The sequence below is a fragment of the Henckelia pumila genome, chromosome 3 (assembly GCF_033568475.1).
Source record: "Henckelia pumila isolate YLH828 chromosome 3, ASM3356847v2, whole genome shotgun sequence".
Lineage (NCBI taxonomy): Eukaryota > Viridiplantae > Streptophyta > Magnoliopsida > Lamiales > Gesneriaceae > Henckelia > Henckelia pumila.
The window spans coordinates 35073164-35145252 of NC_133122.1; the positions used below are offsets into that span (position 1 = coordinate 35073164).

A 72089-nucleotide genomic window follows, 5' to 3' on the forward strand; every position below is an offset into this window, starting at 1 on the left:
AGCTTCATACATTGATAAAATATTGGTGAGATATGCAATGAAAAATTCCAAAAAAGGTCAAACACCTTTTAGACATGAAATTCACTTGTCCAAGGAGCACAATCCTAAGACTCAAAGTGAAATAGAATACATGAAACGAGTTCCATATGCTTCGGCGGTAGGAAGTCTCATGTATGCTACGCTATGCACTCGACCAGATATTTGTTATGCTGTTGGGATTGTTAGTAGATATCAGTCAAACCCAGGACCAGAGCATTGGACTGCTGTAAAGCATATTCTCAAGTATCTTCGTCAAACTAGAGGGAATATGCTTGTTTATACAGCTTCTGAGTTGGCACCTGTGGGATATACTGATTCTGAATTTCAAGCTGATAGAGGCTCTCGTAAGTCTACATCAGGATATGTGTTCATATTGGGTGGTGGTGCCGTTATTTGGAGGAGTATCAAGCAATCTTGCATTGTTGATTCCACTATGGAAGCGGAGTATGTGGCGGCTTGTGAAGCAGCAAAAGAAGCCGTTTGGCTGAAAAAGTTTTTGCTCAGCCTCGAGGTTGTTCCTTCTGCATCAAATGCCATTACTTTATACTGTGATAACAGTGGTGCAGTGGCAAATGCAAAAGAACCCAGAAACCATCAACGTGGAAAACACATTGAACGAAAGTATCACCTAGTGAGAGATATCGTTCAACGAGGGGATGTGACAGTGTGCAAGATAACATCTGTTGAAAATCTTGCTGATCCGTTTACTAAAAGCTTACCTTACATGCTAGAGCTTTTGAGGAACATATTCGAAATATGGGTGTGTTGGACATGTCTCATTTACTCTAGGGCAAGTGGGAGAAGAATGTTTAATAGTATTTGTCCATCGAGTAATTTCTCATGTATTATGACATTTTAAAATTATAATAATGTTTTATTTATTTATTTTTAAATAAATTGTTTTGAGCAATGCATATGTCCATTGAATTGTTGTATTATTATAAATTGAGTGTTTATGTTGTTAAACACAGAAAGATTCAATTTATAATTAAATTCATATTTTTAATGTCCACGATCGGAAAATAAACAGGGACAAATTATTTTGACAAGATCGTTTCAATTTTATTGAAGTCTATCTTTGGCTTGGTAATAAAATTGGAGATACATTTTAATGTATTGGACTGGACCACGTGAGATTTGAATTTGAATTGACCATACTAATTCAAATCCACTAGGTTATCGTACATAACACCTTAATCCTGAGCGGGTAATGAACTTTGATTACTAACTTGAAGTTCTTTGAGACATCAATGAGTGAGACCAGACCATTGGTCAATATCTCGATGTTTTGGAAATCAAAGTGAAATAACAAAGAACATATATTTGCAAGATGGAATCCGTCACCTACATGATCATGAAATCGCGAGTTCTTCTAAAAAAACAGTAAAATCTGAACTCAGTAATTCAATATTATTTGTTGAATTAATTATGTGATGCGATCACATGTGGCTGTCAAATAGAAGATGAGGGTGAGTGGTTATGAATATCTAATATAGGCAACATGGTCATGGTATCCTATTTTAGATGTTCTAGTTGATCGACGGGGGTGATATGTTGGGTCGATCAATCTGAGGATGTAATTATTGATTTTATGCTTCAGTAATTTCAATTAAATTAAGAGTGCAATCTTGTTCTTTTAGTGGAGTAGAATAAGATTAATAAATTATCTTGATTAATCATGAGTTGATTAGATCAAATTAATTTATTCGAACATAATTTAATTGGGTCCGATCAGGTCCCTTTGGTGGCTCAAAAATAAACTCAAATAAATTATATGAGTTATAATTTATGGAATTCGTAGGAATAAATTAATATGATTATAGTATCTTTTTCTATGGAAAGTTTGAATTAAAACTTTATCGATACGATAAAATTTGATACGCTTTGATAATCTTTTAATTTATGGAAAGGAGATTGAAATTATCTTATCTTTCTAGACTACTTGAAATAACTTAGTCTGGCAGAAAGTTGTTACCACCAACAATAATCCTACGCTTGAGTCCAGAGAAGGCTTGAAGGTTTGAAGCGTTGAGTTGCAAATCTGTTGCAGACAAGACAACGTAAAACACGCTTCAAGGGTAATCTCAATTCCTTTGTGTGTTGAATTAATTAATTCGTGTTAAATACGTAAAACAATCATGATCCTGTTTTATGAGATTATTGGAATCACATAAAATTAATTTTTGTGATTCGATTTTCTTAGTCTTGGGTAACAAGCCAATTGCATTAGCATCCGACCTACAACTCTTTAAAATAAATGTTAACCTCGCGTGTATCAATTGTAAGTTCAAGCATTTGTCCCGGTAGAAATGAAAAATGACCGAAAAACAAAACGAACATGTAACCATCAGCATTTAACTCAAATCTTGTAAATGGTATGAAATCTAAACGTCGCGTTTTGATCACCATCCGTGATCCGAGCAAAGATTGACACAGAATTATATAAATGATCTCAATGAAATATAACAAAGTCACCTCGTACACTGCTGCTGCTATACAATCTTCATAACAGGGCTATGAAACCAACAGAACAAATAACAAAAATTGCTGAAACAATCAAAAGATTATCTTGTGAATTGTGTTCATTGTTTGATCAGTTCAAGATCTTTAAGCAAACCAACTACCTGCTGCATGCTCGGCCGCTTTGAAGGAACTTCAGCTGTGCAAAGGTATCCGATCTTCAACGCCTCCACGATTTGAGCATCGGGGGCTGTTCCGCGGATCTTCGTATCAATAGCCCATGATTCTTTGTTCTTCCTCACTAACCCTCTCACCCAACTTACCAATGTTGCTTCCTTTTCATCAGGATAGTCGTCTCCAACAGGCTTTTTACCCGTGATCAGCTCGAAAAGAACTACTCCAAATCCATAGACATCAGATTTTGGAGTTGGCGTCTTTGGAGAGCTTCTTTCTGGATCGAGTAACTCTGGTGGCATGTAACCTGGCGATCCACGAGTAATCTCATCCTCGAGTTCGCTACCGAAAATCTTAGCCAGTCCAAAGTCAGATAATCTTGGCTCCAAGTTGGAGTCAAGATAAACACTGCTTGCTTTGACGTCTCTGTGAATGATAGGAGGAGAGCAGCCGTGGTGAAGAAACGCAAGTGCCCGAGCCATGCCAAGAGCAGTGTTATGCCTAAATTTCCAAGTCACTACTGACCCCTCAGAGCCAACATTTTGTATCCCATTATTCTCATCGTCCCAAGTGTCCATGCTCCAGTCTTCTGTAACTTGAACGCCAAGAGGTAAATCATACAGCAAGTTTTGCAGGTTTCCATTTTCCATGAACTCATAAATGGCAATCCTCCGATCTCCAGCCAAACAGTAGCCAGCTAACGGGACCAGATTCGCGTGTTTTATTCGACCAAGATGTTCGAGCTCTCGTGCCGCTTCCTCGTCCGTCAATGTGGATCCGCGAACCAAAACTTTGACGGCAACATGAATTCCTCCTGGCAATACTCCACCATAAACAGGCCCAAACCTCCCTTCCGCCAACAACGTCCCACGATCAAAATGAGAGGTAGCAGACAAGAGATCTGCAAATGAAAAATTCAGCAACGGTTTCTCAAAAACAACTACTGGCACAGACGCCGCTTGCTTGACATCGGCCACCCAAGTGGTTGAATCAGTCCGGAAAGAAAATGGTCCTGAGATAACTTGTTCTTCCCTAAAGGATTTCTGTTTCACAACCCACAGTTTTGTTTTCCTCCGACATCGAAAGGCCAAAAACAGCAATCCCACGAGCAAACATATCATTGAGAGAGAAAGAGTTAGAGCAAGCTTCAATCCCCGATGCCTCGGAGATTTTCGTTTGAACAAGGCCGAGTTTGCAGCAATTGGACAGCTCCTCACCGATCCAATGAAAGATGTTTGGAGGACTTCAGATGAAATTTGTGACCCACAGAAGCTTAAGTTGTTGTAAGAAAAGTTTACCCGTTCCATCTCATGAAATTTTTGGATGAGCATCAAAGGGATACCCCCTGTAAGATTGTTGTACGAAATGTCTAGAACTTTAAGATTATCAGTAGCAAGAGGAGGAATATGGCTACTAAGATGGTTTTTGGATAGATCCAGTGTTCTCAAATGGATAAGTTGTGAGATGCTACTAGGAATAGGACCAATCAAATTAGTTTCAGACAAATTCAGGTACTCTAAATTGGTTAGCAAATGGACATTCAAGTAACCTTGTTTGGTAAATCTATTGTGGGCAAGATTAAGGTGAATGAGATTCTGTGCTTGATTCAAATCAGTGCCAAATTCTCCACTAAACTGGTTTTCAGACACATCCAAATACCGTAGATTCGACTTGTTGAAAGTGGAACCCACAATTACCATGGCAATGTGACCTTGAAACTGGTTTCTGCTCAAATCTATCACCTCCAGTGGCCCTTCAAAGACACCAACAGCAGAACCTTTAAACATATTGTTTGAAATGTTAAGATGGACGATGGAATTCATCCCTACGAAATCTGAATCCCGACCAGAAATTTCATTGTCAGCAAGGTTCAAGAATTTCAAGTTAGGGAAAGCCGCCCCAAAACCTTCAGGAAGACGACCACGGAGCTTGTTTGCCGATAAATCAACCGAAACCAACCGCGGGCATCGAGTAATTCCCGAAGGAACTTTCGATTCAAACATGTTGTTACTGAGATTCAGAGCTTGCAAAGTGGTGATGGAGCTTACAGATTCAGGGATATTGCCAGAAAAGGCGTTGAAAGAAAGGTCCAAACTTAGAAGTTTCCCAAAATTGCCTATGTTGTTAGGAAGATTTCCAGATATTTGGTTATATGAAAGGTTAAGACTCTTGAGTGAGCTTAAACTCCAAAAATCAGAAGGCAAGGCACTGATTTTATTATTGCTAAGATCCAAGTATTCAAGTTTTGTCAATTTCCCTATAGTGGTCTCAGGTATTACACCAGACAAACCCAAACCAGAGGCATCAAACTTAACAATCTTTTCAGCTTTGTCATCACATGACACACCTCTCCAAGAACAAAATGAGCCAGAGAAGCCATAGTCTTCCGCTGGATTTATGCCCATTTTTTGCAAGAATTCAAAGATATAAAACACATCTGTATTGGGTTGTTGGCAAACCACCAAAGGCCTAAACGAAAGTGTCAAAACCAAAAAATAAACAAATATTCCAAAACCCATATCGACTTTGTCCTAAAAACACAGAATACTTAATTCAAAACAAAAGCAAAACCCCTCCAACCTTCAAGACTCCACCTTTACCGCCATTAATGCTCACACAACCCTTCCTCCTGCAACTGAAACACCAACAAATCCAAAGCCGTCGCCACCGCAAACCATTGAACAACACACTTTCGCTTGTAAGAAAATATCACAAAATGGCTTCTATATGTTCTTTCTCAGAACACCAAGAAAACAGTACAGAAACAAAGCATGACAGACATTACCATTTTGAAAGCTTACACAGAACAGTGGAAACAATTGAATGTCTAGGAGTCCAAAGATAAGACAACAAACGTGAGGAGCATAAATGTCTAACCTTGGGGAGATTCCGAAACCCAAATGAAGCCAAGAAGAATATTAAGTGCCTAAATATCCAGAAATACAACAAACACCAGAAAAGCTCCTAATAAAGTTTGCAGAAAAGGTCATTTTAAATGAGATAAAAACTTGGTAGTGGGTTACAACTTTTAACAGTTTTACAGGTGATGGTTGTGTAAGTAAAGAAAGTGAATTTTGAGACAGTGGGGTGGTCAGAAGGTGGGCTTCATAAATGATGAAACTAAATGCAAAGAAGGTGAGAAAAATCAATGCTTTCTGCGTTTAGGTGCCTCTCCATCATCACTTGTTTACACGTTTCGACTCGGGTTGCTCCATTTGTTAAATGATAATAAATAATCAAGCCACCTGAATATTTGAAAAGGCAAATTTCTTATATATGACATTTAAAATTTAATGATCATTAACGGTTCCCAAACATAGTTTTATGTTAAATGTCCTTGATTTTGCCACGAGATTCTTGGTCCAATGACATCATATGTTCTAAAATTGAGATAAGTTTTGACTTCGAGAGCTCGGAAACATTTTGATTTGGGGTATGGTATAAGTAATATATAGATAAATAATATAATGTAATAAAAATAAATAAGAAATGATAATTAAAATAGTATTGGATTTGATTGATAGATTATAGTTTATTTGATTTGATTGATTAAATTTTATATAAAAATGTTAAATAACTATTTTTCCTTTTAACAATAAATAAAATAAAAATTATATTATTTATAAGGAATAATATAGTAATTTAAATTTAATGATTTGATTGATATAAGATAAATAATTAATGATTTGATTGATGTAAAATAAATAGTTAATATATGGATAAATAATATAATGAGAAGAACGTGTGATGAAATAAAATGAGTTATACATATATTAGTAATATGGTGAACAGAACGGTACCTTAGTATTGAAAAAATGTCGGGTTGGGGGATCGCTAGTTTAACCCATTATTGTTACGACCGGTATTTTTATAACTACTTTGTTCAATAAAAAAATCATTAATCCAAGAGAGTGTTCAAGTTGGTGTAGTAGGTGAACTGTAACGACCCACGTCCTTCCACCGCATCCCTCCCAGCCTATAGCATGGGCTTAGACCGCATGGTTCAACGGACATCGCACTCATGACCTCTCCACTCCTGGCAGTGGATTTTTTGTCCTCTCCAAGGATAGAACCTTGCACCTCCAGGCTTAAGTACAAGTTCTTATCATAAGCATGCGGTGAAAGGACGTGGGTCGTTACATAAAAGGGCGCCCTTTTATGTAACGACCCACGTCCTTTCACCGCATCCCTCCCCAGCCTATAGCATGAGCTCGGACCGCATGGTTCGACGGACATCGCACTCATGACCTCCCCACTCCTGGCAGTGGGTTTTTTGCCCTCTCCAGGGATAGAACCTTGCATCTCCAGGCTTAAGTACAAGTTCTTATCATCCCTGGTACCATTGAGCTAGTACCAGGGATGATAAGAATTTGTACTTAAGCCTGGAGGTGCAAGGTTCTATCCCTGGGAAGGGCAAAAAACCCACTGTCAGGAGTGGGGAGGTCATGAGTGCGATGTCCGTCGAACCATGCGGTCCGAGCCCATGCTATAGGTTGGGGAGGGATGCGGTGGAAGGACGTGGGTCGTTACATAAAATGGTATCAGAGATGGTCACCAGCCGGCAGACCCCGGAAAATAAGTGTTATGCGGGACAAAGTGCTACGTGCGTGGGAGCCACCTCTTGAACCTGCGGGGCAAAGTGCTACATGACGGGAGCCACCTCTTGAACCCGTAGGAGCCACCTCTAGATTCCTGGTGCTGGTGGATCGAGAGGTCAGGTCGCGACGAGGACGTTGCGTTCTGAAGTAGGGGTGATTGTGAAACCCCTATCCCACATGGGAAAAATCAAGGATTTAAAATGGAATTAAAATGGGCTACAATGGACTCCTATAGCAACTTGTGTTAATCATTTTTGTAAAGTGAGTACAAATACGAAGTAGTTGCTATAGGTTGTGTGCAGTCGCGCTTGCGCGGGCCTGGGCCGGGGCATGACATGAACTCTTGGCCATAAGTCAGGAGTTCGATTCCCCATGCCAACACACAAGTCTGTCACACAAGGCTTGCCTAGTGTGGTTTATCTGGGGGTTTACCCAGTGCGCACCGAAAGGTAGCGACTGCGGGTTCCCACGTCAGAAATATATATATATATAAATTCGATCACATGGGCAACTTCATGAGCAACAGCTGACGTGGCACTTTGTACATCCAATGAGTGATTGTCACGTCAGATGTTGCTCATGGTGGTTGCCCATGTGATCGAAACTATATATATATAATATTTATTTTTCTTGTGAACAAAATTAAAATGGTAAGGTAATCTAAAAAAAACTATTTTAAAGATAAATATTTTAAATAAAATTTTAGTATTTTATAAATGAAAAAACTAAAAAATGTGTCTTTTGATAAGATTTTGTACAAATTTTATGAAAATATTCTATTAAATTTTTTTTTGTCCAAGTATATTTTAAATAATAACTGACATATATTTTTTAAGAGCAAGAGAATTTTTCGTCTTAGTTGATTAATTTTGTAATGAACTTTACTCTTCAGTTTTAGAGGGTGTTTGGGAGAGCTTTTAAGCTGTTTTAGAGCTTAAAAGCTCCCCGGATCTGTTTGGTAAATTTTTGAAACAGCTTATAAGCTGTCAAAATAAGCTGTTTGACAGCTTATAAGCTGTTTTTAAAAAAGTAGATACCCCCTTACTTTTTAAGAAAATGTCTTATTTTAATATTTTGTTTTCCAATATTATCCTTGTATATTTTCATTTATGGCCAACGTGCCCTTCACACAATTTTCACTTCAGTTGCACGATTCAGCCTCCACGCAGTCAACAACTCCTCTCTCCATCTCCGGTACGCCCTTCCATCTTCTCTTCCGCACGCACAAATTTTCTCCGAATGGATTAGAATTTTATTTTGGTTAGTTTAATTTCTTTCGATATCCATCTACTGCAACATCGGCAAAAAAAAAAAAATTAAACCTTGATTCATGAAATCGAAATTGATATATATTATTGTGGAGTTTTTGGAAGAAAGACCCCTGTTTTCTGTTATCGTTTTGCTTATGGTGAAGCCAAAGAAATGGGTAGGGGAATAGGGTAATTTGTAGCTTAAGGTGGAACCAAAGAAATTGGCAGGCGAATAGGGTAATATGTAATGCTACTGGGATATATCTTGATTCATTTTGACTTTGTGATTGAACACAATCTCTGTATTTTGACAAAATGAATATAATCTCTCATTACCTCACTAATCACGATTTATGTGGGCTTAAGAATTTGATGCTAAAGTACACTAGCATAACATAGGCGTGCTAGGTGTCGATCCCAAACATTGCTTGTTTATGTCATGACAAAAATCTGTCAATGATTATGTAAGCCGAATAGCAATTCAAATCACCAAAAATGTGTTTTCGTATTTTGCTTTCAATTTCTCAAGTAAAAGCATGAGCTATAATAGTACCCAAACGCCACACTCTGGTCTATTTTTCGGCCTTATGTCCCTCTGTAAATTTGCTCATTAGTTTTTATTAAAAGTTTTTTAAGTGTGTGTGTATATGTAGATATAGTAAGAAATTAATGAACTTGTCGGTAAAAGCATGAGCTATAATAGTACCCAAACGCCACACTCTCGTCTCTTTTTCGGCCTTCTGTCCCTCTGTAAATTAGCTCATTAGTTTTTATTAAAAGTTTTTTAAGTGTGTGTGTATATGTAGATATAGTAAGAAATTAATGAACTTGTGGGTAACTTGTATCTTAAACAACAATAAAATAGCCCAAAATTACTGGAACAACTCATCTATTAAAGGCCAAACTTTGTTACACTCCAAGCATGGTAGCTAAACTTGTTGAAAACACCATTTTTTTTCTCTGATATTTCAGCTAAGAAGAGTTGTGTGAGTTTTATCAAATGGCAGTCTCATTCCGTGATATCAGTTGTCTTAATATCACATGACATCATTTTTCTTGATAGGTTGATTCATAATATTGTTCTTGGTTCTTGTAATATTTATTAAAGCATGTCTTCTAGTTTTATTGTCAAGTAAAGATTTATATTTTATTTGCATAATAATACTTGTTGCCTATTTAAAATTAGGAGTCGTACTTTATACTTTTAATCAAAATTATATGCATAGGTTGATATATAATTTTTCTTTTGAAGTCATCTCTAGATGTCAGTTTTTTATTTATTTATTTTGGTTTGCAATATAGTTTGAAAATGGAAAATCAAGACAATAGAAACAAAGGAGTGATGTCAAATCCAACTTTGAGTAAGATTACAAGTAAAAATTCAAATAAAACAAATCAATAAAATAAAGCACGCTCAAATGCAAGGTGGAGTACATTTCTATCGCTGAAATTTGTTGATTTGTGTGAGGAGGAAATTTTACTGGGCAATCGACCAAATAGTCACTTTAATACGAATGGATGAAAAAATTTAGTGAGAAAGTTTAACGAGGCAACTGGAAAAGTGTATGTGTACAAGCAACTTTGAAATCACTGGGATTCCATGAAGAAGGATTGGTTATTATTCAAGAAGCTAATGCACATGAAAACTGGAGTTGGTTGGAATCCTACAAATAATTCACTAGATGCCTCCGATGAATGGTGGGAGAGAAAAATTAGTGTAAGTTCTCGAACTTTATTTGTATAAATTTTTTTATTCGATCGTTGAATCTTAGATTGCTAAAATATAATTTATTATTGCAGGAAAATGGAGATTATGTCAAATTTAAAAATAAAGATTTATCACTCATTTGGTTTCGATATGATAAGTTATTTTTTGATGTTGCTGCAACGGGGGAAAGGTCAAGGGCATCAACCCAACAACGTGTGCATTGCGTTGGTGGCAATGATGATATCGTGAAGGAAAATGATGATTTGCCTGATTTTGAAGAACACGTTGAAATCGATGATGTTAGTGAATATAATGATTTGGGAATGGAGAATGACACAAGATTTGGAATCAAAGAAATAAGTAATATGAGTAACGACATTGTGTTTTCATCTTTGTCATCGCTCAAACGAAAATTTAATGGAGAAGACAACAAGGAAAAGAAGAAAGTTTCTGGAGCAGCCTCACTAAAGGAAGACATTCACTCTCTTTTGAAGTATTTGGAAAATAAGAGCACCACAACCTCTGCACCTTCAACAGAGAAAGATATTGAATCTGCAATGGTGATATTAAAGAATATTCCTGAAATAGAACATAAAACTGAACTTTGGTGTTATGCTTGTAACTTGTTGAGCAAAAAATAAATGCGAGTGATTTTTCTCAATCAACCTGATGATGATTGTCGGTTGGCATGGCTGAAATATAACCATGACATGAGCAAGAAAAATGACTGATTTTGATAATGCTTTGTTTGTGCCTTTATTAGTGGTTTTGTTGCATCCTTAATCTTCTTTACTTTTTGTTTCTTTATTATTATTGTTTGATTGTAAACATGATACAATATTTTGTTGAAGTTATTCAATGTTTTATGTTTTGACATTTTACACTTGTTTATATTTGTTTTTGTTTTTGGTTTTTTTTTTTTTTGGCATGATTTCAATAGTTTAATGGAGCCTTGGGATGTTCGACATTGTGCTTTAAATCACTCAAATACATTTTGTGAGGAGGAACCAATTGAAGATGGAGATGGATTCCAAGACGATCCAGAATGGTTGATTGTAAGCAAAGTAACGGCACTTAGCATTTTAACGTATTTCGATACTTATATTCATAAAGTTCCATGTCGCACATCTGACCGAACAGGTAATAAATTCATAGAAGAAGTATTAAATGGATATGAAATAAGGTGTTACCAAGATTTTCGTCTGACAAAGCCTGTATTCTTGGATTTGTGTCATGAGTTAACCCAGAAATATGAATTATATCCCACCAGGGGAATGTCGATCTATGAAGAAGTCGGAATTTTTTTGATGACTTGTGCTCATGGTACAGATAATAGACTGCTACAAGAGATAGTTAATCATTCAGGTGAAACCATATCAAGACATTTCCATAGAGTTCTGAAAGTTGTTGGTAAGCTAGTTGAAGATATAATTAAATCTCATTCCGAGTATAACGAAGGCAAAGGATACCATATGCCTCAACATCAACGATACAAGCCATTTTTTGATGTACGTTTTATTTATTTTGAATATTATAAACGTCACATGTTCGTGTATTAAAATTATTCATTAATGTGATTTACTAAAGTGTTTATTTTTTAAATGATTAACAGGATTGCATTGGGGCAATTGATGGTACACATGTTAAGGCACGATTACCGCAAAGAAAAGCAATCCCATATATTGGACGCAAAGGTTTTCCTACGAAAAATATTCTTGCAGTTGTAGATTTTAATATGTGTTTTACATTTGTGTGGGCTGGATGGGAAGGAGCTGCTCATGATAATAGAATATTTGGAGAAGCTATTCGTAGGTCGGAACTTAATTTTTCTCACCCAAAAGGAAAGAAGTATTACTTGGTTGATGCTGGATATTCACATATGTCAGGATATATGGGTCCTTATAAAGGTGAGAATATAAGGTACCATCTTGAAGACTTTCGCCGAGCTAGGACCTTGCAACTACGTGCACCAAGAAATTTGAAGGAAAAATTCAACTTTTTCCACTCTTCATGCAGGAACTGTGTTGAACGTATATTTGGAGTTTGGAAAGCAAGATGGAATATTTTGGCTAATATGCCTTATTTTCATATTGATATTCAAAGAGAAATTGTGCTGGCAACAATGACAATTCACAACTACATAAGAAAGAAAAATGTTTCAGACGAGGCATTCCAAATGGCTGAATATGAAAGTTATCAACCATCTATTGAACGAAATATATCTACCGCTAACTCTACGGCTGAGAATGAAGACAATCCTAGCAATGTATATTGGATGGCAATGCGTGATTCAATTGCAATGGAAATTGCAAGAAGTGGACGATAATTTTAACAATACATTTTTTTTTTACAATAAAGACATGTGTTTAACATTCGATCATATTTTAATAGCTTAAATTTTAATAATCATCATTTTGTTGTTTTCGTCGATTCCACATTATATTCCATTTTAGCTTTATTATCAATTTGTTATATATATAATATATATATATATATATATATATATATATTTAAAATTATTTTTGTTATATAGTTTTCTTATAATTTAAAAAAAACTAAACTATCAAGATATTATTGAATAATTTTAAAAATATTATAACATTACTTTTTTTTAAAAAAAAATTCCAAGCATAAAATTAATATATAAAATAGTATATATATATATATATAATTTAAAATAATGTTTTGTTTTATCATTTTCTTATAATTAAAAAAACTAAACCATCAAGATATTATTGAGTAATTTTAAAAATATTACATATTTTTTAAAAATAAATTCATACCGTACAATTTTTGGAAATTAAAATATAAAACAGTTTTTATTTACTTTTAACATTTACCATAAAATTTTAAATTATTTTCGTATATATATAATATTTACATTACCTTCATATTATTATACCATTTTGGTAATTTTGATAATAAAAAGATCTTATAATGCCAAACACATGAACAACTTTAAGTTGTTTAAAATAAGTTCATCCAAACACTTTAACAGCTTATTTTTAAAATAAGACCTAACAGCTTATAAGCTCCTAAAACAGCTTATAAGCTCCTACAGCTTATAAGCTGTTTTTAATAAACTTAGCCAAACACCCTCTTAATAACATTACAAGTCCATACCCAAAAAAAATTAAAAAAATTAAAAAGAAAACTTAGGTCAAACGGATTGTAAATTGCAAACCAAAAAATGAGAAAAATTGCAATTAAAATACTTTTAGAATAATCGATCAAACACTTTCTTAATTATTGTTATAAAATCGTTTTTATAGATTAGTTTTCTAAATACATATTTATTCTTAAAAATCTTTCAAAACTTTTTATAATTTTTTTTTTTTAAAAAAACACATTCAGAAAAACATTTTATAAATAATTATCTAAACATAGCAAGTGGGTTTCCCCCCTTTTTCTAGCGTATCATAGAGCATACAAATATTCAACTAATGAATCCTCCAAGGAATACAAATCGTTGACTAATCTATGCAATAAAGATGGTTAGTGTGAGACAAATGTAAATATGCCTTTCTGAGTGCTTTTCTTTTACCTTCCAAAATTAGGCTATCTTCTTTCCCACTTTATATGCTGTATGCTTCTTGGACTATATTTTACCCCATGCTCTATTTTTATATCTGAAACAAGAAATATATCAAATGGATGTGTGTATATATACATATATACACTAAAATCTCTATAAATTAATTATGTTGGGACCATGAAATTTTATTAATTTGTAGAGGTATTAATTAATCGATAAATTAATAATTTATTGTTTTAAATAGTGTATTTTAGATCTAACTAATATATAGTGATTTTTTTTTTGAAAATATATAGTGATTAAATTGATGTAGCACTAGTATTTTTTGTATCATTTACTAAGAAAATATTTTTATATTATTCAGGTGAAAATGAATGTGTTCACAAGTGCAAAAATTATAAGAAATTACAGCTAACACAATTAAAAATCACATTAATGATAAAGTTGATGATACAATATATTTGGAACTAATTACGCGAAAGAAAACATTTATGGAAAACAATTTTTCACAAGTTTTCATTACAACTCGAGGAAACACTATAATTTTTTGATGCAATGAGAAAGGTTAGAGACTAAATTCAACTAGAATCACATTTCAATAAGATTTGAATTTTAAGAAGAAAAAAAACAAACAACAATAGAAATATAGAATCACATTTTACTAATTAACTTGTCATGTTATATTTTGTGATTTTAGATGATTATTAATTTATGATATTGCCGACATTGTATATTTATATAAAAGTCTCCCGAAAATTTATTATCTTGTTAATTTATCGAAATTATTGGTTTAATAAACTGACCAAGTCGAACTGAAAAAAATATTATTTTAAAGAAGTTATTAATTTATCGATGATTAATTAATCTTTATTGTATATATTATTTATTTCTTTTTTTTAATAAACCGATAAGATATCATTCCATCACATCATCGATTACAAAAGGGTTTAAAAACAAAGGACAAAAATCTACACAATCCAGGAATGTCCCAGACTATAAACCATAAGAAGCTAACACATGAGCTACACGATTAGCCGATCGTCTACAAAAATGTACAGCAAAAGAAGAAGCTTGATCACTACTATAACGATGGATGACATTAATGATAGGAGCTTCAGATACAAAGGGAGATGGATTAGTGATAGCTTTCACTGCATTCAGAACATCGGTTTCGACAATAATATTAGACCAACCAAATTGGAAACCAATTTAAGACGTTCTTATATTGCCGATAAGATGGAATGCGATGGAATTAAGAACAAACAAAGGATGAATAAAATATAAATTGGAAGAACAAACATATTATTTTTTTCTGGTTATGTTAAATGTTAATAATCAATTTGTATATATTTTTGGTCTTCCAATTTATATTTTATTCATCTTTTGTTTGTTCTTAATTCCATCGCATCCCATCTTGTCTAATCGAGAATTGCTTATGTGGCGGCTGAAGGATATAAAATATAACAAAATTATTAACACATAAATATATACGGCAGCTTAATATATATATATGAGATTAAAGTATGATTCCATCGTATATTAAATGTGAAACTAGCTTAGCTTAAGTTATCGATAATTCAACGATAATCAGCCTGTTTGAATTAATATTAAAATAATTTATTTATTAATAAAAAAATTAGACTAGATTCTATATGGGCACAAGAATCTTCAATATTGTGATGTAAAATGTACTCTAATATATATATATAGTTTAATTTGATCTCACGCATCTAGTATACATGATTTTCGTAAGCGACCATTAAACTCAATGTGTGTTTTAATGATTTTTTTTTGGTTTGTTGGAAACCACTAAACCACACTAGAGGATTTTAGTTGTCGCTCACAAAAATCCTGCACACTAAGGTGCGTGAAATCAAAACTGTATGTATGTATGTATGTATGTATATTATATAATTTTGGTAATACATACCCTAGCGTGTTGGATTTTCATGAACGATCACTAAAATCCTGCATACTAAGATGCGTGATATCAAAATTATATATATGTCGCTCATAAAAATTCTGCAACTCGGGGTGCATAGTGCGTGATATCAAGATTATATATATATATATATATATATATATATATATATATATATATATATATATATAAGGTTCCTTTCAAGTGCCCACCTATCATGCCCACTACAATGCCCACCAATGATGCGACACTACTATTGAATGTGATAAATTATAGGTCCAATAAAATAATGCCACATCATTGGTGGGCATGATAGATGGGCACTTGAAAGAAACTCTATATATATATATATATTATAGTCAATAGTTTAAGTAGAGTTTGTGTAAGAGTCAGGACTAGGGGTGCAAACGAACCGAACCTGTTCGTGAGTTTTACGAGCTCGCTCGATAAATATTTGATTCGTATTCGAGCTTATCGAACTCGAGCCGAATTCGAACATGTTCAAACTTTTTTTCGAGCCGAGCTCGAGCCGAAATTACTCAGTTCGATAGTTCGCGAATAGTTCGCGAGCCTTAATATTTAATGAATATAATATAATTATATAATAAATATATATACATTTCAAAATTTTTCGAACATTTCGAGTTTTTCGAACCATAATATCCGAATAGTTCACGAATAGGTTCGAATATTTCAAACCGAACTCGAACTTCATTTCGAGCCAAACTCGAGCCAAAATATTTGAAATTATCGAACTTCGAATCGAGCTCGAACTCGAATATACTCTTATCGAGCCGAATTTGAACCTTAAAATTTTACCATTATTCAGCTCGATTCGATTCATTTGCACCCCTAGTCAGTACCATCCTTGTCTGAATAAACAATGGACCATTTCATCTGACGAAGAATTAAATTGATGGTCCATACGGTCATCAAAAATTATGAATCTTGTCACATTTGTCGTCTCCGATTATTAAAAATTATTAATTTTTGGAGGCAAATATTTTTTAATAAAAATTTATTGTTTTTTTTAAAGTAACTTGTAGCACAAAAATAACCATTTTTTTTCCTAACACAGCTGGAATAGGGAAAAGTGAGAATGAGTTAAATATTAATTAAGAATAGATACATAATTTTTTTTTATAACGAATAGATACATACTTTCACTTATAAAAAATAATAAGTTTTTTGTGAGACGATATCACAAATTTTTATTTGTGAGACGGTCTCAATTTTGTTTATATTTATAATAAAAAGTAATATTTTTTTAAATAACTCATTATAAGATATCATATAATTAATATGTGAAAACCGAGTTACGTACATGAGTGTTTTATGTATAAAGAAACACATGAAAGGTCGGTTGTAATATTTAATAGAAAGTTCACATATATCTTGTCAAAAAAAAAAAAGGACAGTTCAAATATATAGTTTTTTTTTTTTTTTAAAAAAAAAAGAAAGTTCACGTGAAGAAAGGAGAGAAATAGAATGGATTTGGTTATGGTCTAATTGAACACATGCATTTAAAACGTGAGTTCGTAACGGAATCAACCACTAACCTTTATTTTATTAAATGAGACAATGAGTGCATGTGCTTAGGAAAAAATATACATTTGCCTAGCGTTATGCTTCTATATATGTACATGGATTACCTATATGGCTTTCAAGAAATAAATATATGTTTGAATCAGGTGCGTAGCCAGAAAAAAAATTTATCCTGGACTAGAGGATTCGATAAAAAAACAAAAAAAAAGAAATTTATTATTTAAAAATTAAAATATAATAAAAGACTAATTTATAATCAAAGAACACTTGCAAAACATTTAACGGTAACTACAAATAGTATATAGTGACACAAAAAAATATAAATTACTAAAGATGTGATCGATGTTTCAAGTGACCTGACTTCGAAAATTTTTTAATGGTTGTAAAAAATTAAGTTTCATTTATATAATATATTAAATTTTCTCCTTCAATTGAGATCCTTATAATATACTCAAAATAAAAAATATGATGTTCAAATAACATAGTATATCATGAAAAATTTTAAACACGAACCCCTGAAAAAAACCTGACTTACGTACGATCAAATAAACGAAGAAACTTTAAGGTGAAAAAAAATTTCAATTTCATTTTCTAAATGAAATCGACAAAATTTATAAATCCTACAAATAAACCACTTGGAAATACAGATAATTATCATTTTTCAATTAAGAAAATACAAAAATACCATAGAAAATCATATAAACTAAATGAAATTAAATCATTTCAAAAAGTCCACTTCACAATTATTTACAAAAAAACCCACAATTGCATACATCAATAAAATCAAGCAGTTTTAAAATAACAAGAAGAAGAGTTGTTTTCTCTTTCTTTGAATTTTTTTTTAAAATCAAACCAAACAAATCTCACAAATATATTTTAAAAAATAAGTTGGTCCAAATATTGATCTAATAAAGAAATTTAACTGGACAAGGTTAGACATATACTATAACTAATAATAATAATAATAAATCAACCCGGGGCTAGAGCCCACCCCAGCCTTTGAGGTGGCTCCGCCCCTGGTTTGAACTTTGAATAGTAGATCTTATGTAAGACAGTTTCATAAATATATTGTAGTAACCTAGATTCCATTTTAAGATAATAATATGTTAAATATGATTAAAGGTTAGTAATTAACCAATTTCGGAGTGTAATTGGACTTCAAAAGGAAATTTGGGCTTTTGACTTTGGGCCGGATCGAAAGCTCCGAACCCAGATCAGAAGCTCCGATCCCAGCCACTTCGGAAGCCGATCGGAAGCACAGAGATCGGAAGCTCCGATCCAGGAACGGAAGTTCCGATCTCCAGCTGCCAGCAATGCTCGATGACTCAGCCGCGAATTTTGACAAGTGTCAAACGGAGGGCAGATCGGAAGCTCCGATCGTCGGATCGGAAGTTTCGATCCTGGTGTGTCAAGCATGCATGCAGTGAGCGGATCGGAAGCTCCGATCCTGAAATCGGAAGTTCCGATCCTGGCCGGGAATTTTGCTTATAAATAGGGCTTGTCTGATTTTATTTGAATTACGAATTTCCGAGTTTCTTTCTTCAGTTATATAGTGTGAGTTATACACTTGAGGGCCCTATCGGTTATAATAGAGGTTCTGGAATAACCAAGGTTGGTTATAGTCATTCGGGACTAGCGACTCCAAAGGGCTTACTACGGACGAAGGTATGGTCCGAGAATATATTTCAAGTTTTGGGAGTACTTATTAGCTTAGTTAAGACTTATAGAACTTGTGTAGTGATACGGTAAACTTTTGAATATAGGCTTGAAACTTAGGATCCTACTATACTTGAACTAGCCTAGAGGTACGTACACATTGACTGAGATTGCCAGCGAGTATACATGTTTATATGTTGCATTTTATTTGGCATTATTATATGACATGAGATATGATTTACCGCTTTCTTTGTTCATATGTCATGTGCATATACACGTTGAGCCTATACCTTGTTATACCTGACTATAGAGCCGCTCAGCTTTATATTCGATAGTCTGTCACTGAGAGTACCACGACGGCGGGGGCATTTATGTCTGACTACTCTGGTGTACTAGACGAGTGTGGTTGCACCCAGAGGTTGATCCGTGCGGTGGCAGCATTCATGTGGCGCCGGTACTGAGCATGACTTTTCAGATGACCCTTTACCAGTCATCATGTTGCATGCATTGTATATATATGTTTACTCATGTTTATGTACTGGGCGTTAGCGCTCACGTCCTAGTTGTTATCTTGGACATCCTATTCCACGGGGCAGGTCGCAGGATGGACAGAGCTGGTAGTTCAAGGCAGGACTAGGGATCAGGAGCCTTGAAGAGTTAATTATACAGCAGGATTCGATAAAGCTGTATAATTTAAATTATTCGATATGGTTGTATCATTACAGATTTAAGCCTGAATATGTTTTACTAAACTGATATGTAATTATGGATTAAGTTTTCGCACGTTTTACTCTGTTAAGCGTTATTGCTTTATTAAGTTTAATGCATGCTATTAGTTGCCAGTTAGTAGGTGATACCATGCAGGGTCACTACATTTTTGGTAATGGTTATAGTCATGCGGGACTAGCGACTCCAAAGGGCTTACTACGGACGAAGGTATGGTCCGAGAATATATTTAAAGTTTTGGGAGTACTTATTAGCTTAGTTAAGGCTTATAGAACTTGTGTAGTGATACGGTAAACTTTTGAATATAGGCTTGAAACCTAGGATCCTACTATACTTGAACTAGCCTAGAGGTACGTACACATTGACTGAGATTGCCAGCGAGTATACATGTTTATATGTTGCATTTTATTTGGCATTATTATATGACATGAGATATGATTTACCGCTTTCTTTATTCATATGTCATGTGCATATACACGTTGAGCCTATACCTTGTTATACCTGACTATAGAGCCGCTCAGCTCTATATTCGATAGTCTGTCACTGAGAGTATCGCGACGGCGGGTAAATTTATGTCTGACTACTCTGGTGTACTAAACGAGTGTGGTTGCACCCAGAGGTTGATCCGTGCAGTGGTAGCACTCATGTGGCGCCGGTACTGAGCATGACTTTTCAGATGACCCTTTACCAGTCATCATGTTGCATGCATCGTATATATATGTTTACTCATGTTTATGTACTGGACGTTAGCGCTCACGTCCTAGTTGTTATCTTGGACACCCTATTCCATGGGGCAGGTCACAGGATGGACGGAGCTGATAGTTTAAGGAAGGACTAGGGATCAGGAGCCTTGAGGAGTTAATTATACAACAGGATTCGATATAGCTGTATAATTTAAATTATTCGATATGGTTGTATCATTACAGATTTAAGCCTGAATATGTTTTACTAAGCTGATATGTAATTATGAATTAAGTTTCCGCACGTTTTACTCTGTTAAGCGTTATTGCTTTATTAAGTTTAATGCATGCTATTAGTTGCCAGTTAGTAGGTGATACCATGCAGGGGCACTACATTTTTGGTATCAGAGCATGCTTAGATTTTGGGATTAGTACTTGGGATTTAGTTTAGACTTGAGTAATTTTTGCGCATTTGGGATTTTAATGTGCAATTATTTTCAGGATATGGCTGATGAGAGTCACGGTAGTGTTGGCCAGGGAGGTGGTCATCATCATCGTCACCACCACCATCATGTTGATCAACATCGTCATCATGAGGGTAAACGTCGCTACTCTATCAATAAATTCATGCAAGTAGGACCGAAACCTTTGGTGGGAGGCGAGAATCCTGAGCAAGCAAGAAGTTGGATGTCTAAACTCGAGAGTACTTTTCGTGCTTTCGATTGCACTGAGGATCAGAAATTGGAAGTTCTAGAATTCGTTCTAGAGGATCGAGCACGTTTTTGGTGGGATGCCAAAGCTGCTCAGGCACGTACTGAGAGAGGACAGGTGACTTGGGAAGATTTCTGTCAGCAGTTCCAGAAACTGTATTTTTCTCCAGCTGTTCGCCAGGCACGATCGATGGAGTTGCTTACTCTGAGGCAAGGATCAATGACTATTGATCAATATCAGCAACGATTTCTTGATCTGCTGCCTTTCAGTTTTCATATCAGTACCAGTGATGCGTCCAAATATGATATCTTTCTGCAAGGTTTGAATCAAGATATCTACTCACAAGTTGTCGTCTGTGATGATCCGACATCTTATGAGACTTTGGTGAACCGTTGCCGTCTGGTGGAGACCAGTAACAGGAGGGCACAGTTGATGATGTCAGGACAGTCTAGTGGATTTATTGAGCCTAGAGCTCAATCTGTTGTGCAATCTGGACCTATGTCTTCTTCTACTCCTACTACTTCGTCTGGTTCTCGTGGTTCACGAGGTATGTTCCGTTTTGGGAAGAAGAAGAAGGAGGAGGAGTTTTGTAGCCATTGTGGAGGAAATCATCCTGCAGCTTCATGTCGGAGAGCTACTGGTGCTTGTTATATTTTCGGTCAGTAGGGACATCTGCAGAGAGATTGTTCTCAGCGCATGGGTTCTGCTAGTGGATTGATAGTTGTGTTTTTGTTGCATTTGTTAGTATCATTTTAGTGTCGTTTAGCATGCATTTATATGTTTTATTTTAGCATTTTGTTCATTTTGCATTTTCAGTGTTTGCATGATGAGACTCTTGTTTTTATGGTTAGGTCACTTATTTTGCGGATTAAGAAGGAACCCCGGAGGAATGAAGATTTGAAGCAAAGGAAAAGCCGGGAATTTTCTGGGAAGCATCTCTCGCTCGATCTGCAGAAGTATGCGGATCGAGCGAGCGCACACATTATGAAGACAGTAGCCTCTGCATATATCTCTCACTCGATCCGCAGAATGTTGCAGATCGAGCGAGAGCCGTGTTTCGGGAAATTTTTTTATTTTTGGCAACTTTGTTAATTTAGTTCCTAGCCTTTATTAGACTTTTATTCTGTTTTTATTAACTTTTATCAGGCGTTTTGGAGGGAGATGGGAGGCTAGGGTTGGTTCTTGAAGATTAATTCCTAAGTTTTCTTTTATTCTGTTTTTATTAACTTTTATCAGACGTTTTGGAGGGAGATGGGAGGCTAGGGTTGGTTCTTGAAGATTAATTCCTAAGTTTTCTTCTTTTTTTTGAATTTTTATGAATTTTATTATGAATTGTGTTGGCTAGTTTTTAATACTTGGTTAAGGAAGACGAAGCCCTTGATTAATTTACTCGTGAGATTTTTGTTTTACAGAGTTTGATTATTGTTGAGTATCAAGTATTATTCTGATTTATTTCATGATTGTATATTTGATTATTAGATTGATCACCTGATAATTCTTATATATAATCTAATGCTAAATTAGAGTTTGAATCCGTAATTGTTCGAATTATCTGATTTGCGAAGCAACTACAATTAATAATCGTCCGTTTGTGAGGTTAGGAATTGTAGGGATAATAATTGACTAGGCTAAATTCATCCGCTTGTGTATGAGTTGTCTAGATTTATCAGTTTTACTAGTTTGCATGCTATCGTGAGTTTAAATCTAATCGCTTGTATTGGGTTGATTCATTGATAAGGGTTATCTTAGAACGCTTGTGTCTAGTTAACTAAGATTAAGGTAAAACATGGATTTAATTTCCAATGATGAATATTCAACGTGATTAAAGATTTTTAGATAATCGATGATCGAACGAATGAAATCAAGTGTGTAGTTGACCGAAACCAAGTCTCGTCTCCTATTGAATTTTTCCAATCTTTATTTAATTTTTCATGCTAGTGAATTTTAGTTGCTTAAATTTCTTAGTAGTTAATCCAAACTTGAAAACCCCCCTATTTTATTTATTTAAAACACTTTTAAATTTACCTTTCCTCGTGGGAACGATCCCTACTCACACTACTAAATTTTTAGTGATTATCTAATTGAGTTGGGTAAATTGGGCATACACGATAAGCGCGACCAAATTTTGGCGCCGTTGCCGGGGAACGGTGTTAATTTATTGTGTTCTTTTTCTTTTTGTTTTTATTTGCATTAAGCTCACCCTCTTGTCTTTTCTTTGTCACTAGTTCTCGCTAGTTCATGCTTTCAGGTGATTTTATTGAGGAAGACCTTCTCTACGATCCGGAAATTGAAAGAACCTTGCATAGACGAAGGAGAGAACTTCGTAGGCAACAACAAGAAGCCTCTGCTCGAGCTGCTTTTCCTGAAGAATAAGAGATGGCTAATAATGCGAACCTGAGCCTCAGACAATTGGGCACTCCAGATTTGAATCAACAACCCTTATGCATTACTTTTCCCCCATTAGAAAATAATGCTACATTCGAATTAAAATCTGGATTAATTCACTTGTTGCCTTCTTTCCATGGTCTTGCAGGTGAAGATCCTCATAAGCATCTGATGGAGTTCCATGTAGTGTGCATTAGCATGAAGCCACATGGAGTAACAGAGGAGCAGATCCAGCTTCGAGCCTTTCCTTTCTCTTTGAAGAGTGCTGCTAAGGATTGGCTATACTACTTGCCCTCTGGATCGATTACAACCTGGACTGACATGAAAAGAATTGTTCTTGAAAAATACTTCCCAGCATCGAGAGCAGCAAACATCAGGAAAGAGATCTATGGGATCAAACAGATGACGGGGGAATCACTTCACGAATATTGGGAGCGGTTCAAAAAGCTATGCGCTAGTTGCCCGCAACATCAGATAAGTGAAAACCTGTTAATTCAATATTGCTATGAAGGTTTGTTACCTCATGACAGAAGTATGCTGGATGCTGCTAGTGGAGGAGTTTTTGTGGATAAAACTCCGGTGCAAGAAAGGAACTTAATAGAGAATATGGCTGCCAATTCTCAGCAATTTGGCACCAACAGAACTGATCATGCACCGAGGAGAAACAATGAGGTAAATGTCTCTTCCCTTGAACATCAATTAATTGAATTAACCACTCTTGTGCGTCAGATGGCTGTAGGGAATGGACAAACTGCGAAGGCATGTGGCATCTGCGCTGCATTAGGACACACCACTGATATGTGTCCTACACTTCAAGAGGACTCAGTTGAACAGGTAAACGCTACTGGCGGATTTCCTGGACCACCACAACGGAATTATGATCCGTATTCCAACACGTACAATCCTGGTTGGAAGGATCATCCTAATTTTAGATACGAGAATCAACAAGCAATTCAACCTGGACCTCAGGCTCCACCGCAGAATCAAGCTTTTAGGCCACCATTTCAACCACAACAGCAGCACCCTCAGATTCCTGCACCAGGTGAGTTTCTTGAAAAGATAGTTAAGGATCTTGCAACTAACACTTTGGCTTTTCAACAGGACACCCGAACAAGTATCCAAAACTTAACTACTCAAATGGGACAGCTCGCTACCGCAATCAACAAGATGGAATCACAAAGTTCCAATAGCCTGCCATCTCAAACTGTGGTGAACCCAAGAGAGAACGCAAGAGCAATAACTCTAAGAACTGGGAAAGAATTGAAGGTAAAAGAGAAAGAAGTTGAGGTTGAGCCCCAAGAGAAGCTTAAGGAAGAAGAAGAAAAAAAGGTGAGTGAAGAAAAATCATCCAAGGATGATTCGTCAAGAGGTAAGTTTCCTCCTCTATCTGAATATAATCCTGTTGCCCCTTTTCCCTTAGCTCTTAAGGACTCTAGGAAAGGTGAGGGAATTAAGGAGCTATATGAAACTTTTCGTAGATGTGAGGTTAACATTCCATTGTTAGATGCCATCAAGCAGGTACCTCGATACGCAAAGTTTTTGAAAGAGTTATGCACCGCAAAGAGGAAACAAACTTTGAAGGGTTGTCAGAAAGTGGAGTTAGGTGAGAATGTATCTGCAGTGATCCAAAGAAAATTACCCGCCAAATGCAAGGATCCAGGTATGTTCTCCATCCCATGCACTATAGGAAATATTAGACTTGAAAAGGCCATGTTAGATCTAGGAGCATCAATCAATGTCATGCCATATTCTATATATGCATCCTTGAAACTTGGCCCATTGAACAAAACTGGCATTGTTATTCAGTTAGCGGATAGGTTTAATGCATATCCTAGGGGCGTGGTCGAAGATGTGCTAGTGCAAGTGAATGAGTTAGTTTTTCCTGCAGACTTTTATGTGCTAGACATGGAAAACGGTGATCATAATAGTCCTATTTTGTTAGGCAGACCGTTTTTGAAAACATCCATGACTAAAATTGATGTTCACAGTGGCACACTCACTATGGAATTTGATGGCGAGGTTGTGAAATTTAATATCTATGATGCTATGAAATTTCCTGATAGTGATGATTGTGTGTTTTTTGTTGACATTGTGGATTTCTTGGCCCAAGATGTTTTTGAGCATGCAGGAAAAGATGAGCTAGAGGTGGCTATTACAGCACCCACTATGAAGACAGAAGAAGGAATTAGATGCAGCCGAGAAGTGGATGAGATTGAGGATATTCTGAACAGTGCTCCTGAGCTACCACAGTCAGGTGATGTATCTTATCTGTCTTTACCGATCTCTAACACTCGGCGCCTTCCATCTGTTTTGCAGGCACCAGTAGTTGAGCTAAAAATGCTTTCAACCCACCTTAAGTATGTTTTCCTTGGAGAAAGAGAAACGCTACCTGTCATCATTTCCAGCAGCTTGGAAGCCGAGCAAGAAGAACAACTGGTCAAGGTTCTGAAAGAGAATAAAACTGCTATTGGGTGGACCATAGCAGATATCAAGGGAATTAGCCCTTCCACATGCATGCACCGAATTCTGATGGAAGATGGTGCAAGTCCCTCATGGAAACCGCAGAGGAAGTTGAATCCACCTATGATGGAGGTGGTAAAAGCTGAAATTCTGAAGCTACTTGAAGTTGGAGTCATCTACCCAATCTCTGACAGTCAGTGGGTCAGTCCGGTACAGGTGGTACCCAAGAAAATTGGAATTACAGTGGTGAAAAATAAGGACGATGAATTGGTTCCCACCCGCATTCAAAATGGGTGGAGGGTTTGTATTGATTATAGGAAGCTTAATGCAGGAACCCGAAAGGACCACTTCCCTCTCCCCTTTATTGATCAAATGATTGAGAGGTTAACATGTCATCCTTACTATTGTTTTCTTGATGGTTATTCTAGTTATTTTTAGATTGCGATTGTACCGGAAGATCAGGAGAAAACGACATTCACATGCCCATTCGGAACTTTCGCATATCGACGCATGCCCTTTGGTCTATGCAATGCACCGGCTACTTTCCAACGGTGTATGGTTAGTATATTTCTGACTTTGTAGAGCATATATTAGAAGTCTTTATGGATGATTTTACTGTCTATGGTAACTCGTTTGAAGACTGTCTGGCTAATCTTGCTCTAGTTCTTAAGAGGTGTGTCGAGACCAACCTGGTTCTTAATTCTGAAAAATGTTATTTTATGGTTGGACAAGGTATAGTATTGGGTCATGTTGTCTCATCTAAGGGGATAGAAGTAGATAAAGCAAAAAATGATATTATTCAGTCTCTACCTTACCCCGTAAGTGTGCGGGAGGTGCGCTCTTTTCTTGGCCATGCAGGTTTTTACAGAAGGTATATTTAGGATTTTGCCAAGATTGCATCTCCTATGTGCAAACTGCTGCAGAAGGATGTGTCGTTTGAATTCAATGAGTCATGCAAAACTGCTTTTGATAAACTCAAGGACTCATTGACTTCAACGCCAATCATCCAACCACCGGACTGGACCAAACCATTTGAAATCATGTGTGACGCCAGTGATTATGCCGTAGGAGTGGTATTGGGACAAAAAGTTGGGAAGGCATCGCACGCTATCTACTACGCTTTACGAATTCTGAACGATGCCCAACAAAACTACTCCACTACTGAAAAGGAGCTTTTAGCAGTAGTGTTTGCTTTAGAAAAATTTTGTTCATATTTACTTGGTGCTAAAGTTATTGTCTATTCTGATCATGCAGCTCTTCGTTTTTTGATGGCAAAGAAGGAGGCAAAACCAAGACTGATAAGATGGATACTACTGCTGATCGAATTTGATGTGGAGATTAAGGACAAGAGGGGGACTGAAAATCGAGTGGCTGACCACTTGAGTCGGCTAGTTCATGTTGACGAAGAGCTGAAGTTGCGAGAAGAATTTCCCGATGAGCAGCTATTTTCAACCAGCACGGAATTACCATGGTACGCAAATATTGTGAATTATTTAGTTACTAGTGGATTTCCGTCTGAATTCTCTAAGGCACAAAAAGATAAGCTCCGAAGTGACGCTAAATATTATGTGTGGGATGATCCATACTTGTGGAAGCACTGCGCTGATCAAGTCATACGACGATGTGTATCTGCTAGCGAGGTAATCCCAATTCTCACATTTTGTCACTCATATGCTTGTGGTGGCCATTTTGGAGCACAAAGAACAGCTAGGAAGGTATTAGAATGTGGATTTTTTTGGCCATCCATATTTCGAGACGCTTACATGTTTTGTAAGTCCTGCGCTCAATGCCAAAAGACAGGTAATATATCCCAGCATAAGGAGATGCCTCAACAACCCATTTTAATATGTGAAATCTTTGATGTATGGGGCATCGACTTCATGAGGCCTTTTCCTAGCTCATATGGTTTTAACTATATATTACTTACTGTGGATTATGTCTCGAAATGGGTGGAAGCCAAGGCCACCCGTACTGACGATTCCAAAGTGGTTGCAGAGTTCATTCAGCATAATATTTTCTCTCGCTTTGGAATCCCAAGAGCACTCATTAGTGATAGAGGAACGCACTTCTGCAACCGGACTGTGGCTAGTTTATTGAAGAGATATCACGTGACGCACAAACTCTCCACTGCATATCACCCGCAATCGAATGGCCAAGCTGAGGTCTCAAATTGAGAAATCAAATCCGTTTTGGAGAAGACAGTGAATCCTACTAGAAAAGACTGGAGTTTGCGCTTGGATGATGCACTGTGGGCATACAGAACCGCATTCAAAACACCGATTGGGATGTCCCCATATCGGTTGATTTTTGGAAAACCATGCCATCTGCCTGTCGAATTGGAGCATCGAGCCTACTGGGCTATTAAAAATTTCAACATGCAGATGGATGAGAGTGGAGCGCACAGGAAGCTGCAGTTGCAAGAACTAGAAGAGATACGCAATGATGCATATGCAAGCTCAAAGATTTATAAAGAAAAGACAAAGGCCTTCCATGATAAGATGATCTCTAGACGGGTGTTTGAAGTCGGTCAAAAAGTTTTGCTGTATCACTCACGACTTCGATTATTTCCAGGTAAGTTGCGTTCTAGATTGATTGGCCCGTTTGTTATCACTGATGTCTTTTCTCATGGTGCAGTGGAAATAAAAAGCTTAGAGACTGCAAAAACATTCAAGGTGAATGGCCAACGTTTAAAGCATTATTTTGAAAGGGCCAAAGCAAATGAAGAAGAGGATGCGCATGATCTTCAACTTAATGATCCGCCACAAATTGATTGAAATCACGGCATGCAGTCGAGCTATAGACTAACTGCAAATTTAGCGCTGACTGGGAGGCAATCCAGTGTTTCTTTCCTTTTTACTTCTGCTCGTTTTTTATTTCGTATGCGTTATTTAGTCTTAATTTTATGTTTTTGTTACTTCTTGTTTTGTTTTTTTTTTTTCGAAATTTTAAAAAATCCAAAAATTTTATTTTTTGTGTCTCGCTCGATCCGCAGGATTTTACGGATCGAGCGAGCGTGTTTTTGCTCGGGGCAGTAGAGTATGCATTTTGGTCTCGCTCGATCCGCAACATCTTACGGATCGAGCGAGCACTCTTTAAGTCGGGACAGTAAGTTGGAGTAATTGGTCTCGCTCGATCCGCAACATCTTGCGGATCGAGCGAGAATGTTTTTTGCCTTAAATACGCAGATCGCTTCCTTTCTTTTCTTTCTTTCCTTATTTCTTTCCCCTCTCTCTCGTTCAACCTCCCTACACCTCCCTAATTCTTGCATCTAAATTTCCTCTATCGTAATTCTTGATTCAATTTCTCTCGCAGGGATCTCTCGGACGCACCGCTCTACCTCATCGGAATAATATTCTCCGGTCACCTTCTCCGACATCTCTATCGTCGGAACTTTGCTCAATCGCCGGTCCCCGTTCGAAGTATTTTATCATCGTGGGTTGTTTTTCGTCGGGTTGCAATTCTCTGTTGGCATCTCCTACATTAGTTCATCATTGTTGTTCTTATATTCTTCAAGGAGTGACGGATTCTTCTTCGCCCACAAGGTGTTCGACAAATTATCCCTACCACTACTACTCTCATCTTACTACTCTTCATGGGTCCTAAACCTGCACGGCAAAAGGGCGAATCTTCTTCTCGGGCCGCTGATCGTGTTTATCAAGAGTTTGTGGGCCACTTTGTTAGTTAAGCCGCTCGTAATAGATACTTCAAAGCCAAGGTGAGTCGTTTACCCATCCCTGAACGTGGCTTTGAGGCAAATTTGGCCTACCCCAAGATTGTCCATCCTATTCATGACCGTGGGTGGACGAAATTCTGCGAGGACCCTGTACCAGCTGTGGTGCCGCTTGTACGGGAATTCTATGCCAATGCAGCTGAGCGCACTGATAGCAAGGCATTTGTACGGGGGAAATTGATCTCTTTTCTCCCCCATGAGCTGAATGCCTTGTTAGAAATACCGGAGGTAGATGACTCGCTCTACCAAAGCCTGCAAAACGGTCCATTTTTGACCGAATTACTTGATCAGCTAGCGTTCCCCGGTGCTACATGGGTCGGGCCCGCTTCTATACTGAGCTTCAAGGAGCGGTTCTTGCGTGTGATACCTGCTACATGGTATGGCTTTGTGATTCGGCGTCTGATGCCGATCTTGCATTCTAGCGAATTCAGTCTAGAACGCGCCACCATTCTTTATGCACTGGAAGTCGGCGCACCCATTAACGTGGGACGGATTCTGCATAGTGAGATCCACCGGTCCATCCATAATATCACACTGGGTCTCTACTTCCCCACGATCATCTCCTGTCTATGCTTGAACGTCGGTGTTGCAGTTAGGAATGATGAAGAGTGGTTGTCACCTCAGCGACCACTCGACTCCGCTTTCATCGAAGCAAAGAGGGCACACGGTGCTAAGCGCTTTATGAGGGATGGCCACTTCCAGCCACCGCAAGCTCCGCTAAGACCACCACCACCTGCTCGATGATCTCAAGCTGACGCCATCCGCGAGCTTACAGCTTTTGCCCAACATCATAATGCCTACAATATGGTAGCGGCGCATAATGCGCAGGCTTTGGATGCTTTGTTGCGTAATCTGACGATCCATCATGGACTTGATCCAAGTGCCGTGCCAGCCGCTCTGCCGTACCCGCCACCCTTCCCATTTCAATACGCTGCCCCTGTCCTTCCTCCGGAGGCTGAAGAGGAAGATGCCGCAGACCGCTAGACCAGGGGAGTCCCGTTTTGTGTTTTTTGCATTTCATTCTGTTTAGTTATGTGGTTGTGTTCTTTTGTTTTTTCTGCATTGAGGACAATGTATTGTTTAAGTGTGGGGGGGTTGCATTACATGCATTTTGTTTATATTGTTTCATTGTTATATTCTGTTTTGTTGTTATGCATCGTATTGCTGTTATGTTCGTTTGTATTGTTCAATTACATGAGTTAAGGATGATTTCTAGTCTTCTTAGCCTATGATGATTTAGTTGAAAAAAAAATGGATTTTTTTTGAAAAAAATTTAACTCTTGATTGGATTTGAAAAACCGTAGGTTGTTTGTTGAATATTCTTAAGCACACATGTTTAACCAGTGAAATGTAGTGATGTATGAGATATCGTGGATGTCTGTTGGACCATTGCACGACAATAGGTGTTTGTGAAACCTGATAAAGTTTGAATCTTGATGATTTTTTTGATATGACATAAATGATCTTGGGCTCACCTAAAAAAAAAAAAAATAATAACAAATATACAACTCCATTCGGGCCTTGACAGGATTGAAATCCTAAAAGAGCAAGATCAAGGCTAAGTATGCGGATAAAATGGTGTTGATGCTCCATCCAGGCTATAGATGAGGGGATTGAAATTCTAGTCCTGTATTTGTTGTAGCTAAGTTGCGGGTAATTATTGGGGCTATTGCAATACCGGTTGCAAAATCCGGAGGTGCGTAATTATTCTCAAGAAAGTTGTGTTGTGTTGAAGGATTGTTAGGAGGAAAGTTCTTGATGGTGTAGCTTACACTGAGTTGTTAATAGGTCGGCGAACAGTTTTGAAACTTTGTCTTTTGAAGTTGCATGTAACTGGGGTAACATGGCACACACTCACATTCGCATTTGACTGAAGGTGTATCATTGATAATTGAGAGTTGCTATGAATTTATTTTTAGTTAAAAGCGGTTTTCTCTGAGGCTATGTTTGCATGATTCATCCTTGCTTGTGTTTTTGTTCTGTTTCATTTTGTTTTGCATAACTTGCTCGAGGGCGAGCAAGGTTCAAGTGTGGGGGTATTTGATAGTTGTGTTTTTGTTGCATTTGTTAGTATCATTTTAGTGTCGTTTAGCATGCATTTATATGTTTTATTTTAGCATTTTGTTCATTTTGCATTTTCAGTGTTTGCATGATGGGACTCTTGTTTTTATGGTTAGGTCACTTATTTTGCGGATTAAGAAGGAACCCCGAAAGAATGAAGATTTGAAGCAAAGGAAAAGCCGGGAATTTTCTGGGAAGCATCTCTCGCTCGATCTGCAGAAGTATGCGGATCGAGTGAGCGCACACATTATGAAGACAGTAGCCTCTGCATATATCTCTCGCTCGATCCGCAGAATGTTGCAGATCGAGCGAGAGCCGTGTTTCGGGAAAATTTTTTTATTTTTGGCAACTTTGTTAATTTAGTTCCTAGCCTTTATTAGACTTTTATTCTGTTTTTATTAACTTTTATCAGACGTTTTGGAGGGAGATGGGAGGCTAGGGTTGGTTCTTGAAGATTAATTCCTAAGTTTTATTCTTTTCTTTGAATTTTTATGAATTTTATTATGAATTGTGTTGGCTAGTTTTTAATACTTGGTTAAGGAAGACGAAACCCTTGATTAATTTACTCGTGAGATTTTTGTTTTACAGAGTTTGATTATTGTTGAGTATCAAGTATTATTCTGATTTATTTCATGATTGTATGTTTGATTATTAGATTGATCACCTGATAATTCTTATATATAATCTAATGCTAAATTAGAGTTTGAATCCGTAATTGTTCGAATTATCTGATTTGCGAAGCAACTACAATTAATAATCGTCCGCTTGTGAGGTTATGAATTGTAGGGATAATAATTGACTAGGCTAAATTCATCCGCTTGTGTATGAGTTGTCTAGATTTATCAGTTTTACTAGTTTGCATGCTATCATGAGTTTAAATCTAATCGCTTGTATTGGGTTGATTCATTGTTAAGGGTTATCTTAGAACGCTTGTGTCTAGTTAACTAAGATTAAGGTAAAACAGGGATTTAATTTCCAATGATGAATATTCAACGTGATTAAAAATTTTTAGATAATCGACGATCGAACGAATGAAATCAAGGGTGTAGTTGACCGAAACCAAGTCTCGTCTCCTATTTAATATTTCCAATCTTTATTTAATTTTGCATGCTAGTGAATTTTAGTTGCTTAAATTTCTTAGTAGTTAATCCAAACTTGAAAACCCCCTATTTTATTTATTTAGAACACTTTTAAATTTACCTTTCCTCGTGGGAACGATCCCTATTCACACTACTACATTTTTAGTGATTATCTGATTGAGTTGGGTAATTTGGGCATACACGATAAGAGCGACCATGGATCGGGATCCCAGGTTGGATCTCAGGCTTCTACTTTTCCACGACAGTAGCCAGCACCATAGAGTTCTTCTGGTTATCGTCCACAGTCTCAAGGGAAGGTATTTGCTCTTTCTCAAGAACAGGATACTGAGGGAAGCGATCGCATGTTGGCAGGTACCTTTTTGTTATATGGTATTCCTGCACTTGTCTTAATTGATACTGGAGCATCGCATTCCTTTATTTCTAGTCTCTTCGTTAAGAGACATAGATTACCTTATGTATCATTAGATATAGATTTAGTTGTATCTACTCCGCTGGAGCAGGAGATAGTAACTAAGCGTCTAGTGATGGGTTGCCTTCTAGAGTTTGAGGGTAATACGTTATTGGCTAATTTGATGATATTAGCGATGACAGATTTTGACTGTATTTTGGGAATAGATATGCTGACTTTGTATCACGCTAATGTGGATTGTTATCAGCGTCTGGTACAGTTTCATCCTGCTGAGGGTGATAGCTGGTATTTTTATGGTGAGGGTGCGCGACCTCCGATGCCATTTGTTTCGGCTCTGAAGGCATGTCATGTCTTGGAGTCAGGTGGGGAGGGCTACCTCATCTATGCAGTTGATATGTTCATGAGTAGTACGGGTATTGATCAGCTACCGATAGTCAGTGAGTTTCTTGATGTATTCCCTGATGAGATTCCTGGTTTTCCTCCGGTTCGAGAGGTTGAATTTGGTATTGATCTAGTACCAGGAACTACGCCTATATCCCGAGCACCTTATCGTCTGGCGCCGTCAGAGATGAGGGAATTGAAACAGCAGTTACAGGATCTGCTTGATAAGGGATATATTCGTCCGAGTGTTTCTCCGTGGGGAGCACCTGTTTTATTTGTCAAGAAGAAAGATGGATCGATGCGATTATGTATTGATTGCAGGCAGTTGAATCGTGTCACCATCAAGAATAAGTATCCTTTGCCGCGGATTGATGATCTTTTCGATCAACTACAGGGTACTTCTGTCTACTCCAAGATAGATCTGAGATCTGGATACCATCAGATGCGAGTACGGGACTCAGATATTTCTATGAATGCTTTTAAAACCAGATACGTGCATTATGAATTTCTGGTTATGCCATTTGGTTTGACGAATGCACCGGCAGTCTTTATGAATCTGATGAATCAAGTATTTCGAGAATATCTGGATAGATTTGTCATCGTCTTCATTGATGATATTCTTGTCTATTCTCATGAAAAGGATGAGCATGCACAGCATCTGAGGATTGTGTTGCAGACATTACGAGATAAGCAGTTGTATGCAAAATTGAGCAAGTGTGAATTCTGGCTTGATCGGGTAGTGTTTCTCGGTCATGTGATTTCTAGTGAAGAGATATATGTTGATCCTAGTAAGATAGAGGCAGTGCTGAACTGGTCTCATCCGACGATGGTTGCTGAGATTCGTAGTTTCTTGGGTCTAGCTGGTTATTACCGTCGGTTCATCAAGAATTTTGCACAGTTGGCCAGGCCTTTGACACAGCTTACACGAAAAGATGTTGCCTTCATTTGGACTTCGGATTGTGAGGAGTCATTTCAGAGCTACGTAGATGTCTTACTACTGCACCGGTGCTAGCTCTACCATCTGGATCAGGAGGATATGTTGTCTATACTGATGCCTCTGGTCATGGGTTGGGTTGTGTTCTGACACAGCATGGACATGTTATTTCCTATGCTTCTCGACAATTGAAGACGCATGAGAATAATTATCCAGTACATGATCTCGAGTTAGCCGCCATTGTATTTGCACTCAAGATCTGGAGGCATATCTTTATGGTGAGAAATTTGAGATATTCACGGATCACAAGAGTTTGAAGTATTTATTCACTCAGGCAGAGTTGAATATGCGACAGAGACGCTGGATGGATCTTTTGAAGGATTATGATTGTGAAATCAAATATCATCCAGGTTCTGCTAATCTTACTGCTGATGCCTTGAGTCGGCAGGTGAGACTTTCTGCACTTCAGACTAATGAAGTATCTCATATGGTTCAAGAGTGTTGTTCATTGAGTTTTATGCTCAAGCACAGAAAATGGAGGAATGGAATTCGATTGTATACTATTTTATCTAAGCCAGCATTGTATTCTCGGATCAGAGATGCTCAAATATCTGATGTTAAGACTCAGTGTTTGGCACGTTTAGCCAATGGGGTTAATACATCTGGATTCCATTTTCAGGCAGATGGATTATTGTGCTTATCTAATCGAGTGGTTGTACCTAATGTTGCGGAGCTCAGGAATGATATTATTTCTCAAGCTTACAGGAGTCGATTATCATTTCATCCTGGAAGCATGAAAATGTATAAGGACTTGCGAACTAAATTATGGTGGAAGGGGATGAAGCGTAGTGTGTATCAATTTGTTTCTCGATATTTGGTTTGTCAACAGGTCAAGGCTGAACACCGACGACCAGGTGGATTACTGCAGAATCTTGAGATTCCCGAATGGAAGTGGGAGCACGTGACTATGGATTTTGTCACCCACTTACCTATGACTTCACGTCAGTGTGATACTATCTGGGTCGTTGTTGACCGTTTGATGAAATCAGCACACTTTATTCCTTACAACCGGGAGTATTCTTATGATCACATGACACACTTATATGTCCAGGAGATAGTGCGATTACATGGGATTCCAGTAAGCATATTCAGTGATAGAGACCCGCGATTTACCTCACGTTTCTGGGGTAGTTTTCAGCAGGCGTTGGGTACCACTTTGAGTTTGAGCACTGCATATCATCCGGAGACTGACGGGCAGTCAGAGCAGACGATTCGTACTTTGGAGGATATGCTACGTTCTTCTGTTATGGACTTTGGCTTATCTTGGCAGGATCAGTTACCTTTGATCGAATTTGCCTACAATAACAGTTATCATCGTAGTATTGATATGACACCTTTTGAGGCATTGTACGGTCGACGGTGTCGTACTCCGTTATTCTGGGATAAAGTCGGGGAACGACAAGTCGAGGGTCCTGAGTTGGTGCAGCAGATTGTAGACAAGGTGGATTTGATCAAACGGAGGATCAAAATTGCTCAAGATCGACAAGCCAGTTATGCTAATATTTACCGCAGGCCACTTCAGTTTGAGTCTGGTGAATATGTATTCTTACGAGTATCACCTTTCAGGAAGGTGATGAGATTCGATGTGAAAGGCAAGTTGTCTCCTCGTTTCATTGGGCCTTTCCAGATACTGGAAAAGATCGGAGATGTTGCATATCGTTTGGCGTTACCGCCAAATCTTTTCAGTATACATAATGTTTTTCATGTGTCGTTACTTCGACAGTACATAGCTGATGAATCTCATGTGATTCAGTCTACTGATATTCAGCTAGAGCCAGATCTGTCTTTTGTTGAACGACCACTCCGTATCCTAGACAGGAAGGAGAAAGTTCTTCGGAACAAGACTATACCACTTGTGATGGTACAGTGGCAGCGCCGAGGCGTTGAAGAAGCAACTTGTGAAACCGATAGCCATATGCGAACAGAATATCCTGAGTTGTTTGCTTTGTACTTTTGATTACCATATAAAGATGTAATTACAGTTGTTGTAATAAAACATGGTTTGATGTTTTATATTGTTATTTTAATTTGTCTTTAGATTTTATTTCGCGGACGAAATATCTAAAGGTGGGGAGAATGTAGTAACCCAGATTCCATTTTAAGATAATAATATGTTAAACATGATTAAGGATTAGTAATTAACCAATTTCGGAGTGTAATTGGACTTCAGAAGAAAATTTGGGCTTTTGACTTTGGGCCGGATCGGAAGCTCCGAACCCACATTGGAAGCTCCGATCCCAGCCATTTCGGAAGCCGATCGGAAGCACAGAGAACGGAAGCTCCGATCCAGGAACGGAAGTTCCGATCTCCAGCTGCCAGCAATGCTCGATGACTCAGCCGCGAGTTTTGACAAGTGTCGAACGGAGGGTAGATCGGAAGCTCCGATCGTCGGATCGGAAGTTCCGATCCTGGCGTGTCAAGCATGCACGCAGTGAGCGGATCGGAAGCTCCGATCCTGAAATCGGAAGTTCCGATCCTGGCCGGGAATTTTGCCTATAAATAGGGCTTGTCTGATTTTATTTGAATTACAAATTCCCGAGTTTCTTTCTTTAGTTATATAGTGTGAGTTATACACTTGAGGGCCCTATCGGTTATAATATAAGTTCTGGAATAACCAAGGTGTGGTTATAGTCATCCGGGACTAGCGACTTCAAAGGGCTTACTACGGACGAAGGTATGGTCCGAGAATATATTTAAAGTTTTGGGAGTACTTATTAGCTTAGTTAAGGCTTATAGAACTTGTGTAGTGATACGGTAAACTTTTGAATATAGACTTGAAACTTAGGATCCTACTATACTTGAACTAGCCTAGAGGTACGTACACATTGACTGAGATTGCCAGCGAGTATACATGTTTATATGTTGCATTTTATTTGGCATTATTATATGACATGCGATATGATTTACCGCTTTCTTTATTCATTTATCATGTGCATATACACATTGAGCCTATACCTTGTTATACCTAACTATAGAGCCGCTCAGTTTTATATTCGATAGTCTGTCACTGAGAGTACCGCAACGGCGGGGGCATTTATGTCTGACTACTCTGGTGTACTAGATGAGTGTGGTTGCACCCAGAGGTTGATCCGTGCGGTGGCAGCACTCATGTGGCGCCGGTACTGAGCATGACTTTTCAGATGACCCTTTACCAGTCATCATGTTGCATGCATCGTATATATATGTTTACTCATGTTTATGTACTGGGCGTTAGCGCTCACATCCTAGTTGTTATCTTGGACACCCTATTCCACGGGGCAGGTCGCAGGATGGACGGAGCTGGTAGTTCAAGGCAGGACTAGGGAGCAGGAGCTTTGAGGAGTTAATTATACAGCAGGATTCGATATAGCTGTATAATTTAAATTATTCGATATGGTTGTATCATTACAGATTTAAGTCTGAATATGTTTTACTAAGCTGATATGTAATTATGGATTAAGTTTCCGCACGTTTTACTCTGTTAAGCGTTATTGCTTTATTAAGTTTAATGCATGTTATTAGTTGTCAGTTAGTAGGTGATACCATGCAGGATCATTACATATATGTTCGTGAGATATATAGATCGATTTAATTCATATATACATTGAAAAATAATATTTTTTTATTAATCGAATCGGAGATCCGTCTCAGAAAAATTGACTCGTGAGACAGTTTTATATAAGTTTTTGTGACGTTGAATTGGTATCCTATGAGACGGGTCAATTCGATCCTTATTTGCATGAAAATAATAAATTTGACAAAAAAAAAAAATTAACAGGGTTCCATAAGTCAGGTCGGATTGGAGTTCCTATTAACAAAATTGACAACTCTCTCATACGGTTTGATAATAATATATAATAAATTTTGAGTGGAATATGTCGATAGTAAATCTTTTAAACTACTATGTTTTTAATCTATCATCAGTTAACAATGTAAAACATGAAAATGTTATATTGAATGATTTATAATGAATTATTCCAAATATTGAAAAATGAACAGTACAATTTTTCTCAAAGTATAAAGAAATAAGACACCATCAAAGGGCATCATAGCGACAATATCATTTCGCTTACTCGATTGATGAGTGTGCATGCAGAAAATCAAAAGTACCTCACTTAACCTTACTGAAAAATTAATGTTGGGAATTTTTTTTAATGACATATGAACCGCAATCGTTACTTTTCGATAAACACTGAATAAATCTCGAACTAACGCAATAGCTTGCAAACCATGTTATTTATGTTAATTATTTGACGGATTCGACGATCACATATATGTGTGTATGTATACACATGAGGAGGGGTACATAATTACACGAGTCTCGTATTGAAAGAAGCATATAGAAATTATGTGCATGATTATTGATTTCTTGTAAAATGGAAAGGCCTATGTTCCTCTCACATGGGCCTGTTCCAATTAACATTTAGATGTGTACAATATCATCTATATTTAAATCAACAAACTATATATACTTGAAATATCTCTAACCTAAAGTATCAAAAAAATAAAATAAATAAACATCTCAATTTATTAATTAGGTCACAATTTTTTATATATATAGAATACGTTTAACAAGGCTTATATAAGAATAGGCATGACTAGACATGGCCAAGGGCCGGATCTAACCATCGGCCCTTGGTCAACAGGTTTGACCTAGAACAATGATCGGTCCGGTTATTAGGCGATCTAGTTACGGTTTATGAGTATCAAACCCATCGACCCGACAGGCCAGTATTTTTTTAAAAAATAAAAATTATATATATATACACACACACATATATATATATATGTATATATATATATATGTGTATATAGTTTTTTTCAAGTGCCCACCTACCATGCCCACCAATGATGTGTCACTATTCTATAATGAAATCCGAGTGAATGCCATATAATATAATGATTTAATAGCTTTTTTTTATTTAAGATGATAAAAATTGAAATTATATATATATTTTTATTTAATAAATGTAATAGATTTTTTGTTGAGATAATGAAATATTTGATAGAGTTTTTATAAGTTCAATTGTGAAAACCTTTTTTTTAATTTTTATTATTTTAAAAAAATAAAAGGGTCGGCCCGAACCTGACGGTTAACCGGACCAAAACAGTCAGTTCCACGATCCGTACCGGAACCGGCCACGAGCGGGCCGGTTAAGAGTTGATATTTTACCGACCCAGACCCGAACCAAACTCGGCCCGTGGCTAAGTCTAGGCGTGACAAAGAGGCGAGTCGAACCAAACCCGGCATACGACTCATCCCATCAAATCGATGGATCTAATTCGATTGAAGTCGCTAGAAATTTTATTTTTAAAAACTTAGTCATTATATATAATAATTTTTTTAAAAAAATAATAAATCTATATACCCATAACAAAATAAAATTATAATTATATTTTGTTTTAAACACATTATTATAAAATAAAAATATTTTAGTATTAAAATATTAGGAGCTAAAATTAGGAATTAAAGTATACATTATTCAATAAATAAACTATATAATTAGATTCTTAATAATATACTAGTTTCGGTGGCACACACGATACATATACGTAAAATAAATGATATGATATGTCATGCTAATCAATAAAGTTTTTTTTTTGACGGTACTAATCAATAAAGTTGATGATATAATATTTTCATGAAAAATACAATATTTTTGTGGAAAAAAAGAAGGAATTGGGAGAACAAAAAAATTGAAAGTAATTACCGACTTTGAATCGTGAGAACTGGATCGAGAAAGCAAGTAAAGTAAAAGTTTTACCTTTTCTTTCTTTGTTTTAGGCATTTTATCGGATTTTTTTATGTGCTTTTGATTATTTTTTATTGCTCCGATCCTCTCGATCTTCAGCCTTCGTCGTCCTTCGCCTTTTTTACAACCCTAAAAAATCAAGGCATTTGGATGAGGAACTGTGGTTGACGGATTTCTTTTAGAGAAAAACGGTTTTTCTTTTCAAATTTCAAATAAACTTGCTCCGTGATCCAATCATTATCTAAGTTGTTCGAAGAAAAAGAAGGATGATATTTGAAATTTGTCATACCATCGGACCAAAAAGAATTACTATCCACTTCTCAGCCTTAATAAAATATAAAAGATGTATATGTATATTTATAATATATTGTAGTGATCAGAGTTCCGTTTTATGCGATTGAAATGGTGAAACATGATTCACATGTCGTTTATATGTGGAAAATAACTTAAAAATCAATTCTGAGATATCCGAAAATGGTTCGGGAAGTCAATTGACCCGAGTAGTTCGGATTCAGCCACACTAGTTCGGAAGCAGAGGGTCAGTTCGGACCATCGGAGCTTCCGAACTCCATCATACACACACCTATATGAGGTGTCAAAAAGATGTTGACAAATGACAAGTTCGGTCCCTCCGAAGGGGATCGAACGATCCGTACAACAGTTGTCCAGTGAGGTGTCTAAGTGTAGTTGATGCGTGAGATGCATGTGAGATCGAAGCGTCTGAAATGTGAGATCGGACTGTCTGGAGATGATCTGAGCTTCCGAAGACAGGCTTCCAGATACGTTTCAAGACATGTAGGATTAAATCTTCAAAGCTAAGGTTCGGAGCTTTCGAACTCCGTATATAAATAGACCAAATATTTTTTATTCTAAGTGCATGTTTTAGGTGTTTGGTGTGTGTTAGTAAATATTTTGAGTGTTTTTAGTCACATTCTCGAGGGCCGGGATGGTTACTAATTAAATAAATCATGGGATTAATTGGAATTAAAATATGAAGTACAAGCTTCGGAACCATCAGAGAGTTTGGAAGATCCGAAGTCTAGTTCGGAAGCATCGAACCAGGGCCTTGACAAGTTCAAAAACAGGGCAGTTCAGAAGGTCCAAACTCCCCCACTTCGGAAGCAACGAAGTATGCATTGTTGGTTCGGAAGCAATGGACAGTTCGAAAGTTCTGAACCCATGATCAGAACATCCGATCCCAGTCCAAGCCAGTTGTTAATGAGATGTCCGAACCAAGGTGATTCTCAATTGCATGCAAGTTTCGGAAGATCTGAACATGGGTTTGGAGCGTCCGAACCTAGACACCCAGATATGTGTCGGGCATGCAGAGTTTGGAACGTTCGAACCCGAGTTTGGAGCTTCCGAACTCTGCCTTTAAATAGGGGTCCAAGACTTTATTTTCAAACCACATATTCAGTCATTCCTTTCTTGATTTAGTATAAATAAGATAAGTCTTCACTGGTGTTAGTTGTTCTTTGTTTATTCCTAGCTTTAGAAATGCATCATAAAAAATTATGTCAGTAGAGCTTTCGGAGTTCACCAATACTTTATTCACAGAGAAGTTAGATATCTGGACTGAGATGATTATCACATCATCATTCTTAACTTGTGGGTATTTGAATTTTTCATTGCTGAAGTATAATTGTTCATGTATCTTATTGATTTCAGACGCGGGCTGAGAGGTGTAAGCTGACAGACGTGAGAGAAGGTTCTTCCTCAATAGCTCTTAGAAGATTTTTTCCCGCATTCGCCATGTCATCACGAGCTGGCCCCGTATTTATCACCGCAATTACTCCTCCAATGGTCACGTGTTCTTCCCAAAGATCTTTAGGATGCATGTCGTCTCTCCTTGTTCAATCAACTTCTCTATTTCAGCTCGCAAGTTGTGGCAATCTTATGTCGTGTGTCCCTTATCTTTATGGAAATCACAATATTTGTCATATCGTTGACGATTTGGATTTTTTTCATTGGGTATGGGGGGGGGGGGGGGGGTTGTTTAGTAAGCCTTGTTGTTCAACTATAATAACAATGTCGGACAAACATGTTTTCAATGGAGTGCACTGAAAGTGGGTGCTATAAGATGTTTGCTTCTCCTCTTCACTCCGTACTTCTTGTATTTATTCTTCTCCTTTTTTTTCCTCCGTCAGGTTTTTTCTCTCGTTTTCTCTTCTTGATATAACTAGGTTTCATAGCTTCTGCTACACAGGTATACTCCCATGACCTTTCTAACAATTCTTCTAAAGTATTTGGAGGTTTTCTCGTTATTGATTCTTTGAGTTTCCGATGATGGAGATTATGCTGCATAATACCCGTCAGTAAGTCATGATTAACGTGTGTAACCTCATGAATTTCCTGAGTGAACCACTGTACTAATTCTCTCTCACTTTCTCATTCTTTCTGGACTATCGAGAATAAGTATACCGTTGTTTTTGGATACTTTCGATTAATGGAAAATTGGTGAAGGGAGCGTTCTGTAAGTTCCTCAAGACATCCTACCATCTCAGAAGGTAGCTTGTTGAATCATGTGAGAGCTTGTCCTGATAGAGTAGTTCGGAAGATTTTACAGTATGCAACGTCGCTGATGTCATAGAGATCAGCCTTTGCGTAGACTGTCCAGAAGATCTTGCGTATCCCCGTAACATTAAATTTAGGTAGGTTTGTTATTGACTCTTGTTGGCACTTGGCAGTACCTCCGCCAAGATAGCGGTGGTGAACAGACTGCGACGAGCGAGCAAGATGGCTAAGGAGCCCTTATCTCCTTTGGCACAGTGCAGCTCCCTACGGAGGGGTGGTGTGTGACTATCTTCCACAACTTTTCGAAGTTCGGTCCTTTTTCATGTTCACATGAGGCACTTCGTTAGTTCTGACGACCTCGTTTTTCCTATGGGAACCTATCGTAGTGATGAGAATGCACGTCTCCATCTGGTGGACCCTTGTTCGCACTACCCTCCTGCTGAGCCACCAGGTACTGTGCCATAACTTCAGCTACAACCCTGGTTTATGCATCCTCCAACAAGGCCTTCAGGACCTCTAAGGTGATTAGGAAATCCTGATTTTTTCGGGAAGCTGAAGGTGGGTGACCTGGTTCCTCTTGGGTGTCGCGAGCTGCATGTGATCGTGTTTGCATTCTTAGTGATTAGATGACTCTTTCCCACAGTCGGCGCCAAACTGATGCTCCCTAAATAAGGGACTCCAAGTGACCAGTCAATTAGGTTGAATAGTAGCTTTGGGAGACCAAATGCTCCTTATGTGTATAATCCAGTAAAATTTCGATCGTCACCCGTGTCAAAAAATAAGGTTAGAGATGTCAGGGGATGCCCTGCGAAAACTTTCAATGTTCAAGTCAGTGATCATCTCAAAATATGTACTAACGAAAACTAAATAACTTTTAAATCATATATAAAATAGGCAGGACAATCAAGAAGAAGGAAGAGCCAATTTAGACAGAGCAAAACATAGAGAGATAAATTTTCATATTTTTCTTCTGTATCTGTTTTAAATTCCTCCGAATCAATTCAAGTTTTTGTAATTCAATCTTTCAATATTTTTGTATTTCATTCTTTCAAGTCTATCAATAAAATTATTCTTCGATCAATCCATCTGTTTACTTCTATGGGATCATATATATATATATATTATTCAGCAACATGAATTGATTAATTTGTATATCAATGTCAGTGAGAAGAACTGATGATTTTGTCTGAAGCAAAAACCTGCCTCATGCATTTCTATGAAAGTGTGCTATAGGAGAAACCAAATTCGCACTTGTCAAGAGATACGTAAGAGTGAATTTTACATAGTCGAAAATTGTACGTGTGATACGTGCTTTTGTACGATGAAATGTTGGAGGTCTCAAAGAACAAAACCAAAATCCCCACCAATCACCATCCGACGCTAGCGGCAGTAAAAGTGGTGGAGGTGAATCTGGCGGCAGTGGCGATGGGGATGCCGCCGGCGGAGGAGGTGGAGATATATCCGTGACAGTTTATTTAAAAACAATGTTTATTGCATGCTAGCTAGCTACTTGCTACGATACAATAATAACTCCACATTGTTTCATTGGATTTTTTTATACTAACTCAAAAACTAATAATAATCTTATGATTGTGGAGAAATACAAAACGGAGATTTGTATTTTGAAACTTGTCAGAGTAATTACTAATTAGAATACAAGTCCTATCTTTGTTAGCAAACCTATACAGCTAAGTAGTTTTTCTTTCATAAATGAATTTAGATAAGAATTTAAGATCCAAAATATCTGGTAAATCTTTTAATCCAAACATCGCACAATAATACAATCAAATTATTTCTAATTTTTAAAGTCATAAATTTCAAAACATCCCATTATCTCCTAGAGTAAGATTATTTTTTTGTTTTTCCAGTCAATTATGAGCCTAAATCCAAAATTCATATTCTTCGTCAAATGCCTTGATCCAAATGAAACACGAGGCCGTTGGCAGACGAATCCACGTGTTGCCTAAATTCTTGGGCCAACCTACTTTAATAATTTATGCCATGAACTATGATTGATTGGTTTCTAGAAAATATTTGAGGATGTTGAACTAATTTTTTTTAAAAAAAAAAAGAATTTATGTTTTGATGTGTTTGATCGTACAATGAATTAAAAAAATATTTGATATTTTCAATTTATTTTAAGTGGATTTGTATGGATTTGAAATCCCAATAAAATTAATCAATTCAAATGCAACTTAAATTAATTTTTTTTAGCAAACTTAAATTATTATTTTTAAATATAAATTTTTTTAAAAGGCTTTCATTAAACTACCATAATGAATTTTAGCTTTAAAATTAGTTAATTTTTAAAAATAGCCTCAAGTTCCAAAAATGACCATTAAAATATATTTTGTGTTTAGCCTTCTTTTAAACTTTAATTTTTCTATAGAAACACAAAACACATATTAAATTTCAAATGAACCGTTCATAATAAAAATCTGAAAGTTTATGCAAATAAAAATCTAACGACTAACATATAACAAGGCATTTTCTACCAAAATTAATATTTATTAAATAAAAAATAAGTTAGTATTTTTTTAAAAAAATAGTAAATTACAAGCAATTCTTATTTTAGATGAGATAGTTAACAACTTAACGGTGAATTAAAACTTTCATTTTTTTTCCTTCTTTTCATCTTGTAATTTTGTCATTTTATATGTGTTATCAAATTTCGATTTTAGTAATGTACTTTTTTATATATATATTTGGTAATTTTAGCTTTTTTTTTTATTTAAAATGTTGATGTGACAGTATACATATCAACATTGTATTAATTTTATAAATGAATTAAATCGCTAAAGACAAATATATCGGAGCCAAAAAAAATCCAAACAATTTTCCCAAAATTTATTTGAAAACCAATTAATTCGATACATATTTATAATAAAAAATAAATTTTAACATAAAAAATAATATTTTTTATAAATTTTATTGAAGCCAAATCTGTATCACCAAATAATTTCTCAAAAAGGTTGACTCTAAAGGGACCCCATTTCATATGAGTCAGAGGCTCATTGGTCCATGCGGAGGGTAAATCGAGGGATGTGCACGAGCCGCAGGAACCTGAAAGAGGGAGCACATGACCCAATCTCCAGAGCATACCCCACAATATTTCAGCAAAAAATATGCTCCACACGAGAATCGAACCCGCAAAGCTGGGGAATTTCTTCCCACCTCACCTCAGGCCTTACCAACTCGCCTATGCGTTGTATCACCAAATAATTTGATCCGCGACACGGACGAGTAATAGATGTATTAAATTTATCCAAAAGTATTAAAACACCACCTTCCATCAGCTTCGCTGTAAGATCTGTATCTCCTTTGGGCGAATCAAGAAACTTGAGCACTCGAGAAAATGTCGTCGCCTTGCGCCACCCTTTGCGAAATCCTGTTCGCGATCCTTCTCCCGCCGCTCGGCGTTTGCCTCCGATATGGATGCTGCACTGTAAGTTATCGGCCCTTCGATTCGTTCCGCGAAATGAAGCCTGTTGATCCAATTTTTTGCTTTTACTGATGAAATATCCTTGTTTTGAGCAGGTGGAGTTCTTGATTTGCTTGGTTCTGACCATTTTAGGGTACATTCCCGGGATAATTTACGCGCTCTACGCGATTCTTTGCGTCGATCCCGAGAGGTTCCGCAGTGACCAGTATGAGCAGCTCGCTTAGTACTTGTTGTTCGTGATATTTGTGTATTGCCGTGTTATTTATCGTTGGAATTTGTGGTTTGGAAAGGATTGTGCTTTCTCGGAATAATTGTGGATTTTGGTGTTGCGCGTCATCTGTTCGACATTTGCGACGCCTTTTTCATGTTCAATTCATGATAATGAATTGATGGATTTGTTTTTTTTACTTACTGTTTCAATGTTTTCTCTCAGTTTCCCTCGAATCCTTTGAAGTTTTTATCTTTTGCTTATAATTTTGATTTACAAAAACTCCCTTGAAACCTTTTAATTACTGAACCATGAAAAAGTATTGCTTTATTTCATATATGGATCGAAAAGATCCGTTTCACTTGTAAATATCTGTGACACCGTCTCCTTTGGTGTGCTTTTTCTGTTTGAAAATTTTTATGTTTTTCCGTGTTCAATTCAGGATATCAATAAATAGGTAAATTTTACTTTTTTGATCATGGTTTGAGTATTTTCTCGGATTTATTTAATTAAATAACCTTCGTTTAACCATGATTTTGAAATATAACCTCCTCTTCTGAATTTATTTAATTAAATAACCTTCGTTTGACCATGATTTTGAAATATAACCTTCTCTTCTGAATTTATTTAATTAAATAACCTTCGTTTAACCATGATATTGAAATATAACCTTCTGAATTTTTTTCCGGTGTTTTGTTTTTGTATTTCTTTTGAATTTGAAGGTTATTTTGCAAATTTTTTTTTAAGAAAAGTCATAAATCAAAAAATTTGGTTGATCAAGGTTAATTTTCAAACTCTCCCGTATTTTCTCCCAGCCTTTTCTTTTCATCCTCAAAGTTTTATCTGTTGCTTATGCATGAGCAGTCTGTAATCCCTGCAGCTAACTGAAAACTTGAGTTGAAGCTATACCACCATATGCATTTTTGGGAATTCTTGTAGGATAATGTGGATATGTTACTTCATGTTTCCAAAAAAACGAAAGCCTTTTTACAAAAGCTTATATAAACAAGCATTGCGACGTCCGATTAGATTTGCTGCTAAGGGAGATTCATTTTGTGACATCAAAATATGATGCTTGTGTTGTTGTCCTGTTGTTTTCAATCGTCGCCTTCTTCAAAGTTACAACTATATGTCATAAGGTATATAACCATGGAGAGTAAGCATAGGTGCAAGGCAATGCTATGAGCCTTATTGAAGGTGGGGTGGTGCCATGAACTGTATGTAATATCTAGGAATCCAATAAATGTTCTAACAGAAGATAGATGAGTAATAATGTTGATTCACCTTGGATGCACCCTTGATATATTGAAGGCGTGCTTAAATGGCGCGCGCGGTCTGAATTCAATGCACACTAATGCTTCATTGTTGAGGTGCAGACTTCATGAATTCTGGCTGGGATTCTTGCATTTATCTCTCCTATCACTGGTGTATTTGACACTCAACTTGTTCATCAAGTGTAACTTATCGTTCATTTGATCTCAAGTTTGGAACGAGGTTTGAAAACCAACAAACATAACAAAAATGAATTGTCTTGTCACTTGTAAGCATCTAGTACATCAGAGGTTGCTAGCGAGCACACAAATATTTATATAATCGACTCCTTCTGTTTCACACATTTAGATCACTCTTTCAATTATATAGTCTAGTTTTCATTAATATTATCTTTCCTACTCTCACATCCCACTCATTTAGGCTTTTTTTTCATCTGTCACAATTAAAGTCTAGTTTTCATATTATTCTTAGTTTTCTTACTCTTTTATGGATTTATTTCATTTAAATTAATATCGTTAACTACTTGTACAATTTATTTATTTTATTAAAATTTTCATTAAATTAAATAAGGTAAAAAATAAGAAATAGCTTTATAAAGTTTTATTATTATATTAAAATGTGTATTAAATAAGGAAAAAAGGATATTAAATTTTGATTTTCATGAAAAAATACAAGAAAAGAAGTATTTCGGACGTTCTAAAATCTATATCAAAAGTCAAAACATTATTTTGCATCTTTTGTGAAACTTACAAGTTACACCAACCACATACCAAATTTTCTACTTTCATTTTCCATAATTTTCCTATTCAATTTCTTCTTTACAAACCATTTAATACCTTTGAATTTCAATTCAAAAAATAATAACAATAAAACCTTTACATTTTAAATATAAATTAATCACATACTATTAAAATTTATTTATAATAACCTTGCTTACCCCATGGATAGATAGATGGAGTGATATATACATATACATTTTTTTAAAAAATAATAATAAATAAATAAAAAAACTACGCGTTGGATAATACAGCGACGGTGATCATTGCGACGAGAAGGTTTCACCGATGGACGGCGAGAAAGGAGGAGAAGCCGCCGCTGATTGGGCGGAGTTAACGGAGGAGTGCCTCTTCAACATCCTCTCCAGACTCTCTCTCCAAGACCGATGGCGAGGGGTGATGCGAGTCTGCAAGCCCTGGCATCTAGTCTGCAAAGATCCGTGCCTCAACTCCGTTCTCAATCTCGATGCTCACTTCGATTCCGCCACTGATTTGCCTCGGTTCTGGACTCCAGAATTTGAGCGAAGGATCGATAATATGCTCCGATCCGTCGTTGTTTGGAGCGGAGGCTCCCTTACAGAAATTCGCCTCAGCCATTGCTCTGCTCGTTCTCTGTCTTTGGTTGCTGAAAGGTATTCACATGTATTTCTTTGTCATCTTAAACGGATGGATTATCTGCATAATTTTTATTTTTTTTTTCCTTTTTTAGATTCAGTTGTTGGTAAATATTCTGTTTGGTGTATATTTGAACTGAGGATGATTGAAAGCTGATTAATTTGAGTTTCAGCAAAATCGTTGTTTTCTTTGTTGATGGATATTTATGTACCTTTTGTCGACTTTCTGGATGTAATTTTCAGAATTTCAGTTTTCATATTGATTGCTTTGTATCGCACGAACTTGCAAAAAGTCAAAATTGCAATAAAAAGTGTAACCTGCGCCATCCAGCCCATTAAATTGTTGAATGGAAGATCTACGCTGATAGATAGAAAACCTAGCATGAGTTATGATGCATAGCATCACATGTTGTGCTGCAATAGCTCACATTGTCCAAGATAAGAAAGGAGTTGATGGCTGGAGGCCCAATTGGAATGGTTCATCGGGAAGTTTTTGTTTCGATTTAAAAGTATTGCGATTTAAACATGTATGGTAATCAGAAGGCTTATAAAGTATGCATCATCTTTGTCTTTCGTGATAGCTTCTCGGCTGTAGCAGCACCCTGCAACTTTATGATTTATAATTTCTTTCTTCCTTTTAAATCCACTTTTACCTTGGAACATCGTTGTAATGTTGTAATTATGCGATGACGAGGCTTCGTTGAGTTGAATTTTAAGTATAACCAATGTTTATTACAAGCAAATGAAGACATTTAGTCCTTTTAGATTACTTGTGTCTTTTCACTGTAATGATTAACGAATTGTTGCTTTTTTGCCAACTTGCTCTTAGTTTTATGATTCAAAGTAAGCTAGAAGCACGCTTTCTTGTGACGAGTGAGTGTTGATGCTGGGTGATTTTCTCAATTTGTAACGTTTTCTTCTTCTATGTTCACGGTTTCACTAAATCTTAGAGCATCTCCAAGCAAGATACACAGGGAAGTATTACTAATCTTGGTGGTTGAAAGCTCTCAGTTGTGGCTTAAGTAAAAATACCAAAAGATACACTGAACGGTTTATCAAATTCTTGTTTGTCCTTGAATCTTTTCCAGGTGCCCGAATCTTGAAGTCCTTTCTATCAGGAGCTGTCCTCATGTCACAGATGAAACTGTGGCTGAAATAGCATCTGGATGCCCCAAGATCAAGGAACTGGATTTCAGCTATTGCCATGAAATATCTCACAAGTCTCTGGCTACAATAGGATCACGTTGTTCCCATATAAAAGTTCTAAGGCGGAATTCAATGAATTGGCTGGACCCTTCCCAGCATATGGGAATAGTCCCAAAAGACTATCTGAATGCCTGCCCGCAAGATGGAGATGCAGAAGCTGCTGCCATCTCAAAATATATGCCTCATCTTTTGCATCTTGAACTTCGCTTCTCAAAGTTGACAGCCAGAGGCCTTGCTTTGATTGCTGAAGGGTGTGCAAATCTGGAATATATTGATCTATCTGGATGTGCAAATGTGACTATTCGCGATATTGTAAATCTGACATCTAATCTGAAGAACTTGAAACATCTCAAGAAGCCCAACTTCTATATCCCAAGGACCACTGTTCATGCTGAAAGATATGGGCATTGGAATTTGTATGATGAGCGATTTCAAACAGATGTGTTCAGAATTTGATCCGACGGTGAAAGTATGGAAGGATAACAATTGTGTTACTGCCGAACTGCTGGCGCAACTAGTCACATGACCGGGACAGGACAACTCAGGGGTGGTTTATTCCGAATCTCCGATAATGAATGTATGTTAAAAATTTTCATATAATTCCATTTGTACCTCAGCTTCTGTTGAATGTTGTTTGTTTAGTTAGTGTGATTTGTGTAATCAACTTAACCTCATCTGTTTTCCTAGTGAAATAACCTTGTAAATATTCATTTTCTACTGTGATTACTTCTTTTTGTACCACTATTATTTTTTAATTTGAGTTCGAGCTCGAAATTTTAATCCTGCCAAAGCTGAATTATGAATTGATTCGAGCTCCATTTTTTCAATTTCATTTCATGGATGAACTTTATCAAGCAAATGCTCACACATCACCTTAATTTATTAATTTATGGAAAATTATGGAAAATAAGAATTTTTGTAAATGTTTAAAGTTTAATCTCACACTCCTCTCTTCTTTTGTTGGCATTCTACAAGATATACATGCATGCATACAAGTCAGTTTATTGGTACTAAAGAGCATTATGATATCTAATCGATCAATAATTTATGATATCGAGTAATCTTTACATCAGTTCACTTGCACTAAATAGGTTTTACAATAACGAGTCTCACTTCATTAGAATGATACCATCATGATGCTGAAGAGCTTAAAAACTACTGCAATAAAATTTTATCGATCATCCTGTAAGGACTTCAATATATAGCCTTCATAGTCTTAATTCACGAAGTGTCGAATTTATGATTTTATGATCTTCACGAAGTCGTTTTGTAATTTGTCGGTTTTAGAATCTATCGAAGTTGAAGAACTACATTATCTTCCCGAAAATGATATATGTTCATCTAACAATCATATCAAGTTCTAGCAAATATTCTGGGTTCTCTATCTTCTGGTTGCAAGTTTATGGAGACTCATAAATTTTCTTCCTAAAAAATTTGCTAGAACTTGTTGCGAATTTTATACTCGTAAAAAAGTATATATAAGTAGACCCCTACCACAAACATGGCAATCAAAACGATAGGATTCCAGAACTTGAAAATTTTAGAAGAATCAATGAAATGGTAGCATCAGATTCTATATAAAATTGTTCATAGTAGCATGTCATGATCCACAAATGTAACAAGTCACCAAAATTTAAAACTAATCAAATACAAAACAACTGGGGTACTAAAGGACAAATCAGTCTCAAGCAACCATGGCCTGGGATCTGCCACTTTCAACAACCAAAAATCTTTTTACAGGTTCTAATTTCTTTCACTATTATGGCCTCTTGAACAAAAAGAAAAATTAAATATACAGTTTCTCATAGCTCCACCTCCAACTTATTGCTCAACAAATAATGTGTCAATAGCACATACTGGAGGTGAGAAAACCTCAAGGTGTAAATAGTCTCCAGCAACCGAGTGAGCTCTAAAATAAGCTCTCGCAGGCTGCAACATCCGAGAACTGCAAATCCAACAGCTCATTGCCAGAAGGGTCGGATTTGACAATCTTTATTATAGCATTGAATACGACTTTTTGGAGAAAATCATCACTCGCCTTTGTCAGAATCTCCTTCACGACCTTAAAGTCTAATCCTCCTGCTATAACAAGTTTTCCGATAATCTCCCCAAAATTAGCTGGTGCTTTTGGTAAATCGATGGCTAGATCATCCAGCAAAGTAGCATAGAGAAGGCATCCACCAATGATATCCGTCGCACTAAGAACATTTTTTGCATACAGGTACTCCAAAAGTTTGGAGACAGGCTCCACGCAAGGTGGGTTTTTCTCCAAACCAAGGGAGATGGCTAATTCGACGACTTCTGGATGATAAGAAGGCGATTTCAATTCTTGTACACATTGAAGTGCTTCGTCCAAATGTCCGATACTAAAGTATTCCTCCAGAAGAGAAACTGTTTCCTTCTTCAGCGCATCTTTTGATTTGGCAGATGGAGCCACAGGTTTGCCTGCAACTGGCGTCACAGATGGAGCAGTAGGAGCCATTTTGTATGGCGCAGTCGCGTGAGATCCAGGGTCCATACCATAATGTCCTCCATAGCTAGATGGGCGAGTGGGAGATGCACCACTCCCCTGCAAGAGGGCACTAGTTTTGGTACCTGTGAAACCTCCAGTACCTTGAGGTAAAAGTTGCTGGTTCACTGAAGGGGATTTCCCAATTGGCGGCTGAACACGCCCAGCAGCCTGAATGGTTGAGCCATCACCTCTTGGGATAGATCGAGACCTAGGAACTTCCCAGTTTCCATTTTCTAGTCCTGGCATCCCAGGCATCTTCCTTCCAGGCATCCCAGGCATCATACCACCGGAACCAGGGCGATTCATTGGGAATCCAGTGGGAGAAATACTCCCTGAATCACCAGAAGCAACAGCTCGACTATTTCTAATACTAGCAGTAGCACCTGGACGTAGCCCCAGATTTTTCTCAGCCTCTGAATGGATCTCAGTAATTTTTTTGGCTTTCACCTGGTATGTCGAAAGAATAAACCAGAAAAGAAATTAGGAAGGAGAACAGTACGAAAAGTGGCAGTAAAAACAGTCACACTCACCTCTTCTCGGCGGGGAACCCAATTATTGACACGCAGATCTAGGACATCACGAACCATGAATCTCAGTCTTGAGGCAAGCTGAGAATTTGTCGACAAATCCTTCAAGCGATTGAAATATACATCATTGATGCGCTTTGATTTTTGGTTGTCACTGAGATGTTTACCAATGGTGTTGAAGAACTGACATATGGCCTCGACATTCTCCTCGGCGGGACAGCTCTTGGTATCATGCCCCAGTAGTTCCTGCTCAAGAAAATCTCATGCTATCACACCAGCTTGTAAATAATAAAAGACGGATAGACAAACTCATTAGACTGATAGACCTACATGCAGATAAATAGATAGATAATGTGTGAGATCGAACCTGAACAATGTGGTGAACTATTTTCTCAGGGACCATCTTCTGCTTCAGAAGTTCTCCAATCAGACGGATGTTTCCAAGTGTGCGCAGTTTGAGTAACCTCTCTTTATCTCTTCGTTCCGATTCTTGCTCAGGCGCAGTCATCTGCGCAAGCTCTTCCCTCAAATTTTCAGCACCTTCAAATGCCTCCTGGCAGTTGTTCAAGAGAACCCGCTTAAAAGTAATTTCTTTCCCACCGGGCTCATCCGATGGAAATGGAGGGAGCTTTTCATTTAGATTTGAACACAGCAACGCATACATAGGGCAAAATGTTGGCTCCAGCACTGCTTTGTCAAATATCAAGGAGATAACTCCCTAAAAGTAAGAAGGAAATACAACAGAAGCTTACATGAAAAGGCACAAAAATAGACATAATGATAAGAAGAAACTATACCAGCAAATTAGAAGTACGTAAAAACAGAGTCTAATACTAATATCAAAACAGTACCTTCAAAATATCAGCTGAAGTAATCCCAGAGTCAATCAATTGATCCTTCAGAAGATCAAATTTCTCAGGGGTCAGTTTATTCAGGATGCTGCATAATATACGAGGATCAGCAATAATTATTAATATAAGAAGGTCAATGTCATAAAAAAACAAGAATTTATGGTGGACATCTGTTGGAAAATATACAAAGATCGTGTCAGCAAGTAAACAAATAAATGACAAACTTTTTGCCATTTCATTATTTTACATGTTGCACAAAAATTTTGAAGGAACCTGATGTCAATAGCAACAAGTGCAAAGGTCACATCAGAGTAAGCATATTGGTTAACGTTTGAGAACCTGAGTTACTACAATCAGAAAAATTATGGTAGGTAGGAATTTAAAACATCTAGGTATTCTATATGCATTACACGCGACAGGTGAAAAATGGAGATTAATTACCCCTTCACTGTTTTTAAAACACGCTCCTTTTCAGAAAGGTTCCCCCTTTTAGCAGACCATGGTACATCAGCCTTGGTAAGAGCAGGTGCAACCTGTTTCACAAGCCATACATGAAATAAAGAAAATGATTTGAAGCAACAGACTGCATGGTGGTCAAAATCACATGCCATATATGACTGCTTACACACCCTCCAACATAACTAAGATCAGCAGAAATGCCTTAAATAACATTTCCAGCAGACATAATCACATGCTTGAAACTTTATGTAGACCAGCCAGTAATAGAGAAACAACATCAACAGAGATTTAAATTGTTTGCTAAAAGGAACGGCCTTTAGAATAATATCATAAGTTGAACTTCTGAACAAGTGCAATACTTTAAAGATTACCACACTGACATGTGTGACAAGAACGAAGTGTAAAAATAAAAGGGAAAAGATAACTACGCCTTTATATAGCAATTTAGCCAATAGTACTCAAAAAAGCTTAAAGAACCCAAAGACGGTGCAGGTAATTGCTTTCAGTTAGTCTACATTCATGCGAGGACAGTCTAAAATTATTTCCCACATATGAACAAGCACATTTACAATGGAAGTGACAAAAATGTTGTACATCAAATATTCAGGTGAATATCAACTATTTTCTCTGATAGCATGGTTCAGATGAACTAAAATAGAAAAAATATACGAGAACACCATGCATTACAGCATATCATAAACCTTATTATCATATTCTTAAGAAAGTATATATATGTAATAATACTTCATATCCATCTCCAGCACAAACTAGCAGAAGAGGAACATGATAGACATGACAAATAGCACAGAATGACACAACAGAGAGAACGTAAATAAACATAGAAACCCGAATAATTATTGATTAGCTAGTTCGCACTCTTATCTGGTTTGCTAATGCACAAATACTAAAGCATATTTGGCAACCAAATTTAAAAAGGGTCCAGAAACAGCCGAGAATATATAATGGTGCAATTTTAATGAAAATACGCTACCCCTTGGTTGGAAGATATTTGTGCTTTTGAAAACTGCGAGTTCAGCTGCTCTTGCTTATATTGGTTCACACCTTGTTGCCTCGGGTCAAAATTGCTGCCAAAGTCTTTCTCTTTCATTGCCTCCCAGGATCTCTCATCAGTAGGCAACGAAAATTGTGCAGAACGATTACGCCAGTCACGATTGTCTGTCTCAGAATATCGATTTGGAGCCTGATTCGGGAGCTGCAAAGAGGGCAATTTCTATCAATTATCATCAAAACCATAAAAAAATGGGAATTAAACAAACTCAAATTAAGCCCAAAGAAGGACAAACTCAATTACATTATTTTCTCCTCGAATCCAACTTGGATCTGCACCAAAAAATTCAGAATCAACTTCTTGTTTGACTTTCAGAATATCCTCTGGAATGATTATGACCTACATAAAAGCAACGAAACACGTGAAAAATATTAAGATACATGTCATGGCTGGAGCAAGATATCAGCAGCAGCCAGCAAGTAAATAACGGTTCAAAAGGTATCATTAAAGCATATCAACAAATGATTAAGCTACTGGCTACACTTAAAGTGATTACTAAAAAAAATGTCAGTCCGTATTTAATGATTGTTAAAGCTTTTAAAGTAAACGCCACAAACTATGCAGTTTTCAACTTTTCACCCGTAAAAAAGATTCGAATGGCCCACCAAACCCGTAAAACTAATTGATATACATGCGTACAAGAAAAGTGGTTACATAACCGATCGAGCTGATTCCAAAGTAATGATCATACCAGAATTATGCAAAAGAAATCCAGAAAAATGTATACTGCCATGCTCATAAACGGCGGCATCACATGTGAGGAGATCATAAATAAACCTTACCTCACTTAAATGCAGTAGCTGGTCTTTCGTATATTGGATCCGTTCACGGCCATCAAATTGAGAGTCTCCTGTCTATTAAAATTTAAATAGAGTTTGAACACTTGCATATAACCGGTAAACAGTTACTGGTAAAATTAATTACAGATCAAAAAGGATCAAGATATTGGGAATCTATTTGAGCAGAACGAAGGCATATATTCGACAAAAAGTTATTGATCGTGTATTCCGTTTCACGAGGTTCCAATAAACTAGAATTTTGTCACATTCACATAAAACACGAATTTTATCTGCACTGTCAAGTGTCAAGAATGAGAAATCGACCCCAATTCCATCCGAGTCATCGCCCATGATTGTTAAATAGGATAATCCATGTAAAGATCTTTACTTTCTACAAACAAAACTTTAATCCTTCACTTAACTATCCAAACGTATGTTTTTTTGTTTTACCTATAGCGCGACTCAATCCCATGGAAACTAAAGCACGCACATCGAATGATTTCTTCATGGACTGCACAATATTAAAACTCACAGAATACAAGTCTATGCCACTGGCCCGACGATGAACATAAACACCAAAAAAAGCAGCGGAATACATCAATGCTCGGTAAAAAAACAAATAAAAATATCAGCGATTATCGGAAGAGAGATTCAGAAGGAAAACAAACAAAAAAACGCTGGATCTGAATTAAAAAAATCCAACCTTGAAGAGAGGGAGTGAAGTTGCAGGGGTACCACCATGAGGACGCAGCAACGGGAGATCAGAATTGGCCGCCGTTGATGAATCTAAGCGCGGTCCGAATACTCTGCTTCCGCCGCGACTGCCACCACCTGGTCTCAAGCTCAACACCGACTGATCAGACTGCATAACTCCAAATCCAACAGAAAAATAAACAAAGAAAATTTCCACCGTCCAAACAACCACAAGCTTTCTCGCAAGAATTCTGATCTATCTCCTGTATGAAAACAGGCAAGATAGAGAGAGAGATGGATAAGAGAGAGAATTAGGGTTTCCTCTCTCTACTGGTGAGAAGGAGAGGAAGAAGAAGTTAGATTAGGATGATGCTGTGTTATATATAGAGAAAAACCCTTATTTTCACGATTTATTTATTTATTATTTAATGTATATTATAATCTTTAATTTAGAGATAATATATTGGATATATACCCTCAAAAAATATTATTGGATATATGTTAAATTTTTATAATACTTTAACTATTTTTTAAAATAGTCTAATAATTTTTTTATAAAATAAGACAATAATTACATTTATAATAGTCTAATAAATTTAATTTTAAATAATTTATAAGCACGGCCTGTTTCTACCTTAATTTAATTATATTTATTTCTATCTTTCAAAAAAAAAATATCCGTTGTTTAATGTGATCATTCTAATAATGAAGATACTAGCGACATGCGTCTCAAAAAGATGTCTAAATTGGTTAAATAGTACCGCATTTAGCCAATGGTAAAGTGTTCGATTCCACAGTTTGCATGTTATAGCATTAGTTCGGGGATTTACCTAGTGCAAACCCAAAGGTAGCAACTGCGATTCCAACGTCATAAAAAAAATTTACATCTTGACAAACTTTTATTGGAAAAAAACTTTACATTTCGTTTATGACGTGAGAACCCGCGGCCACTACGTCTAGGTGTGCATTGTGTAAACCCACGGATTAACGTGATATCCTGCGAACTATGCTAGTCATGTAAACCGAACAAATCAAGTCATGTGCACAGACTAGTCCAAGAAGGTGTTGATAAGAGGAATCGACTCTTGACCTCGAACGCTCACTTATTCCACCAATTTGAATATCTACTCAGGGAAAAATCTTACATTTCATTCACTCTAAAATATACACCAGTGCAATTTTGTTAAAGAGTCGTCAAACAATCAAAGTGTTATAATTCTACTCTTTTGGCTAGACGTAACCGAAAACATGTGAATTTGGCATACGAGTGGTGCTCGTGTGCCAACATCAATGACCCAAATTTATTTGTAACCGTTCGATGTACCTTCGGATTACTACTCATAAATAGCAGTGAATTTTCCTGAATTTAGACCATATATGTGAAACAGTAATATTTTCATCTCTATATAAATTACCACTGAATAAGCAATTTAACAAAATCCTAAGCTTGAATTGGGGCAGTCCAAAAAAGGAACAATGAAATGAAACTTGTAGCTAAGCAAAAACAACCAAATTGATTGAGATGTTTGAATTGGTGTAGTAAAGAGCGTTTGATTAATGATCATGATTTCGATATCCACTAAAAATATTTTTTGAGAGAGTTCTGTTGCAAATGGTTTATCATGTTCGGTATGTTAGTTGTGTAACTTGTAAGTTAATAGATCAGCCCGAATTTATCCAATGCACACCAAAAAGTAACAACTTCTAAACCCAACTAACAAATAAAATCTTTTTATTTTTCCTAATAACGTATTCATCTTAGAGTTTTTAAGTCACCAATGTTAGCCAAGACTAAGAAAATCGAATCACAAAAATTAATTTTATGTAATTCCAATAATCTCATAAAACAGGATCATGATTGTTTTACGTATTTAACACGAATTAATTAATTCAACATACAAAGGAATTGAGATTACCCTTGAAGCGTGCTTTACGTTGTCTTGTCTGCAACAGATCTGCAACTCAACGCTTCAAACCTTCAAGGTTTCTCCGGTGTTTTCACAAACTCAAAACGTAGGATAATTGTACGTGGTTACAACTTTCTGTCAGACTACGTTATATCAAGTAGTCTAGAAAGATAAGATAATTTCAAAAAGAAATTATCTCCTTTCCATAAATTAAAAGATTATCAAAGCGTATCAAATCTTATCGTATCGGTAAAGTTTTAATTAAAACTTTACATAGATAAAGATACTATAATCATATTAATTTATTCCTACGAAATCCATAAATTATAACTCATATAATTTATTTGAGTTTATTTTTGAGCCACCTGATCGGACATTAAGCTCCAATAAATTAATTTGATCTAATCAACTCATGATTAATCAAGATAATTTATTAATCTTATTCTACTCCACTAAAAGAACAAGATTGCACTCTTAATTTAATTGAAATTACTGAAGCATAAAATCAATAATTACATCCTCAGATTGATCGACCCAACATATCACCCCCGTCGATCAAATAGAACATCTAAAATAGGATACCATGACCATGTTGCCTATATTAGATATTCATAACCACTCACCCTCATCTTCTATTTGACAGCCACATGTGATCGCATCACATAATTAATTCAACTAATAATATTGAATTACTGAGCTCAGATTTTACTGTCTTTTAGAAGAACTCGTGAGTTTATGATCATGTAGGTAACGGATTCCATCTTGCAAATATATGTTCTTTGTTATTTCACTTTGATTCCCAAAACATCGAGATATTGACCAATGGTCTGGTCTCACTTATTGATGTCTCAAAGAACTTCAAATTAGTAATCAAAGTTCATTACCCGCTCAGGATTAAGGTGTTATGTACGATAACCTAGTGGATTTGAATTAGTATGGTCAATTCAAATTCAAATCTCACGTGGTCCAGTCCAATACATCAAAATGTATCTCCAATTTTATTACCAAGCCAAAGATAGGCTTCAATAAAATTGAAACGATTTTGTCAAAATAATTTGTCCATATTTATTTACTGATCGTGGACATTAAAAAAAATGAATTGAATTATAAATTGAATCTTTCTGTGTTTAACAATATAAACACTCAATTTATAATAATACAACAATCCAATGGACATATGCATTGCTCAAAAAAAATTATTTAAGAATAAATAAATAAAACATTATTATAATTACAAAATGTCATAATACATGAGAAATTACTCGATGGACAAATACTGTTAAACATTCTTCTCCCACTTGCCCTAGAGTAAATGAGACATGTCCAACACACCCATATTTCGAATATGTTCCTCAAAAGCTCTAGCAGGTAATCTTTTAGTAAATGGATCAGCAAGATTTTCAGCAGATGCTATCTTGCACACTGTCACATCCCCTCGTTGAACGATATCTCTCATTAGGTGATACTTTCGTTCAATGTGTTTTCCATGTTGATGGTTTCTGGGTTCTTTTGCATTTGCCACTGTACCATTATTATCACAGTATAAAGTAATGGCATTTGATGCAAAAGGAACAACCTCGAGGCTGAGCAAAAACTTTTTCAGCCAAACAGCTTCTTTTGCTGCTTCACAAGCCGCCACATACTCCGCTTCCATAGTGGAATCAGCAATGCAAGATTGCTTGATACTCCTCCAAATAACGGCACCACCACCCAATGTGAACACAAATCCTGATGTAGACTTACGAGAGTCTTTGTCAGCTTGAAAATCAAAATCAGTATATCCCACAGGTGCCAACTCAGAAGTTGTATAAACAAGCATATTCCCTCTAGTTCGACGAAGATACTTGAGAATATGCTTTACAGCAGTCCAATGCTCTGGTCCTGGGTTTGACTGATATCTACTAACAATCCCAACAGCATAACAAATATCTGGTCGAGTGCATAGCATAGCATACATAAGACTTCCTACAGCCGAAGCATATGGAACTCTTTTCATGTATTCTATTTCACTTTGAGTCTTAGGATTGTGGTCCTTGGACAAGTGAATTCCATGTCTAAAAGGTGTTTGACCTTTCTTGAAATTTTCCATTGCATATCTCACCAATATTTTATCATTGTATGAAGCTTGATATAAGGCAATCCGCCTGTTCTTCCTATCCCGAAGGATCTGTGTAGTAACCCAGAACTCATTTTAAGATAATAATATGTTAAACATGATTAATGGTTGGTAATTAATTAATTTCGGAGCGTTATTGGACTTCGAAAGAGAATTTGGGCTTTTGACTTTGGGCCGGATCGGAAGCTCCGATCCCAGCCACTTCGGAAGCTCAGCGGAAGCACCGAGATCGGAAGCTCCGATCCAGGAACGGAAGTTCCGATCTCCAGCTGCCAGCAATACTCGATGACTCAGCCGCGAGTTTTGACAAGTGTTGAACATAGAGAAGATCGGAAGCTCCGATCGTCCGATCAGAAGTTCCGATCCTGGCGTGTCCTGCATGCATGCAGTGAGCTGGATCGGAAGCTCCGATCCCGAAATCGGAAGTTCCGATCCTGGCCGGGAATTTTGCCTATAAATAGGGCTCGTTCGATTTTATTTTGAAATACGAATTCTCGAGTTTTTTTTTTCAGTTATATAGTGTGAGATATACACTTGAGGGCCCTATCGGTTATAATAGAGGTTCTGGAATAACCAAGGTGTGGTTATAGTCATCCGGGACTAGCGACTCCAAAGGGCTAACTACGGACGAAGGTATGGTCCGGGAATCTGTTTAAGTTTTGGGAGTACTTATTAGCTTAGTTAAGGCTTATATATTTTATGTAGTGATACGGTGAACTTTTGAATATAGGCTTGGAACCTAGGATCCTACTTTACTTGAACTAGCCTAGAGGTACGTACACATTGACTGAGATTGCCAGCGAGTATACATGTTTATATGTTGCATTTATTTGGCATTATTATATGGCATGATATATGATTTACCGCTTTCTATATTCATATGTCATGTGCATATACACGTTGAGCCTATACCTTGTTATACCTGACTATAGAGCCGCTCAGCTCTATACTCGATAGTCTGTCACTGAGAGTACCGCGACGGCGGGGGCATTTATGTCTGTCTACTCTGGTGTACTAGACGAGTGTGGTTTCACCCAGAGGTTGATCCGTGCGGTGGCAGCACTCATGTGGCGTCGGTACTGAGCATGATTTTCGGATGACCCGTTACCAGTCATCATGTTGCATGCATCATATATTTACGTGTACTCATGTTTATGTACTGGGCATTAGCGTTCACGTCCTAGTTATTATCTTGACACCCTATTCCATGGGGCAGGTCGCAGGATGGACGGAGCTGGTAGTTCAAGGCAGGACTAGGGAGCAGGAGCCTTGAGGATTTTATACAGCAGGATTTGATATAGCTGTAGAATGTTTACTGTTTCTATTTGGTTATATCACTACAGATTTAAGCCTAGATTATGTTACTAAGCTGATATGTAAATTATGGTTTCGTTTCCGCATGTTTTACTCTGTTAAGTTATTTTGCTGTATTAAGTTTAATGCATGCTATTAGTTGCCAGTTAGTAGTTGATATCATGCAGAGTTACTACATTTTTGGTATCAGAGCTGCTTAGATTTTGGGATTAGTACTTGGGATTTAGTTTAGTCTTGAGTAATTCTTGCGCATTTGGGATTTTAATGTGCAATTATTTTCAGGATATGGCTGACGAGAGTCACGGTAGTGTTGGCCAGGGAGGTGGTCATCATCATCATCGTCACCGCCATCATGATGATCAACATCGTCATCATGAGGATAGACGTCGCTACTCTATCAATAAGTTCATGCAAATAGGACCGAAACCTTTGGTGGGAGGCGAGAATCCTAAACAGGCGAGGAGTTGGATGTCTAAACTCGAGAGTACTTTTCGTGCTTTCGAGTGTACTGAGGATCAGAAACTGAAAGTTCTAGAATTCATTCTAGAGGATCGAGCACGTTTTTGGTGGGATGCCAAGGATGCTCAGGCACGTACTGAGAGAGGACAGGTGACTTGGGGGGATTTCTGTCGGGAGTTCCAGAAATTGTATTTTCCTCCGGCTGTTCGCCAAGCACGATCGATGGAGTTTCTTACTCTGAGGCAAGGATCAATGACTATTGATCAATATCAGCAACAATTTCTTGATCTGCTACCTTTCAGTCCTCATATCAATGAGAGTGATGCGTCGAAGTATGATATCTTTCTACAAGGTTTGAACCAAGATATCTACTCACAGGTTGTCGTCTGTGATGACCCGGTATCTTTTGAGACTTTGGTAAACCGTTGCCGTCTTGTGCAAACTAGCAACAGGCGAGCACAGTTGATGATGTCAGCACAGCCTAGTGGATCTTTTGAGCCTCGATCTCAATCAGTTGTGAAATCTGGACCTACGTCTTCTTCTACTCCTACTACTTTATTTGGATCTCGTGGTTCACGAGGTATGTTCAGTTTTGGGAAGAAGAAGAAGAAGGAGGAGTTTTGTAGTCATTGTGGAGGGAAGCATCCTGCAGCTTCATATCGGAGAGCTACTGGTGCTTGTTATATTTGCGGTCAGCAGGGACATCTGCGGAGAGATTATCCTCAGCGCATGGGTTCTGCTAGTGGATCGGGATCACAGGTTGGATCTCAGGTTTCTATTGTTCCACGTCAGCAGCCAGCACCACAGAGTTCTTCTGGTTATCGTCCCCAGACTCAAGGGTAGGTGTTTGCTCTGTCTCAGTAGCAGGCTACAGAGGGAAGCGATCGCATGTTGGCAGGTACCTTTCTGTTATGTGGTATTCCTGCACTTGTATTAATTGATACTGGAGCATCGCATTCCTTTATTTCTAGTCACTTTGTTAAGAGACATAGATTACCTTATGTATCATTAGATATGGATTTAGTTGTATCTACTCCGTTGGAGCAAGAGATAGTAACTAAGCATCTAGTGATGGGTTGGCTTCTGGAGTTTTAGGGTAATACGTTATCGGCTAATTTGATGATATTAGCGATGGCAGATTTTGACTGTATCTTGGGAATAGATATGCTGACTTTGTATCACGCTACTGTGGATTGTTATCAGCGTCTGGTACAGTTTCATCCGGTTAAGGGTGATAGCTGGTATTTTTATGGTGAGGGTGCGCGACCTCCGATGCCACTTGTTTTGGCTCTGAAGGCATGTCATGTCTTGGAGTCAGGTGGGGAGGGCTACCTCCTCTATGCAGTTGATATGTCCATGAGTAGTATGGGTATTGATCAGTTACCGGTTGTCAGCGAGTTTTCTGATGTATTCCCTGATGAGATTCCTGGTTTTTCTCCGGTGCGAGAGGTTGAATTTGGTATTGATTTAGTACCAGGAACTATACTTATATCCCGAGCACCTTATCGTCTGGCACCGTCAGAGATGAGGGAATTGAAACAGCAATTACAGGATTTGCTGGATAAGGGATATATTCGTCCGAGTGTTTCTCCGTGGGGAGCACCTGTTTTATTTGTCAAGAAGAAAGATGGATCAATGCGATTATGTATTGATTACAGGCAGTTGAATCGTGTCACCATCAAGAATAAGTATCCTTTGTCGCGGATTGATGATATGTTTGATCAATTACAGGGTACTTCTGTTTACTCGAAGATAGATCTGAGATCTGGATACCATCAGATGCGGGTACGAGACTCAGATATATCTACGACTGCTTTCAGAACCAGATATGGGCATTATGAATTTTTGGTGATGCCATTCGGTTTGACGAATGCACCGACAGTCTTTATGAATCTGATGAATCAGATATTTCGAGAGTATCTAGATAGATTTGTCATCGTCTTCATTGATGATATTTTTGTCTATTCTCATGATAAGGATGAGCATGCACAACATCTAAGGATTGTTTTACAGACGTTATGAGATAAGCAGCTGTATGCGAAATTGAGCAAGTGTGAATTCTGGCTTGATCGGGTAGTGTTTCTCGGTCATGTGATTTCTAATGAAGGGATATCTGTTGATCCTAGTAAGATAGAGGCAGTGCTGAACTGGTTTCGTCCGACGACGATTGCTGAGATTCGTAGTTTCTTGGGTCTAGCTGAATATTACCGTCGGTTCATCGAGAATTTTTCACAGTTGGCCAGGCCTTTGACTCAGCTTACTCGGAAAGATGTTACCTTCATTTGGTCCTCGGATTGTGAGGAGTCATTTCACGAGCTGCGTAGAAGTATTACTACTGCACCTGTGCTAGCTCTACCTTCTGGATCAGGAGGTTATGTTGTCTATACTGATGCCTCTGGTCAGGGGTTAGGATGTGTTTTGGCACAGCATGGACATGTTATTGCCTATGCTTCTTGACAGTTGAAGACGCATGAGAGTAATTATCCAGTACAGATCTCGAATTAGCCGCCATTGTATTTGCACTCAAGATTTGAAGGCATTATCTTTATGGCGAGAAATTTGAGATATTTACGGATCATAAGAGTTTGAAGTATTTATTCACTCAGGCGGAGTTGAATATGCGACAAAGACGCTGGATGGATCTTCTGAAGGATTATGATTGTGAAATCAAATATCATCCAGGTTCTGTTAATCTTACTGCTGATGCCTTGAGTCGGCAGGTGAGACTTTCTGCACTTCAGACTAGTGAAGTATCTCATATGATTCAAGAGTGCTGTTCATTGAGTTTTACGCTCAAGCACAAGAAAGAGAGAAATGGGATTCGGTTGTATACTATTTGTCTGAGCCAGCATTGTATTCTCAGATCAGAGATGCTCAGATATTTGTTGTTAAGACTCAGCGTTTGACACGTCTAGCCAATGGAGTTAATACATCTGGATTCCATTTTCAGGCAGATGGTTTATTGTGCTTATCTAATCGAGTGGTTGTACCTAATGATGCGGAGCTCGGGAATAATATTCTTTCTCAAGCTCACAAGAGTCGATTATCAGTTCATCAGGGAAGCATGAAAATGTATAAGGACTTGCGAACTAGATTCTGGTTGAAAGGGATGAAGCGAAGTGTGTATCAATTTGTTTCAAGATGTTTGGTTTGTCAACAGGTCAAAGCTGAACACCGACGACCAGGTGGATTACTACATAATCTTGAGATTCCCGAATAGAAGTGGGAGCACGTAACTATGGATTTTGTTACCCACTTACCTATGACTTCACGTCAGTGTGATGCTATCTGGGTCGTTGTTGACCGTTTGACAAAATCAGCACACTTTATTCCTTATAACCGGGAGTATTCTTATGATCGCATGACACGTTTATACATCCAGGAGATAGTGCGATTACATGGAATTCCAGTGAGCATAGTCAGTGATAGAGACCCGCGATTTACCTCATGTTTTTGGGGTAGTTTTCAAGAGGCGATGGGTACCACTCTGAGTTTGAGCACTGCATATCATCCGGAGACTGACGGGCAATCAGAACGGACGATTCGTACGCTGGAGGATATGCTATGTTCTTCTGTCATGGATTTTGGCTTATCGTGGCAGGATCAGTTACCTTTGATCGAATTTGCCTACAATAACAGTTATCATCGTAGTATCGATATGGCACCTTTCGAGGCATTGTACGGTCGACGGTGTCGTACTCCGTTATTCTGGGATGAAGTTGGGGAACGGCAAGTCGAGGGTCCTGAATTGGTGCAGCAGATTATAGACAAGGTAGATTTGATCAAGCATAGGATCAAAGTTGCTCAAGATAGACAAGCCAGTTATGCTAATATTCGTCGCAGGCCACTTCAGTTTGAGCCTGGTGAATATGTGTTCCTTCGAGTATCACCTTTCAAAAAGGTGATGAGATTCGGCGTGAAATGCAAATTATCTCCTCGTTTTATTGGACCTTTCCAGATACTGGAGAAGATTGGAGATGTTGCATATCGTCTGGCGTTACCGCCAAATCTTTCCAGTATACATAATGTTTTTCATGTGTCGTTACTTCGACAGTATATAGCTGATGAATCTCATGTGATTCAGTCTACTGATATTCAGATAGAGCCAGATCTGTCTTTTGTTGAACGACCAATCCGTATATTAGACAGGAAGGAGAAAGTTCTTCGGAACAAGACTATACCACTTGTGATGGTACAGTGGCAGCGCCGAGGCATTGAAGAAGCAACTTGGGAAACTGAAAGTCGTATGCAAGCGGAATATCCTGAGTTGTTTGCTTTGTACTTTTGATTTACCATGTAAGATGTAATTAGAGTTGTTGTAATAAAACATGGTTGATGTTTCATATTGTTATCTTGATTTGTTTTTAGATGTTATTTCGCGGACGAAATATCTAAAGGTGGGGAGAATGTAGTAACCCAGAACTCATTTTAAGATAATAATATGTTAAACATGATTAAGGGTTGGTAATTAATTAATTTCGGAGTGTTATTGGACTTCGGAAGAAAATTTGGGCTTTTGACTTTGGGCCGGATCGGAAGCTCCGAACCCAGATCGGAAGCTCCGATCCCAGCCACTTCGGAAGCTCAGCGGAAGCACCGAGATCGGAAGCTCCGATCCAGGAACGGAAGTTCCGATCTCCAGCTGCCAGCAATGCTCGATGACTCAGCCGCGAGTTTTGACAAGTGTTGAACATAGAGCAGATCGGAAGCTCCGATCGTCCGATCGGAAGTTCCGATCCTGGCGTGTCCTGCATGCACGCAGTGAGCTGGATCGGAAGCTCCGATCTCGAAATCGGAAGTTCTGATCCTGGCCGGGAATTTTGCCTATAAATAGGGCTCGTTCGATTTCATTTTAAAATACGAATTCCTGAGTTTCTTTCTTTAGTTATATAGTGTGAGATATACACTTGAGGGCCCTATCGGTTATAATAGAGGTTCTGGAATAACCAAGGTATGGTTATATGAAAGAGTTGATGCCCCGCTAGCCAACTTGTGGCTAAGGGCTTTGAGAGTCTCTTTTTGTAAACAATCTTTGTTTAATATAATATACGTTCTTTAAATGGCGTTCACTTTATCTTATTATTATATAATGATATACTGTTGCTATTTTGATAAAGACCTTAAATATACTAAAGTAAGATGAGATAGTGAATAAAGAAAGATCACTGTCATGAAACACATCTTATGTTCACTGTATATTCTAAACAGTTTCTAGTCAATTGAGCCATCCACAAATAAGGATAAGGATCGCTCGAGATTGAGACTAGCATTTGCGATGTCGAGTACCACATTTCATTGGTATGGAACATAGAGATGTTCGAAGCATGCAAATGGATATTCATATGATGAATGATCGAACTACCCTATTCGAACTTTTCAAGTGGTTATCACTTATCGAGTGGATATAGTCCGCGGTTTTGGTTGTACACCATTAGTCCTTATTACTTGAAACATCATTGAGACTCTATATGCTAGTACTGTGCTTTGACTCGTTTACCGACTCTATTAGGGTCATCAGGTGTCGGGATTGGGTACAGTTATGACACATATAGGAGTCGATGCTTTGTTGTCAAGGATTCACCGCACACTTGCGAGTGTGGATATCCTATGCAATCTGAGGAGATATTAGTGTGACGAATCTCTGGCCAGAGTACATGATGTGTTTTAGGTTACTTGGTTTCCTAGTAGCACATGCGATGTCACTATTTGATCTTCAAGATAAATTGCATAGTTATCGAATCTCGAACGACTCTCGATTTACCAATGGTTGTTGATTCGATCGGGATATATGGATGAAGGGACCGTACTGTACGCTAACCAAAATCTATTGGTTATTGCAGGCACTATCAGTGATACCTAGGAAATCATGGGGCGATGTTGCTAGGCGCTCTTACCATGATTCGTTGGGTAAGTCGGAAATTGTTGTTCCGAGTCACAAGGAGTTGTGAGCCCACGGCTAGCTGTATCCCTGAACCATTGAGGGTCACACAAGTAATGGATTTCTAATCCCCGTTGAGATAATTAAATTTAAAGAGTTAAATTTAGTGGATAAAGAAGTAGGACTTCTTATTTAAAAGTAGAGGGAGTAAGATTTCCTAAAATGACATATTGATGGACATTTTTGGAAACCACTGAATTCGGATTCAGAAAATTTGTCTTGACTTTAAAAGATGCAGAAATGGTTTCTGTGCACATTGGTAAAATTGGGAGTCTCGATGAATTTTATATTAATTTCTGAACATGCGGGCTTTGCTTGTCAGGCTTGAACTTATGACTAATGGGCCCTAAGCTGTTAGCAGCCCACATTATAAATAAGTTATTGCAGTGCAGAAATTACACAACACAGGTCAAAAATTTCAAAACCCTAGAGAGCATTCTCTCAAGGGATTCGGCCGACCCCTCCCCCTCTCTCACAGTGTTCGAAAATTCAGTCTGTGAATTTTTGAATTTGCAGACTGATTTAACAGATCATATCTGTTCTATCTCATCGTAGAAACTTTTGATAGATTTTTTAGTGCAGTCTATCAGAGGGATTAAACTTCTGTTCGTGGACCTGATTGAAGAAACGTTCGTTCATCAGTTCCTGGGATATACAACAAGAGCAGTTTAATCTGTTGGTGTCCATAATCTCGTTCGAGATTTTAAGGTAAAATTTATATTGTTTAAATTTTATGTTATCAATTTTAATCGTAGGAATTTGATACACATGATATGGAATCGTTCCATATAAAATTTTAAAACTTCCGCTGCACCGGGTATCACTTTCTTTTTCGATCCGGAGAACGACCGTGTTTCAACAGTGGTATCAGAGTCAGGTTGTTCTTGGATTTTACGATTAAAATTTATTCGATTGTACCAGCCTCAATTTTTTAGAAAAATAAAACGAAAATTTTAAATTAAATTCCAGGGCAATCGGGCAGTGAGTGTCGCTGCCCGGGGCAGTGCACGGCGCTGCCCACGGGCAACGATTGGCTGCCCACCTCCACATGGGCAGCCCTGTCCCACGTGGAGGCCGGGCTGCCCGGGATTGTCCCGGACAGTCCGGAAATTTTAAAATTTAATTTTTTGATTTTTTGAAATTTTTGAAATTTCAGTTTTTGGTCCGATTGAAAATTGTTTTTGATTGGTCCACAAGGCATCAGATCAAATTGTTTGAGTCCGAAATTTTAAAAATTGATTTTTTGGATAAATTTGAATTTTTGGAAAATTTATAAATTTTATCCATTAAATTAGATTTTATAAAATTAATAATTTTGGTACAATTGATAATAAAATATGATTTTATGTATAAAATTGGATTTTATATGTAAAATATGATTTTATGGATAAACTAGATAAAATATGATTTTATATATAAAATAAGATTTTATGTATGAAATATGATTTTATCTATTTATATTTATTGTCATTGCATGATATCCAATAAATTAATTTTTGAATTAAATATTATTGGATAAGGATGATCGATTGTCATGACCAATATTATAGGTGTATGTTAGGTTGTTTACATTTGGTTTTAATTATTGTTGTTGGATTTATTAATGGGTCTGGTTTATGGACCAATATGAATTGTCATATGTAATAAAAGTGGGCCTGGTTTATGGCCCGTTCCCACCCCTTAAATATCTATCCTCTGCTTGTCATCGAAATTTATTGTAAATTTTAGACTTAGTGGGAGATGAAGATTTGAAGACAAAGGTGGGCCCAACAGACAATAAAGAACGAAAAAAATGTAAATTGGAAGCTCAATGTAATAGGATTGCATTGCATACTTGTATATTACCTAGGATTGGACTTAGACTCGTGATTGGCAACCACGGGTCGATTAGTAATGGAATCGATCATCCTAAAATAATATATGATATTATTGTTGTATGCATGTTTAGACTAAATTGTATGAATCCCGCAAGCATACAAATTTTAAATGATGAGACAAATTTTTGAAATTAAAATCCCTCATTTTAAATTTTATTTAAAATTGATATCAAGATTAACAAAAGGGAATTTAAATATTGTTTAAATGTTCCTTCCTTCCATCAACGATTAATGTATGAGATGCTACCCCGCGGGCATGGTCCGACTCATATTATTGGGGGGGCTCGTTCGTCGGAAATCTGTACATTGGATCAACACATGTTGTAAGTTGGGTGAAACTCCCATGGGATTGGCTCATATTATTGGGGATCCACATGGCGACCGTTCATCACAACTTAATATTGATGGGTCATCTTGACATGTCACAATAAACGGCGTCATATTATTGGGCCCTTATTGGACATGAGGTAAATAACATGGGGATTGTTTTGGAAACAATTGGGCTCTACCTTTTGAAGAGCATGGTTGGCTGATATTATTCGGGACCATGTTTTGTCAATTGGGCTCCATGTTCCCACTAAAGAAAATAATTCTCTCGTTTTCACTAGAGGGTGGTGGAATCGTCAAAATAGTGGGAGTGTAATTCATAAAATTAAACTCGCCTTATTTTATGTCTTAGTAAATTAATTAAACAATCACTGATTATTGTCTGTTTTTTTTCAGTATTTCATTAAGATGAATTCGCGCAATCCACTATTCTCTATTCTCGAACAAAACAAACTGACTGGTGCAAACTATACGGAATGGTTCCGTAAGTTGAAGATTGTCTTGACCTCGGAGAAGATGTTCTACGTGTTAGAAAAATCTCTTCCGAAGGAAGCACCAGCTGATATAAGTCCGGAAGAGTTGGCCAAACTTGATAAATGGTGGGACCATGATATCAAGGCCAAATGCTATATGCAAGCTTCGATGTCTGATGAACTTCAGAGGCGATTTGAGGATACCATGAATGCTGCTGACATTCACGTACAACTCAAGGAACTTTTTGGGGCTCAATCGAGAGCTGAAAGGTTCGCTACTGAAAAAGAGTTAATGACGTGTCGCATGCGTGAAGGGACTTCGGTCCGTGATCATGGGGTACGCGTGATTTGGCTCATTTAGAAGTTGGTAACGCTTGAATTGGTATTGGAGCATGAACTCAATGTGGACTTATTACTTCTCTCTCTTCCTTCATCGTTTGACGGTTTTGTGGTGAATTTCAATATGAACAAGATAGAGGCCTCCCTTGAAGAGATGGTCAA

At 37.2% G+C, this 72089-nt stretch overlaps 5 protein-coding genes and 1 long non-coding RNA gene across 7 annotated transcripts; 4 read left to right on the plus strand and 2 right to left on the minus strand.

Moving 5' to 3' along the window:
• Nucleotides 1-2440: 2440 nt before the first annotated feature.
• Nucleotides 2441-5776, minus strand: LOC140887759 (probable LRR receptor-like serine/threonine-protein kinase At2g24230). Of its 2 annotated transcripts, none has more exons than XM_073295214.1 (2): nt 5551-5776; nt 2441-5142 (listed from the first exon to the last, which is right to left on the minus strand). In XM_073295214.1, the coding sequence occupies exon 2, from the start codon at nt 5076-5078 to the stop codon at nt 2622-2624; it is 2457 nt and encodes an 818-aa protein (XP_073151315.1). In that variant the 5' UTR covers nt 5079-5142; nt 5551-5776; the 3' UTR covers nt 2441-2621. The 2 variants fall into 2 exon arrangements, with proteins under 2 accessions (XP_073151315.1, XP_073151314.1); XM_073295213.1 differs by having other exon boundaries at nt 5254-5776.
• A 2978-nt stretch (nt 5777-8754) lies between these two features.
• Nucleotides 8755-11088, plus strand: LOC140893077 (uncharacterized). Its single transcript, XM_073302152.1, has 2 exons — nt 8755-10238; nt 10322-11088. Exons 1-2 carry the CDS (start codon nt 10122-10124, stop codon nt 10868-10870), a joined length of 666 nt encoding a protein of 221 aa, XP_073158253.1. The 5' UTR covers nt 8755-10121; the 3' UTR covers nt 10871-11088.
• An 85-nt stretch (nt 11089-11173) lies between these two features.
• On the plus strand, nt 11174-12555 carry LOC140888452 (uncharacterized). Its single transcript, XM_073296137.1, has 2 exons — nt 11174-11737; nt 11842-12555. The coding sequence occupies exons 1-2, from the start codon at nt 11174-11176 to the stop codon at nt 12553-12555; spliced, it is 1278 nt and encodes a 425-aa protein (XP_073152238.1).
• A 33521-nt stretch (nt 12556-46076) lies between these two features.
• Nucleotides 46077-46547, plus strand: LOC140887423 (uncharacterized). The gene is made up of 2 exons (XR_012151844.1): nt 46077-46214; nt 46307-46547. It is a non-coding gene; the product is annotated as an uncharacterized lncRNA (long non-coding RNA).
• Nucleotides 46548-48255: 1708 nt separating this feature from the next.
• Nucleotides 48256-51000, plus strand: LOC140887422 (F-box protein SKIP1-like). Its single transcript, XM_073294665.1, has 2 exons — nt 48256-49099; nt 50170-51000. Exons 1-2 carry the CDS (start codon nt 48756-48758, stop codon nt 50741-50743), a joined length of 918 nt encoding a protein of 305 aa, XP_073150766.1. The 5' UTR covers nt 48256-48755; the 3' UTR covers nt 50744-51000.
• An 828-nt stretch (nt 51001-51828) lies between these two features.
• LOC140886782 (eukaryotic translation initiation factor-like) lies at nt 51829-57502 on the minus strand. The gene is made up of 9 exons (XM_073293623.1): nt 57188-57502; nt 56488-56559; nt 55949-56044; nt 55628-55849; nt 54619-54710; nt 54178-54265; nt 53694-54044; nt 53330-53572; nt 51829-53246 (listed from the first exon to the last, which is right to left on the minus strand). Exons 1-9 carry the CDS (start codon nt 57350-57352, stop codon nt 52197-52199), a joined length of 2379 nt encoding a protein of 792 aa, XP_073149724.1. The 5' UTR covers nt 57353-57502; the 3' UTR covers nt 51829-52196.
• Between the last annotated feature and the right edge of the window lie 14587 nt (nt 57503-72089).

Excerpts from the sequence above, each read along its gene's own strand:
- LOC140887759 (XM_073295214.1), bottom strand. The coding sequence starts at position 5,078 with ATGGGCATAAATCCAGCGGAAGACTATGGCTTCTCTGGCTCATTTTGT.
- LOC140893077 (XM_073302152.1), top strand. The coding sequence starts at position 10,122 with ATGAAGAAGGATTGGTTATTATTCAAGAAGCTAATGCACATGAAAACT. Across the intron at positions 10,239-10,321 it reads GGTGGGAGAGAAAAATTAGT|GAAAATGGAGATTATGTCAA; the intron begins GTAAGTTCTCGA and ends TTATTATTGCAG.
- LOC140888452 (XM_073296137.1), top strand. The coding sequence starts at position 11,174 with ATGGAGCCTTGGGATGTTCGACATTGTGCTTTAAATCACTCAAATACA. Across the intron at positions 11,738-11,841 it reads GATACAAGCCATTTTTTGAT|GATTGCATTGGGGCAATTGA; the intron begins GTACGTTTTATT and ends AATGATTAACAG.
- LOC140887422 (XM_073294665.1), top strand. The coding sequence starts at position 48,756 with ATGGACGGCGAGAAAGGAGGAGAAGCCGCCGCTGATTGGGCGGAGTTA. Across the intron at positions 49,100-50,169 it reads CTGTCTTTGGTTGCTGAAAG|GTGCCCGAATCTTGAAGTCC; the intron begins GTATTCACATGT and ends AATCTTTTCCAG.
- LOC140886782 (XM_073293623.1), bottom strand. The coding sequence starts at position 57,352 with ATGCAGTCTGATCAGTCGGTGTTGAGCTTGAGACCAGGTGGTGGCAGT. Across the intron at positions 56,560-57,187 it reads CTTCACTCCCTCTCTTCAAG|ACAGGAGACTCTCAATTTGA; the intron begins GTTGGATTTTTT and ends AAATTTTAATAG. Across the intron at positions 54,266-54,618 it reads GTTTTAAAAACAGTGAAGGG|CATCCTGAATAAACTGACCC; the intron begins GTAATTAATCTC and ends TATATTATGCAG.